This window comes from Scylla paramamosain, chromosome 20, assembly GCF_035594125.1.
Source record: "Scylla paramamosain isolate STU-SP2022 chromosome 20, ASM3559412v1, whole genome shotgun sequence".
Lineage (NCBI taxonomy): Eukaryota > Metazoa > Arthropoda > Malacostraca > Decapoda > Portunidae > Scylla > Scylla paramamosain.
Window position 1 is genome coordinate 749,227 of NC_087170.1, and position 59,632 is coordinate 808,858.

General features: G+C 40.6%; 1 protein-coding gene and 1 long non-coding RNA gene across 3 annotated transcripts; both read right to left on the reverse strand.

The window, feature by feature from the left end:
* Positions 1-15,640: 15,640 nt before the first annotated feature.
* LOC135110728 (uncharacterized) lies at positions 15,641-41,755 on the reverse strand. Of its 2 annotated transcripts, none has more exons than XR_010273387.1 (3): positions 41,452-41,755; positions 34,372-34,495; positions 15,641-15,889 (listed from the first exon to the last, which is right to left on the reverse strand). It is a non-coding gene; the product is annotated as an uncharacterized LOC135110728 (long non-coding RNA). The 2 variants fall into 2 exon arrangements; XR_010273388.1 differs by lacking the exon at positions 15,641-15,889 and adding an exon at positions 31,674-31,904.
* Positions 41,756-47,200: 5,445 nt separating this feature from the next.
* Positions 47,201-48,202, reverse strand: LOC135110715 (keratin, type I cytoskeletal 9-like). Its single transcript, XM_064023341.1, has one exon. It carries the CDS (start codon positions 48,200-48,202, stop codon positions 47,201-47,203), a length of 1,002 nt encoding a protein of 333 aa, XP_063879411.1.
* Positions 48,203-59,632: the final 11,430 nt, after the last annotated feature.

A 59,632-nucleotide genomic window follows, 5' to 3' on the forward strand; every position in this document is an offset into this window, starting at 1 on the left:
AAAGCATATAAAATCTGCTACAAAACAAGACAATGCAATGATAAAGTTATTTGAGGAAAAATAGCGACATTCACAGGAATACTTACAAAATATAGACAAATGAAGAATTCCCCAGATGAAATAACGCAAGCAGTGAAAATCTAGAAAAAAAAGTAAAAACAAAAGTGAATATAAAAAGTTAAAAAGAATTACAAAAGAAACAGCGAAATACTAAAGTTGAAAAGTGAAAACAACAAGAAAATCATGTTTGCAGCAAAAATAACACATTTGGTAGATTTAGGAAAAAAAATATCAACGCATTAGAGGAAAAGCCCAAATGTGTGTGTGTGTGTGTGTGTGTGTGTGTGTGTGTGTGTGTGTGTGTGTGTGTGTGTGTGTGTGTGTGTGTGTGTGTGTGTGTGTGCCCCCCGGAAAGCTCATGGAGGCCCTACTTTAGCGCGGGTAAATGCAAACTTGAGAGGAGGAAAAACAATTCTCTTTTAAGACCCGAAGAAAAACGGGAGTGTTGCGAGGAGAAACTAGAAGAAAAAAAGAAAAAAAACAAAAGAAAACAACTACTTAGACGCCTCGGCAGTCCTGCTCTGGCTCGAAGTTCCTTTGTGAAGTATCTGCAAATATACATGAAAACTATTAAAAAAAGGAAAGAAGTGTAAGACCGATGACAGGTAAAAAGAGAAAAAAAAATAGGTAAGACTCCACTAGTAATGCCCAAAAAGTTATGACAAGGAAGGAAACACGAGAAAATTGAATATAAACTAGGTAAGGTTTAATGCAATACAAATAAGAAACTTTGCCACTTTTGAATTTATACCAACTCCAGGAAATGAGAATGAAGGAAACGTGACGAAACAGTGAAAAACTGCGATAGACAACTTGAATCAGGTGTCTAATCATAATGGAGAGACACTTGTTTGGTAATGTGATAAAATACACTCATTTCGTAGACATTCAACTAGTGGCTTCTTTATCTTAAGCTTAGAGGAACGAGGAGGGAGAGAAAAAAAAATAAATCATCCAAGTAGTTTCATCAAAATGGAAACAAATTTGATAGATGATATAAGAAATACGCGTATATTGAAGACATAAACAATGATTTTCGATTCACGGGGAATGAAGACGAGGAAAGAGTCAGGTTCACCTATAATGAAAAGACTCCAATCGATAACTTAACAAAAAAAAAAAAAAAAAAAAACACGTAATTTGCTTGCCTTTAACCCGTGACCTTCGCCTTGCAAGGAAAACCAGGAAGTGGGGGAAGGAAATATCGAAGATTACCCAAACATAGATGCACTTAATTCGCAGACCTTCACATGGCAACCTTCACCTTACGCAAGAAAAGGAGGGACTGAGAAGGAAACACAAGTGAGATTGAACTGCGATGGCACGACAGTTAACGAGAAATCGGGGACTAGTTTGTCACGCGGAGACCATAACAATCTATCAGGACTGAGCATCGCGGCTGAAACACACTGCCCCAATCCCCTTCCCCCTCCTCTTTCTCCTCCTCCCATTCCTTCACCGAGAAGCGATAGTCAGGAGGCGAAATATACCACCTTACACACTGAACCCCTTAGACACAGCTGCCCAAAGAAGCTACCCGGCAAAATCACGTGAATTACACGTCTAACGAATTGAATGAAAATTGATATAAGAAGAATTTTCAGAACATTTTGCTCTCTCATCACGACAATTCTGAAAGGCCACAAGGATGACTAACCGGTTTCTCAAGAGTGTTGCTTCCGTTAATAATGTAGGAATCTTGTTAATCTATCACTAGAACCGTAGAAACACCCTCAAATAAAACAGTAAACCAGTGTAACTTCATCTACGTACAGTCTTTGGAAAGAGGTCGCGATTTGGAGAAGAAACATTTCACAATATGATCCAAAAACTCATGAATTACATTAAAAGCTCCGCAAAAAAAAAAAAAAAAAATAAAAAAATAGGAGCCCCCAGATTTTCTGCAATACGGCATCACTTCCTAGGGCAACTGTACTTTCCGCTGGTCACTATCGCTCCTCCCCTCACCATGAAAGAAGGTTCAATAACGCCTTTAGGTCTAATTTTCTGGTATTATCGGCAGCCAGTGTGAGGTGGAGGGCAAAATGTGGTCTATACATATGGACATTTGGGAAGTCAGTGATGATGGAAGTCATGTATCTATTTTACCAAAGGTGCTACGCCTAGAGAGAGAGAGAGAGAGAGAGAGAGAGAGAGAGAGAGAGAGAGAGAGAGAGAGAGAGTGGAAAATCGCCACTAATACCCTTAAAATAACTCCCACCACTCTCTCTCTCTCCTCTCTCTCTCTCTCTCTCTCTCTCTCTCTCTCTCTCTCTCTCTCTCTCTCTCTCTCTAAGATAAACATGACGAATCAGCTCTGCCTGCATCATTAAAGGGAGCGCCACAATACGGCGGCTTTAAAGTGTCACGGTGGTTGCAGGCGCTCAGTTCTCACGTCATAAATGTGCTGTTTTTTTTACCTTCGTTACCAAATGATAGACAGAAAAAGAGACAGAAAAATATAATACTGATGATTAAGTATGATGGTACGTAACTCTCTCTCTCTCTCTCTCTCTCTCTCTCTCTCTCTCTCTCTCTCTCTCTCTCTCTCTCTCTCTCTCTCTCTCTCTCTCTCTCTCTAATCCAGTGCTTTCTACATTTTTTCTCATTTTTCTTTTTCCTATAGATTTATTCGACATTTTTAGCATTTATCTCTCTCTCTCTCTCTCTCTCTCTCTCTCTCTCTCTCTCTCTCTCTCTCTCTCTCTCTCTCTCTCTCTCTCTCTCTCTCTCTCTCTCTCTCTCTCTCTCTCTCTTACGAGTGAACACAATACACCGTGGCGTAATGAAGAAGCGATTCAGGAAAACATAAAGTACAGAAAGGGTTCCCAAAACATCTCCTAAGCGACGCCAAACTTGAGAACGGTTCCGAAGTAGTTCCGTTTCCGCCCGTTTCAGTCTCCCCAACACGTTCACTTGAAAGAGGAGGCGTCCACTCAAGTTTCGTCGCCCTTGAGCCACAGAACAGACACAGCGGAGGGAAGGGGGACGGTTGGAAGGCGTTCTCCTTGTCTCTTGAAAGAATGCGACACGTGGTTAGGTTAAAGAAGAACTGCGTCGTGTTTTCACAATAAGGACTTCACGAGGCGTCTGTGTTCTTTGGCGGGAAAGTTAAAGTGAAGCTCTGGTGAGTTACTGAATGGACCATTGCTAGGAATACAGGGAATGAAACGTGTTTTTTTTAGTTTTAGTGTGAAGAGAATGTATACGCTAGCTTATGTTTGGAGTTATTTTCATGGGTTTAGTTGAACAGAAGCTGTGGTGAGTTACTGAAAAGAATATTGGTGAAAATAAAGATATTGACGGTTTTTTCTGTAAAGGGAAAAACATATACTAGCTAGGGTCTTATTTCCATATCTTAAAGAGTTGAAATGAAGTGGTGGTGAGTTTCTGAAATGATCACTGGTAGGTATGGACAGACTGGGATGCTCCATAATGAATACTAGCTTCTGTTAGATGTTACTCTCTTTTAGGACTCAAAATAAGACACAAGTGAATCACTTAAGGAACCATTGGTGGAAATAAACAGATTGGGTTTGTGAAAAGATAATATAATAATTATCATAGATCTTTTTTCATACTGTAGAGTTAGAAAGGAGGGAAAAGTGTGAAAATTAAGACATTATCTCTTTCACTCCTATGATCGTCCTCTGTTAAAAAAAAAAAAAAAAAAGACACGCATGGGCACAGAAGACTGAAAAGAAAGACAGATGGTGGAGGAATACATAAAACAAAGGGGGAGACGAGTGAAGTGTGTTATAGAGAAAAGCCGGTAGAACAGTCGATGTAGTTTACCTTTAGTACATGAAAAGTTGAACGTGTGAACCATAAAGTACTGAAATGTCGACCAAGTTCCTCCGTCAGATATAGTTCATTAAATATTCTCCCAATTATGAACAGACTTGAAACTTTGCGGAACATTTTACAACCACAATGAAAACGAACGCCCCCATTGAGTGTTTCGATCATTACGCGATATGTTCGTTCAGATCGGGGAGGACACTTATTGCGCTGACACTGCAGAGCGAAGTGGTCCGTAAATGGTTTTCCTTTCATCTACTGCAATTTGCATTCATTATTTCACCTCGTGTGTTTGTCTGCCTGCTTGTCTGTCTGCCTATCCTTTTATTTATCTTTTGTTTATCTATCTGTCTGTCTGTCTATCTATCTCATCATCTAGTTTCTCATCTATATCTATCTATCTATCTATCTATCTATCTATCCGTCTGACTATCATTATTCTGCTGTGGTACCTCACCTGTCTCCGTGTCCAATTACTGTCACGCTACTTACCTGGCCTCACCTGTCCCTTGCTTTTTTAGTACCTTCGTTACCTACCAACTTTTTTTTCTTGACCAAAGTTATAAGTAATAAATTTAATGTCCAATAGTCTCTCTCTCTCTCTCTCTCTCTCTCTCTCTCTCTCTCTCTCTCTCTCTCTCTCTCTCTCTCTCTCATCTCTCTCTCTCTCTCTCGCTTGTCTGAATTCTTTTTAATGGCCACAGAAGTCCAATTAGCCTTAAATGGGAGAGAGGCACGGTGTCAGCGTCGTCAGGGAAAAGTTTTAATGAATTCAACCTGAACATTGGGAACCGTAAATGGCAAAATGTTAATCTGGAGCCGAAGAGTGAAAAGGTGAGGAGTGGAGCTCAGATTGCCAGTGGGAGAGAGGAGAGAGGAAAACACACTTACTCGTACACCTCACACTCATCCCAACAAACACAGACGCACACACACACACACACCTGCTGGAAAAATAAATATTGAGGTTAGGTCAGGTGTCGGGCGGAAGTGAGCCACCTGACACCCCATCCTGTTCCCACACACACCTGGGTTCCTGCCTTCTCTAAAGTAATAGAATACAAGTGTAATGAGCCGTCAACAGGAGGCTATACGAGTATGGGAAGGCAAGGCAAAGGACAGGCAGGGAAAAAGCGAGGTTAATGTTAAGAGAAGGTAAGAGAGAGAAGATGTGGAAGAAAACAAACAGACAGAAAGGTAAAGGAAGGGTTAGAAAAGGATAAAAAAAGAAAAGAAATGCTACGTTAAGGTTAAGAGATCATACTAAAGGCAAGGTATGGAAGAGCAAAGAGACGAAAGTAAAAGGAAAGATTAAAACAGGCAAACTTGAGGCAACAGAACGATAGGTAAAGGTAAAAGTAAGAAAGATTAGAGTAGGAAAAACAAGAGACGAAGAAAAGCTTAAGTTAAAAGACGATACGAAAGAGAAGGTGTGTAAGAGAACAAAGAGACAGTGAAAGATGAATGGAGGATTAGAGCAGACAAACCTGAGGCAAAATAAATGCAGAGGGGAAGGTGAAGAAGGGAACAAAAAGACAGTGAATAGGAAAGGAAGGATTGGATAAGAAAAAAAAGTAGAAAACTAAAATGTAAAAATATGCACGAAAGACACACACAGTTAAGGGAAATACAATAGAATAAATGGAAAGGAGAAAAGAAGCAAAAAAAAAAAAAAGATGAAAATAGTAAAAAGACGAAGGATCACTACAAAGCTTGAATAATGTAAGGAAGAAATTTACAGCTATAAGAGAAAACAAATAAGAGGAAGGAGAAAACCAGGTAAGGATTAAAAAAAAAGGTTGAGAAAGGAACACAGAATTAAAGTTAAGTATATATGGAAGGGATGAAGGAGATAAAGAAAGTTACAATAATGGAGGATGCACAGTAGCGGCAATATAAAGCCAGGGAAATTAAAAATAAAGTTAAGGAAGGAAAACACAAAGGGAAGGGCAAGGAAAAATGAGGCAGATAAGATAAGGGCCAGTTTAGAGCAGGCAGAGAAGAGGCAGAGGAAAACTAAATAAAGATAAGAGAGAAAGAGAATAATAACAGAGGGTGTGGAGACGGAAATCAATAGGCAATGGATAATAAGGGAAAGATAAGAGCAAGGAACTAATGAAGGAGAGAAGCAGAAAATAGAAACTGGTAGACATGGAAGGGATAAGAAAAAATGTAACTAATGGAAAAAAATAGAGAAAAAAGGCGGAGAATAATAACGAAGAGGAAAAGGGACGAACGGTTGAATAGCTGGGATAGATAAGGAGAACAGAACAGAGGCTTGGAATGAACAGGAAGGACAAGGAGAACAGAGACAAAAATGGGAGAGACACAAAAAGGAAAAAAAAGGGAAAGAAAGGCAGGAAAAAGTAAAAAAAAGGAAAGAAAGGCAGGAAACTATAAGAAAAACAAGAAAAGAGAGATAACGAATGAAAAATGAGGAGAAAAAAGGAAAAAGATGGAAGCAAAAAGATGTAGATAATGAGGGGAACATGAGATGGTAAAAAAAGGGGAAAGAAAATTAGGAAAATATAAGGAAAACCTAGAAAAGGAGAGAGATAATAAATCAAGAATAAGAAGATAAAAAAAAAGAGGAAAAGTTGGAGGCGAAAAAGATGTCAATAATGAGAGTAACCAGACACATAGAAAATAAAAAGAAACGATAAGAGAGAAAACTGCAAGAAAAGAATATTAAAACAAAAGAGAAAACGTACAAAATAACAAAAACAAACAAGCAAAAAATAATAACAGAAAAGAAAACGTAAGATCCTCACGATATCAGTGACAAAAAAGAAGGTAAGAAAGAACTGGCGGGATATGCAATCAAGGCTGAAAGGGTCAGGTAAGACGAGGGGCGGGGAGCGAGGCAGGGGTGATGGAGGCAGGGATAAGAAGGACAGGGATAAGAAAGACAGGGGTGAGAGAGGCAGTGAGAGAGGCAGGGTGAGGGAGACAGGGATGAGAAAGGCATCGGTTAAAGAGATAGTGAAAAAGACAGGGGTGAGGGAGATAGGTGAAAAAGGCAGTGAAAGAGGCAGGGGTGAAAAAGACAAGGGAGAGGGAGGCCAGGGTGAGAAAGACAGACGTGAGAGAAGCAGTGAAAGAGGGAGGATGAAAGATTCCGGGGAAAGAGAGGCAGCGAAGGAGGCGAGGTGAGGGAGGCAGGCTACTTTGCCACTCTGAGGGACTCGTGCTTCGGAGTAATTCGTCTGATGGGGGGGGGAGGGGAGAGGAAGGTAATGCTGTCGGGGACGTAATGACTTCGTGAGAGATAATTTGTTGTGGTTCCCGAGATCAAGACGAGCTACCTGTTCTCCGCCTGATTCTCTTGTCCTCGCGTGCTCTAACCTACAGTAATGCCTTGTTTTTGTCCTCGTCTTGTTCTTTATCTTGCTCTTGTTTTCTGTTGTTAGCTTATCTTATTCCCGTCCTCGTTTTATTGTGATTATCTTGTCCTCGCGTGCCCTAATCTATATCAATTAGTTGTTTTCGCTCTTCTTTTATTCTGTGTCTTATTCTCTTAGTTTCTCTTCGCGTGGGAGATAATTGTTGGGCTTATCCTATCCTCGTTCTCGTTTTCTTCTGTTTCTCTTATCCTGGCGTGCCCTAATCCACTGTAATTGCTTGTTTTCACTCTCGTTTTCTCCTTTGTCTTGTTTTCCTTTCCTTTTCTTAGCCTCTTTTTCTGTGGGAAATCACTGCTACGTTTATCCTATTCTCGTTCTCGCTTTCATCTGCTTCTCTTGTCCTCGCCTGCCCTAAGCCACTATCTCTTGTTTTCTTCCTCGTTTCATTCTCTGTCTTTATCTAGCGTTTTATTCCGAGTGTGTGTTTCCCACATGATAATTGCTAACTTCCTATCCTCGTCTCGCTTCAAAATTCTCACAATCTCATGCTCTGTCATTAATGTCTCTTCCTTTACGAAAGATCTATTTCATTCCCGAGATCTGGACAAGTTATCTATTATCTCTTCATTTTGTGTCCCTCTTCTGGCCTCGCATTGTGTGTTTAGCTAATAGTTCTGTCGTATTAACCGCCATATTAGGAAATAATATAGGGGACACTTGAAGTTACCAGTTGAAGTTACATGAGTTTTTAAGGAAGTTTTTACGGTTCTAGTGACAGATTAACAAGATTTCTACATTATTAACAAGAGACATACTCCTGAAAACCCGGCTAATCATCTCTGTGGCCTTTGAAAGTAGTCGTGGTGAGAGAGCCAAGCGTTTCTGAATGTGAGTCTAACTGTTCTCATCATTCCACGCATAGATTTCCAATTAAAATAGTAATCTGATACACCAACATCTTAGAAAACGGAGAACAGGCGAGCACAGGTAACGGGACAAAGAAACAAACATAAATAGGGGATTTTTTTGCTATTTTCTTATGTCAAGTGTCCCGTGAAAGGAGGATCAAAGAGCCATCAGTCTCGCGGGGGAAGGGATCCACCTTCTCGCCGGGGTAGAATAACAAGTGAATGTCTGGCGGCGGCGGCGGCGGCGTGCGTAGGGAGTCTTGGAACAACAGTCTCCCGAATTCAGAAACTCTTTGCGCTCTCACGATGACTATTTTCAAAGGCCACAGAGATGATAAGCCGAGTTCTCAAGAGCGTTTTTCCTTTTAATAATACATAGACCGTGCTAATTTGTTACTAAAACCGTAGAAAAAAAAATACTCAAAAACCCGTGTATCTTCAAGTAAAGCCTCTTGCAAGTAGTCTGAGGGCAACGTACGCCTTCATAACCCTAAGTCTTGAGTACAGGAAGAGCCGCGTCCTCCTGGCAGGGGACGAGGTAACCGGCCAAAAATACGAAGGAAAAACGAGGTGGGACGACGCGCGCGGTCCAAGAGGCAGCGGGAACACAGTGCAGCATCATACTTCTTTCCCTGGACGTAGATGAGGAGAGGAGGTGAAAAGGAGTGGAAGGAGAAAGAAAAGAGGGAAGAATGTAAGAGAGGAAATAGAGGAGAGGGGGAGAACGAAGAGAATGTAGAAGAGGAAGTAGAGAAAGGAGAAACGAGAGAAAAATAGAAAGTAGGTAGAAGGTAGAGAAAGAAGAAAATGTAGAAGAACAGGTAGAGTAAAGAGGAAGGAGATAGAAGAGAGGGGAGAATGTAGGAGAGAAATTGGGAAGGAGAGGAAGGAGAACGAAGGAAATGTAGAAGAGGATGTAGAATAAGAAAAAAGAAGAAAAAGAAAGAAAGAAGAAAGTAGAGAAATAAGAGAATGTAGGAGAGGTGATGTAGAGGGAGGAGAAAGAAGAGAGAGAGAGGGGAATATATCATAATTAACTTTTCTGGACGTGGAATAAAAGTAGAAAGTAGAGACGAGAGGGAGGAAAACAGGGAAGGAGAGAAGGTATAACACTTTCTCCTTCAAGACGTAAGATAAGGGAAGATAGCAGAGAGTAGAGGGAGAGACAGAGAGGAGCAAATGTATCATAATTTCTTTTCCTGAAATTAAGAGGAGAGGGAGAAGTAGAGAGGTGAGGGAAGTGAAAGAGGAGAGAAGAGGATCCATCATACTTTCTTTCCATGGAGGTGAGAGAGAGAGAGAGAGAGAGAGAGAGAGAGAGAGAGAGAGAGAGAGAGAGAGAGAGAGAGAGAGAGAGAGAGAGAAGAGAATGCTTTGAGTTGCACCGACACACCCTTGGCACAATACCAGACCTGACCTTCGCCTTGTTTTGGACTCTACAAGTTTCAGAAAGCAAGCAAAACAAGTAAAGCAAGTAAAACAAGAAGACGAGGACCCGAGCCCCGTGTGATTAGTGAGGCAGTAACTTTCAAACAACTGCGTCCCAACATGGAGTAGTCAGAAGGCTCTCTCCTCTCAACCCCCCCCCTCCCCCGCTGAATCACTTAATTGTGGCGTCCCGGTGGTTATGTCCCGCGTGATGTGTACTTGTGAATATTTGTAAATAAAGAATACGAGGATTTTTCTTTACTGGTTCATTGCAAGGCTGAACTTCAAGGTAGCGTAGAAATCAAAGAGTTTACCTTAACTTTCTCCCCACGTACAGAGAGAGAGAGAGAGAGAGAGAGAGAGAGAGAGAGAGAGAGAGAGAGAGAGAGAGAGAGAGAGAAAGAGAGAGAGACCGGCTGACCCACTCACCAACCGACCGACAAACAGACAGACCGAGAAACGCAGAAACAGTAAAGCGATAGATATAACTCGATACAAGGCTGTTTGGTGGCTGTTCGGCTCCTCCACGGGAATATGAGCCGGGAAGTCGTTTAATCTAAGAGAAGCAGGATGAGAGAACTATTTTAGCCGAGTAATGGGCATGTTGGGCTTGGTGGATCAGCGGGGTGGTATAGACAGTTGGATCTGCTGGAGATAAAAACTACAATACCAGGCTTTGGGTTTATATAGAAGGGTAGTGCTTTATATAATCGTGAAAGGGGACCACACGGGTATTACTGCGCTGTGGCATTGAGGGCTTTGTATGATGGGATGGTGTTGTGGCTTCAGTCTTGGAACGGGACATGATGATGATAGGAACATACGAACATAAATAAGGGAAACAAGGGAAGGTGCATGAACATAAGTACAGGAAAATAAGGAAAGCTCCTAAAACATAAGGAAAAATTTGGGATGCTGCATGAAGATGAGGGAAAATATGGGAAGCTGCAAGAACTTTAAGGGAAAATAAGGGAAGCTGCAACATAAATAAGAGAAAGTAAGTTAAGCTACAAGAACATAAGGGAAAATTTGGGATGCATGAGCATGAGGGAAAATAAGGGAAGCTGCAAGAATAAACTCAGGGAAAATAAGGAAAACTGAAATAACAAACTCAGGGAAAATAAGGGAAGCTTCTACATAAATAAGAGAAAATAAGAGAACCTGGATGAACATAAGGGAAAATAAGAAGCACGTCAAGCCTACACGTGACAGTTTCTCGTATGATAGACTGGAAAACGAAAGAAAAGTTTTGGTGAAGGTAAAGATAATGCAAGAATGTAACGAGCGAAAATATGTAGATAACTAAGCAAAATATGTTTGGAATTCTCAGATATTGGGCAATTGAGAGAATGTGATGTTAGACTAAAGAGAGAAAGAAAAATAGATGTACGCACGTAAGAAAGAAATTATAAAAGAAAAGGTAAGAGAAACACACACACACACACTTAGAGCACCACAGCAAATAGCGCTCGAGAGTTTAGGATAATGGGAAGGTCAAATGAAAGTTACGAGCAGATTCCCAAACGACGCCACAGTCACCAGCTGCGTCCTGAGGCGGCCACACGCGTCCCCTCACGCCCGCCTCTTTGTGGGTCACGGGGGGAGGGATACAAAGGAATACAAAGAAAGCTTCACTCACCAACAGATCTCCTTTCCCTGACTTGGCTGTTTTAATGTGGTACAGTAACCATTCTAAGAGTAGGAAGGCCAGGAAAGCAAAGCAGAAGGCTCCCCACCCGCTACTCACAACACCCAAAACCGGCCTGAAAACAAACGACACAGTGTTGCAGTGAAAAACTAACAGGAGAAAAGAAGAAAATTAAAATCTCAACAAGAAATCTACGAGTAATGAAAATAAGGCATAGGTTTCAATTATGTATAATGCATATGTGCGGATGTGTGGGTGTGTGGGTGCGTTTGTGGGTGTGGGCACGGGGTGGGTGTGACGGCGTGGTGAGGCCGCCTTGATTGCTGTTGGGAGGCAGCACTTAATCACGCTGTCTTCTTTTTAACTTTCAACTCGCTAAAGATTCAGTATTTATTTTATATTATATACTTAGTTTGCTGGAAAAGTGTCGACGCTCTTTGAACTCCCGAGACTCCTCAGGCGTATGACTCTATATTAATGGGAAAGGCTCGGTAAATAAAACCACAATATTTATAAAGTGCAATTACTCTGTTCTTTATCTGAATATTTCAAGCTTATCTTAATCTACATAAAAGGAGACTGTTCAGTATTTATATAGTACAATTGTGTATTATTTTCTACATATTTCTGAAGTTCTGAAGTATACCTTAATTTGCATGCAACGAGACTCGTATTTATATAGTCCAATTAGTAATATTCTCTCTCTCTCTCTCTCTCTCTCTCTCTCTCTCTCTCTCTCTCTCTCTCTCTCTCTCTCTCTCTCTCTCTCTCTCTCTCTCTCTCTCTCTCAAGGATACTTCAGGCATATCTGAGTCCACATAAAAAGAGGCTGTTTTAGCATTCATGAGCCACGAGTAAGGTGAATAATTTGATCAAGTTTCAAGTCTAATAGATACGAGTTTTCACTAGCATCAATCCCTCCACCTGCGATAGGAAGAAAAGTTATATTTTCCTGCAAAAACACGTATTTCCTAACAAAGAAGAAAATGTTAATGGTTTCCCGCTAAACTGGAATACGAAAGTGCCTCTCTGCAGCGCGATTCTTAAGCTTAGAGGTTGTATTCTATCTCGACTTGAGCAATTGGTTTTAAGATTGTAGATCCTGATAATGACGTTTATTTATTTATTTTCCCTACTTTCCTACGCTCCGAAAACATCGTATATTTCCCTTATATAATTTAAACTGTTCGTCTATATCATGTGAAAGACATTAAAAGAAAAGCGAAGCTACAATATCCATCACGAGGTCCATCGCAATCATCAGCCTTGAAATGTAACAATAGTGAATTTCATGTACGCCTCTTTCATTTGCAGCCTTTACCAGTCCGCCACCCACCACAACCTACATTACTTTCCTTGCAGCTTCTCGTCTTCAACAAACCCCAAGGATACCCCACAACTGTGCCCCTGGAGATCGGCCCCGTTCCGCCCCACCCCGCCCGGCCCCGCTCCGATACACAGCCCTCGTCGCCCCGTCTTGCGGCCCTCGGCTGCTGGCGGCCCTTGGATCATTCCCGTCCCACGCCACAGTCCAGGAATCCTGTCCTCCCGTCAGCCATCCCGTCCCGCACCTCTACAGGCCAGCCAGCCCCTCAGTCCCGCACCTCTACAGGCCAGCCAGCCCCTCAGTCCCGCACCTCTACAGGCCAGCCAGCCCCTCAGTCCCGCACCTCTACAGGCCAGCCAGCCCCTCAGTCCCGCACCTCTACAGGCCAGCCAGCCCCTCAGTCCGGCGTGACTCTGAGGTGGTCGCTGACGGACTCGTGTGGTGAACTTAGCAATCCGCCAAACAGACAGACTTATAAAGAAAAGAAAGATATATTTGGGCCTTCTCATCTACGTCGGCAAGATATTATTTTTTGAGGCGCCTGCTGTGCTGCACATGCTTGTTATTCCGTGACTCTGGATCTGCAAGGTGACGTGTTTGCCTGAGGAGGAGTTACTCTGCCAAGTCGTAACGTTTCTCTGCGACTGTGACGGAGGGGAAGCTCCTGTCTCGACGCTCAAGATTATCTCTGCTCACAAAAAGATTCTCTCGAAAAGATATATATTTACTAAAGTGATACAAAAGAGACTGGACGTTAAGCTAACCTTCTGAGTCTTCCTAACCATTTGGTGTTTCTTGTTCCGGACTGTTCGGTGTCCAGCGGCCGCGCGAGGCAGCTTCTCAAGGTACCGCCCCTTGACCGTGCGGTGGATCCTTGCCAGGCGCTCAGGAAAGGCCCAGCACCAGAGGAGAAAGCTGTGAACAGTATGCAAACCTGTACTTGTGTTGTCTCCGTGTGTTGTGATCGGTCAGTGCGGGAGTGAGTGAGGGAGGAAGTGTCTCTAGAGTCCCGTGTTTCTCTCTCCATGAAGACACCCTCGCCCAGGGCTCCGGGAGAACACGCCGCGCACCGAGTACAAACAAACTCAACTCCGACTTTATAACCTTCTCTCCCGCATCACAATCGTTACCTTGGTTTGAGCTCAAGTAAGGAGGAAAGAATATGAACCTCAACGGAGCACCATCGTCTGTCTGTCTTCTTTCAAGCAATAAGTAGAACCTTAAGTGTTTCCACATCTCGTCGAATTTCCAGTACCAAGACCTGAGCGTCCAAGATGGCGGGAAGATTCGCAGGCGCCCGCATGGGCATGAGTGCCCAGAAGAAGAATGAGACTGCTATGAACAAACGCAACCGGAGCAAGGTAAGGCGGCCCTCACATGTGGTAGCAGGCGGCATGTCCATCCCTCCTACAGGTTTTGCTGACCCGGAGGAGGAGACGACAGCCGAGCCTAACACACGTCCCACGCCAGGTAGCAGTAAGTTCCCTTGTACTAGATGTGGCCAGCAGTGGGTGTGGTGTCCGTGTTCTGTGTGTGATGTTGTGGCGTCCGTGTTAAGTGTCCACCGCCTCAGGTACGTTCGGGGCAAGGTGATGCGCCCTTCAAGTGTCCAGGGGCGAGGGCGTCTTGGGTCTTACTTCCTCTGGTTATGGTGTTCTGGTGACGTTGGCGTGGTGTGCATGACTTGCCGTCCAAGTATTTCATCTGTGATCATCTCCGTCTCTGGACCATGAATGCACACCTCCTTCCTCTCATTGCTTATCATATTACAAGTTATTACATTCTTAGCGGGTCTGAGATGCAAGTCTATGCTGCAGACACTAAATCAGTCTTATATCTTGCAAATGCATTCTTATCTGCCTTTGCTTCTTGGCCGATACATGACCTTGTGTTAGGGAAGAATTCTACTTGTATATTTTCGCAGTCATGCTGGAAATCATTACATTCTTACCGAGTCTGAGATGCAAGTCTGTGCTGCGAACATTAAATCAATCTCCTTTCTTGTCACTCTCACTTTTACATCAATTCTTATCTACATTCGCCTCTTGACTAACACATCACCTCCTGCTGGTCAAGATTCGTACTTACATTTTAACTTTAAACCAGTCTTCAACTTTGTCACTCACAGTCGTAAAGTCATTCCTGTCCACATTTCCTTTTTGACGAATACCTAGCCTCGTGTTGGGGAAGAATTTTACTTGTAAATTTTCAGTCATGTGAAAACTCCTTACAATTTTATCGAGTGTAAGCTACAAGTCTGTGGTGGTGGCTGGAGAATGTCGCTTCATTCAGCTAGCCCTTCATTCTCGTCCACTTCAATCCGGCAAGGCAGACCAGGGCTAGTTGGCACACTTTGTACATTCTCAGTGATGGAACAAAACTACAGGGATTTTTTTGTTTGTTTATGCTTTTATTGAAAGATAGAAACATTCATCTTACTTTCCATGAAAAAAAAAACTTTTTAAACCAAAGCTCTGCATTACCTAGAAAAAAATAATAATAATAATAAGTGCGCCAGCATGCCCCATATAAGGGGTAAGTTGACACACACTATGGGGTAAATTGGCACATTACATATAAATAGCAAATTACATGTATGCAACTGTAAGTTTAGATGCATGATATCTGTAAAGCTAATTTTTATGAAGATTAAGTTCAATCAACGGGGAAAAAAAAATATATATATATATATATTTTCCTTACTGAGGAAGTAAGTTAATTTCTATGTTGGAACCATCTCTAAAAATACAAGACAAAAATTTGTTCAGGAAGCCAATTCATGTATGTACCAACATACATGTAACACAAAAATATAAATCAAATATAATAAATAATAAAAAGACAAATGTTAATCATATATAGTTGGTAGTGTGGCAATTTTCCCCATTGTCTTCGTGCCACCTTGCTCCATCCATACCACTAATTGAAACAAACGATTTTCGTACAGATTTAAGGAATCTGTTATGATCTGTTTCAAGAGTAAACAGTCCTTAAACCCTGAGACAGATTGTGGCTAAAATGAATATCACTCATCTGTAACTACATGCATGTGACAACAAACTATAGCACTGAAAATTTACTCACCAGCACCAAAATTAAACTTTTCTCACTGCAATCAAATAATGCGACCTTCTAACGTGGCTGCATGTTGGTGAGTGAAGCCCCTCCAGGTGATTAGCTGGTGTGAATACCACCGCTGAAATTACTTCAAATGTGCCAACTTACCACTGTTGCCAACTTAGCCCGGCCTCCCCTACTTGGTGCGCGGCTGCGGCGTCAGTGGCGCGGGCGTGTCGTCAGGGTATGGGTCGTCTTTCAAGGGATATACGAGAACGTGTGGGCGAGGCTGTATCCTCCGCTGGCGTTATCTGCACTGCATTTTGACAAGGATTAGAATGGCACTGTGAAATGAGAGTCTTGTTTTATTTTTGTTTGGCGTTTCCTGTTGTTTTGTCTTATCTCTTAACCCTCTGACTGCTGATGACACACGTGATATTACTCAAGCAACTTTGCACAGTTTTGCTTACAACGAACAGTAAAAGGTTCTATGAGATATTCGGTGGCAACCTTTGATGTGACAGTAATCTTTTAAAATCCTCATTTAAACTTATGCAAGGCTGTTATACGAAGCTAAGAAGCTGCAGCAGTCAAAGGGTTAGCAAAGTCTGTCTTTTTGTGTGAGGTGGTGGTTTATAATCCTGTCGTCACACATTCCGTCGGTCAATCTATTAATCAGTCATCCAGTCAGTCAGTCAGTCACTCAATATGAACAAGTTTTTCTTTTCTATGTAATGCCTTATTGTGTGTACTTGTCTGACTTCGGCTTCCTTACTATTCAAGGAGAGGATTTCCTTGACCAACAGCGTGGGAGGCAGCACCATCATCACCCAGGTTTGGGATAATGGTGAAATTATGTGTTGTGATAGCACCGAGACAATTACTGACTTCACCCATCCTGGTAGAATTTAGTCAGCGCTGTTATCCTCTCCTAATACTGCCTTCCTCAAGTGAACGGTCATTAATTATTGTTGTGTTCTCAGCTCCATGTTATATCACCGCCTGTTTGGCTCTGTTTGTTCAGTCACTTGGACGTGATGTGATATTTTCATTTCCGTAACTAGTGAATGCAGTATTGTCGTGAACATAAATGTAGTGTTTTTATTTTTTTAATTTAATTTAGTTAATTACGTAAGGAGTGTGAAACATTCAGTTTTTCATATAATTCTCTTTTTAAGAAAATAAATGCATAAACAGTTGAATCATAAACAAATAATACTATGAGCTGTTATCTGCTTGTTTTCAACACGTAGGGACATTTGCAAGTGTAAGCTGGAATATCAGTATTTCCCCTTTTCATTTTTTTTTTTCCGTTCTTTTTGCGTGGATAACAAATTGATCAGAATTCATGGTGGTCAGTAAGAAATCAAGGAATGAAAGCAAGCAAGACGATGAGTGGACATGAGATGATTACAATTGACGCTGTAATATTTAACGTATGAATTGATCAAACACAAAGCAATTTGAGGGAAAGTTGCTTGTAAACATGCTTGAGACTGGAAGTGCAAAAGTGGCACAGAAAAGCACGCACACACACACACACACACACACATACACACACACACACACACACACATACACAAACACACACACACACACACACACACACACCTCAGTATTCGTGTAGGTTGAGTAAATTCGCGTTCGCGAGACTACAGCCGCGAGGTGTTGACCCAGCGTGCCTCCCTCCCTTTCTCCTTCCCTTCCGTCTCACCTTTCGCACCTTTCTGTCTGCCTCCCTTTTTGTTACAATATTTCTTATTTTTATTTTTATTTATTTTATTTTTTTTTTTTATGGAGGGGCACCAGCCAAGGGCAACAAGATTATAATTAAAAGAGGCCACTGAGGTACCGGTCCCCGAACAGTTAAAAAGTGGTCTTCAAAAATTAAAGGATAGGTGTCTTGAAACCTCCCGCTTAAAAATAGGAAGGAGGAAATACAGAGGTGGAAAGGGAGTTCCAGAGTTTACCGGAGAAAAGAGTAAATGATTGAGAATACTGGTTAACTCTTGCATGCATTAGAGAGGTGGACAGAATATGGGTAAGAGAAAGAAAAGTCTTGTGCAGCGAAGCCATGGGGGGAGGGGAGGCATGCAGTTAGCAAGATCAGAAGAGCAGTTAGCATAAAAATAGCGGTAAAAGATAGCAAGAGATGCAACACTGCGAGAGAGAGAGAGAGAGAGAGAGAGAGAGAGAGAGGGGCTGAAGACAGTGAGTTAGAGGAGAGGAGTTGCCAAGACAAAAAACACCTGATTCCACCTTGTCTAAAAGAATCGTATAAGTGGAACATCCCCCTATACATGTGAAGCATACTCCATACATAGGTGGATAAGGCCCCTGTACAGAGTGAGCTGCTGGTAAGGGGGTGGGGGAGAAAAAAACTGGCGGAGACGACTCAGAACGCCTAAGTTCATAGAACCTGTTTTAGCTAGAGATGAGATGTGAAGTTTGCAGTTAAGACAGTAAAGGATAGTAAATTAAAAATAAAGTAAAGTTTACTTTAGAAGTAAAGGATAGACCGAGAACGCTCAGTGTAGAAAAGGGAGACAGTTGGATGTCACTGAAGAGGAGGGGATAGTTATCTGGAAGGTTGTGTCGAGTTGATAGATGGAGGGATTGAGTTTTTGAAACACTGAACAATACCAAGTTTGTCCTGCCTCAATCGGAAATTTTAAATATCAGAAGTCAGGCGTTCTGTGGCTTCCCTGCATGAAATGTTTACTTCCTGAAGGGTTGGACGTCTATGAAAAGACGTGGAAAAGTGCAGGGTGGTTTCATTAGCGTAGGAGTGGAAAGGACAGGAAGTTTGGTTTAGAAGTTCATTGATGAATAATAAGAAGAGAGTGGGTGACAGGACAGAACCCTGAGGAACACCACTGTTAATAGATTTAGGAGAAGAACAGTGACCGTCTACCACAGCACCAATAGAACGGTCAGAAAGGAAACTTGAGATGAAGTTAAAGAGAGAAGGACAGTAGCCGTAGGAGGGTAGTTTGCAAATCAAATCTTTGTGCCAGACTGTATCACAGGCTTTTGATATGTCTTAAGCTAGCAGCAAAAGTTTCACCAAAATCCTTGAATGAGGATGACCAAGACTCAGTAAGGAAAGAGCGGCCTTGACGGAACCCATAATGGTGATCAGACAGAAGGTTCTGAAGTGATAGATTTTTAAGTATCGTCCTGTTGCAGGGAGACTAGAAAACTTAGGGGAGGTATGAAATTAAAGGAACAGGACGGTAGTTTGCGGGATTAGAACGGTCATCCCTATTTAGGAACAGGCTGAATGTAGGCAACTTTCCAGCAAGAAGGAAAGGTAGATGCTGACAGACAGAGCTGGAAGAGTTTGACTAGGCAAGGTGCAAGCTCGGAGGTACAGCTTCGGAGAACAGCTAGGAGGGACCCCATCAAGTCTATAAGCCTTCCGAGGGTTTAGGCCAGCGAGGGCATGGAAAACATCACTGCGAAGGATTTTAATGGATAGCATGAAGTAGTCAGAGGGAGAAAGAGAGGGAGAAACAAGCTCTGAATCATCCAAGGTAGATTTTTTGCAAAGGTTTGAGCGAAGAGTTCAGCTTTAGAAATTGATGAGATGGCAGTGGTGCCACCAGCTTGAAATAGAGGAGGGAAAGGAGAAGCAAAGTTTTAGATATGTTTTTTTTGGCTAGGTGCCAGAAGTCACAAGGGGAGTTAGATCTTTAAAGATTTTAACACTTTCTATTAATGAAGGAGTTTTTGGCTAGTTGGAGAACAGACTAGGCATGATTCCCGACCGAAATATAAAGTGCATGAGATTCTGGTGATGGAAGGCTCAAATACCTTTTTGTGGTCCACCTCTCTTTTATGTGCAGAACGAGAACAGCCTGTGTTAAACCAAGGTTTGGAAGGTTTAGGAGAGAGAAAGAGCGAGGAATGTACGCCTCCATGCCAGACACTATTAACTCTGTTATTCGCTCAGTACACGGAGACAGATCCCTGACACGGAACCAGTAGTCATACTGGCGATCAGATATAATGTTGTGAAGTGATAGATGTTTAAGAATATTCCTGTTCAGGATAGATTAAAAAAAATATTTTAGAGAGGAAGGAAATTAAAGCAATGGAAAGGTAGTTTGAGAGATAAGAACAGCCACCCTTTTTAGGAAGAGGTTAAATGCAGGCAAACTTCCAGCATGGAGGAGAGGTAAATGTTGAACAACGGAGGCACAGTTTCGGAGAACAGTAGGAGGAATCCCATCAGGTCTATAAGCCTTCCGAGGGTTAAGGCCAGCGAGGGCATGGAAAACATCATTGCGAAGGATCCTGACAGGTAGCATGAAGTAGACGGAGGGTGGAGAACAGGAAGGAACAAGCCATCAATCATCCAAGGTAGAGTTTTTAGCAAGTGAATTATTTCATTTTCTAAACGTACTGGAGGAAACGCACAAGAGATGAGAGCGCCAGGCGACCGTCGTGTTTGGGAAGTGCCATCACTAGAGTTGGACGCGGCCGAGTGGTGACGGTCGTGGCGGCAGACTGAGGGAGGCGGCGCCACGTCTCTGCCTGAGCCACACCAAAGGCTGAGGAGGCAACACCCAGGCCGTGGTGGGTGGAGGGAGTCTTTCTCTTGCACAACACCAGAGTAACACGCTGTGCTTTCTTCAGTTACCGTTCACAGCAATTCCTCAGTGCAGCGCAACATGTTCTCACGTGTCACTCCGCACTTTCTTTCCATTCTTTTTTAAATATTGATTGTTATTTTTTTTACTCTATCATTTATTTATTGTTATTCATTGATTACATATTTATTTGTTTATCTATCTATTTTCATAAATTTATTTATTTATTAATTGATTTGTTGAACTAATTTCATTTGCTTATATTCTATTTCAATTAAAATTATATTTTACTTATTATATTTATCTATATTTATTTATTAATTTCCAATTATTCATTTGCATTTTCATTTTATGTAATAATATTTTATTCTTATTTTTATTACATTTTCCTCTTATTTATTAAGTGTATTTTTTTTTTATCTATTCTATTACATTTGATTTTTTTATTTTATATTATCTATTATAATTAATTTATTTTCTATTTCACTGAATGTGAGGACGGGTCGCATTTTTCTTATGGCAGTATATGCGCTCCCCTGTGATGACGGCCGACTGTCGCTCCAAAACTAGTCACTAGATATTCTAGGAAACACTTTCATTGTTATTCCCACACAAAGATACCTCGACATGTATGACTAAACCTGACCCAACCTAAACCTAGCCTAACCTAACCTAACCTAACCTAACCTAGCTAAGCCTTAACTAGTCTAGCGTGTTGTAATTGTCATGTCCTTGTAATGACGGGGTGCAGTAGTTAGTGCGCTGCCTCCTCACTGCTTTCCCTTGTTGGGCTGCCGCTGCCGCTGCCGCTGGGCTGCAGCCTGCACACAGGCCATGATACAGTCTGCGACAACGGCTGCCTCATTGCGTGGCCCCTTAATGCTCACACTGGTGGTCCGAGTGTCGCTGGGGGGCGGCACCGTCACCCTGACGGTGGGGTGTTCCTGTGCCAGCCTCTTCAGCGTCTCGCCTCGAGGACCCACCACGTGGCGCCGCATGTCTGGTGCCACCTCCACCTTTAGCACCGTTCTCTTTCTCTCCTGGCGAAGCTGCTCTGCCTCGCGCAGCTTCTCCTCTATTGCCTGCAGGCGGAGGGTAATTTGCAGCGCCACGGCGTCAGCCTGTGTCTTGGGTCCTTCGATAATTACTTCCCGGGACTCGAGGTCCTGCGGGAGGGGCACTGACACACGCACGGCGGGGTACTGCTGCTGCAGCTGACGGATCGTGTCTCCCCGCGTGCCGATGACGTGACGCCGTCTGTTTGGCGGCACCGGCACCGCCACCTCCTCTGTGCTCTCCTGCCACGACAGACGCACTCGGTCACGGTCGTCCTGAGGGCATCTGCTGTTCCGTCGTGGCTTTTTGGACTTGCGGGACACGCGCTGTGGCTCAGAGGGCTTGATGGCTTCCTGGATGACTGTCTCCTTCTTCTTCCGTCTTGGTTTCTTACACACCAACTGCCACTCGCCACCAATGTCTTCCTCTTCGTGTCGCACTTTCTTCTTCCTGCGTCGCCGACGTTTTGCAGCACAGCGCTCTGTCTGCCCCTCAGCTTTGTCTTGCTCCTCGGACGGTGAAGGCATCGCCTCAACACACTTTAGGGCCTCTGTCGCTGATGGCTTCAGAGGCTCTTCAATCAGAGCATAAATGCTCTCAATCAAGGATTCATCAACCACCGCTTCACAGTCTAGGGACTCTTCCAGCGCCACGCATTCTTCAGGCAAGCTCTGGGCCGACTCGCACTCAGGAGACTGTCCGCAAGTCACTTGCAGTGACTGGGCCGTCTCCGAGCCGCTGTCAGCCAGGCTGCCACTCTCCTCACACACATCGACTTTCTCTCCCTCATCCTGACGTGGGCTTTCAACTACAACGTATTCCTCGGCCTCCTCGTCCTGCTGCTGCGCCTTGCAACAGCAGCACCACAGGAGCTTCTTCAGCGCACGGAGGAATCGGGAGCCCTTCTTCATTTTCTTCTTAGTAGAGGTTTTCTCAATTTGTTCAGACATTTTGTGTGATTATGAAAAAGTTGTGCTTCATGCAAAAACCAGCAACAAGAACATTCAGTTTGATTTTGGCTGGGTGTGTCACCTTTTTATCCCACGATCGCCACCAGTCACAAGAGTGGACCAGTGTCTTCTCTCTTTCCCTCCTTTCACTCGTACACTCCTTGCCTGTTTATGTTTTCACCTGTTAAGTCACTGTTCTGTCCACCTTCAGTTAGTGCAACTAGCCAGTGTGTTCACTCCTTCATGACTCACTCATATATAATGCATCCCTGCTCCAGGGATGCATTATATATGTTTGTTACCCGTGTAACAAAACCACTCAAAAGTTACAGGCAAAGTTGAACTCATACACATATTCCTGCATGAAAAAGGAAACAAAATTAAAGAGACTCACAAGTATTACAAAGTCATCACATCCACTAACCTGATCAATAAGACAATGCACAACATAACTGGTTAAGAGCAGAACAAGATTGGTTAAGCTGCGCAGGATGTGAGGAAAGCGGGCGGCAGGCTTGTGTTGATGGTGAGGTCGAGGACGACGGGCTGAGGTGATGGACACAGTCTTATTGTGTCTAAAGCTAGGTAAAATGTTGTCTAGATCATGTTTTTAGCTTAGCCTCATTCGTCACCATTGTTTTGGTTAACTCGTGGACAAACTAACATTCTCCAACCTTTTTTTTTTTTTTTTTACATAACCACGATGATTTCTTTTCATTTCCATGCATGAATGTCAAAAGGAAATATTCTGAGAGAGAGAGAGAGAGAGAGAGAGAGAGAGAGAGAGAGAGAGAGAGAGAGAGAGAGAGAGAGAGAGAGAGAGAGAGAGCAGTTACCAAGTCAAGTGATTAAAACTAACAAGTTGAGAATTACATCACAGACTTGCCAAGTGTGTGTGTGTGTGTGTGTGTGTGTGTGTGTGTGTGTGTTAGGCTGCGGCATCCGTGGCGGAGCAAGTCATGCATAAGTGATTCACATAAGCATATACATCATTTAGCAAGCGCCGCCACACACCACATGGCGATGTGACAGAGGCGGGGTTGCATAATTCAAACGCTTGTAAATAAGCACACTGACAATACTTGCTTATAAAACAATACTTCACCCGCGAGCTGGGTTGGCTTTATGAAATACATTTTCTATCAATTTCCACTTAATGCTACAGAATAATGCTAAATAATGCAACCTGAGAGATATTAGGAACAAGGTTACAAAAATCCTACAAAACTATGAAGCTGGAGAGAAACACAAATAGAGTTGCAAGCAAAAGCGAGGTACTGAAAGAAACTGCCATATTTTACAGTCAAAGGGAACGCAACACAAGCACCACAGATGCTAACAAAATAACGACAAACCACAGAAAATCATACTGATATTTACATGAAAAAAAAAAAGTCCACAAAAAAAAAAGAGACAACGAACATTTTCAAATTATCAAAAACGCACAAATAAAATAAACACAGACAATACAATGGAAAAAAAAATGAAGTGAACGAGAAAACGAATAATACATGCAGGAATAAACCAACCAACATTTATATAAAAAAAAAATAAATAAATAAAAATAAAAAAAAAACGAGGCAACAAAACATTTTCAAAATAATAAAAATAATAAACACTGAAAAAAAAACATAAGAAAATAAAGAAACAAACGAAAACGAGTAATACATCTAGTAATAAGGCACAAACAACTTTTAAAAAGAAATATTAACTCAAAAGGCTACACAAAAAAAAACACGTAGAGAGAGAGAGAGAGAGAGAGAGAGAGAGAGAGAGAGAGAGAGAGAGAGAGAGAGAGAATCTATGAAGCCTTACTAGACTGTTAGGTAGTAATGTGGGATCACAGAGAAAGAGGATTGGTACGCTTGCTTCCTCTCCTAAGCCTACCTGAGCTGGTAACTGTGGTCGTGAATAAAAAGTTGAGCTCTCCTCCTCCTCTCTTTCCGCCCCATCCCTCCCTGTCCCTCACTCACTCCACGCTAAAACTGTGAATCGCCCGGAAAGGTTTTGATCGCCCAGTCACGTTTCGGATACCAGTACACGGAAGGCTCCTGAAGATAATAGAGAACGTTCTCGAGTCTTTGTTTGATTTGCAGGAGTAAGAATAGTTTCTCCTGAAAGGTTTTGTGAGGAAACGAGGGTTAAAAGATGTTGGAGGTGGGGAACAGGACAGTTTGTGAAGGGATGTAGGCTGAAAAGGAACACGGTGTAGGGAAAAGTTTAGAGATGTGTTACTAAAAGCAAAAGCTTGTTGACTAAAACTATTAATGGAAGGGAAGGTTATGGAACTAGACAAATGGGCAATGTAGGGAAGAAAATATACCAAGCCAAGGCTCCGGTATGAATGGGAAAGTTTAAGATGTAAATTTGTGGAATAAAAAGCTATTTACGATAAAAAGGATGAATGGAAGAGACGATTAAGGATTCAATGGAGATGGAGAAAATGACATTGTAAGGAAGAAAACGTACGGAGAATAAGGACAGGAAAGTAAGAAGAAAAGATATTTTGGGTATGAGTTAGCAGAAAAAGTTATTTGCTGAAAGGAAACACAGGAAAAGTGAGAAAAAAAACAATGGGAGGGAAGATTAGGGAGAAAAGAAAGAAATGGATTATGTAAGAAAAAGTAGAGAAGGAAAAAGGAAATAGAAAAACAAAATAAAGGTTTAAAGTTTGAATTAGGAGAGAAAAACGTTACTTACGAAAAGAAAACGTAATTAAAAAGGAGAAAACAAAGAAAAGAATTATGTAAAAAAAAAAGAAGAGTGAAAAACAAATAGAAAAAAGAAGGTTTAGAGATTGAATTAAAACAAAAATGTTACTTACGAAAAAAAAATAAAGTAATTAAAAAAGGAAGAAAGACGAATAGGAGGGAAATATAATGAAAGGATAGATAAAGTACTTAATCACTCACTATAACTCACTGTAATAGAGGTTGTGGGACACTGCAGGTGTGAGGGCCAAGTGGAGGAGGTGTGAAAGGGCTAAGTGGAGGTGGAGGTGGGGTGCAGGTGGTAAATTGTGAGGAGGTTGTGGAAAGGGTGTAGAGGGAGGTAAGTGGAATCAAACAGTACTTAGGGTTAAAAGGGTGAAAGGGGAGACAGTAAACTGTGGGAGAGGAGGGAAGCTGGCTGATTGGAGGGTAAATGAGGAGTGGGGAGGAAGGGGGAGAGGGGAGGGAAGGGTGCTGGAAGCGATGGGATGAGGGCATAGAAGGGGCGGGGGTGGTTCTGGTGGTGGTTGCAGTGAGGGAGAAGTAAGAGGTGGAGAGAAATACTGTGAGGTGGAGGAGAAAGGAAATGAAGTTTTAAAGTTGATGAATTTTATTTATTTGTTTATTTTATTCATTTTAGTTTTGGACAATTGATAGCTTATTGTTTCTTAAGCTTATAATATATTGTACTTTTTTCTGTGTTGTTATGCGCGGAATATCGACTTATGTGCCTTTGTTCAGAATTAGATACAGTGAAATGCAGAGCTTCTATAATTGCTAGGCAGAAAGAAAGGCCTTATTATTTCTTAGGCTTATAATATACTGCACTTTTTATATTGCTACGTGTGAAATATCAATTAATGTGTCTCTGGTCAGAATTAGGATACCGAGAACACAAAAGCATTCTATCATTCCTAGCCTGAAAAAAGGACGTATTATTTTTTTATTTGTTTATTTATTTATTTATTTTTTTAGTATTCTTAGACGTGTAATATTGATTAATGTGTCTGGCAAAACTCCATCAGAATACAGTGAAATACAGGGAGATTTCATAATTCCTAGGCAGAAAACAAAGGGCTTATCTGACGCTCATTATCTGTGCCAGCTGTCTGTCGTGCCACGCCACCCCAGCGAGACAGAACACTTGAGTACAACTCCCATCCTGCTGCACCATACGAGCACTATCCACCTCACTGTTACCGTGCCACCCATTTAGTCCACCTCACTGTACCAAAGCCAGCAATTCAATCCACTTTTCAGTATCTACGCCACGTCAGCCACCATCCCATCCTGCTGCACCATACTAGCAGCATCCACCTCACTGTTATCGTGCCAGCCATTTAGTCCACCTCACTGTACCAAAGCCACCAATTCAATCCACTTTTCATTATCTACGCCACGTCAGCCACAGCATTACTGTCACTGTGTCATGGCAGCCACTTTATCTACCTCACTGTGCACACTGCATCCACATTACCCACCTCACTGCATCCACCCCAACCAAAACACCCACTTCAGGTACCCACACCAGGCACACCAATTCTTCACACCCACTTTACAATGCTCACACCACTCACACCAGCCTCAAACCACCCATCTAAGTGTACCCACACCACCAATGCTACCCGACTCACGTACCCACATCTCCACCTGATCTGATCCACTCGGCAGCGTCTCTTCAAACTCCAAGCAGAACATTGTTGTTGTTTTCCACTTCAGAACTTTGCCAGAATGCAGACCGCCGCGTGTGGACGCCTCTCCCGGGCTCACGCCGCCTGGGGAATTTTGGGGTCGCGGTCCTGACTTGACTTGAAAGGAGCGCCGGGTCTTCAATATGTGAATGTTTATATGAGGGTCACATGTCCTTATTTGCTCGTTCAGGTTAAGTATTTATAGCTTATTTATTAATTTTTTTTTTTATTATTTAATTAGGAGAGGAATGGATATGAATGAATAAGTGTGTGAATGTATGATGGGTAAATAATCCTTCTTTAAACTCCTTTCTTTTTTATTTGCTAATTCAGGAAAATTATTTTTCTCTTACATCTATTTTATTGAACAAGGAGCGTCGGGTTATGAATGTGTGAATGTATGATGGCTGTGTCTCTCCCTAACACTCCTATTCGTCTTGTTTATTTTTATCCCACCATAACTATTTGTATCTTATGATTGTTTTTAGTTCATTCAACAAGAGACGAAAGAGGAATAAATGATGGAATATATATATATATATATATATATATATATATATATATATATATATATATATATATATATATATATATATATATATATATATATATATATATATATATATATATATATATATATATATATATATATATATATATATATATATATATATATATATATATATATATATATATATATATATATATATATATATATATAATCAATTCGTTGAGTAGGGGTATTTCTTGAGCAAGGAGTATTAAGATATGAATGAATGTATGAACGTATGATCTTGTAAATTCTTGATATAATTTTGATGGTCCATTGGAGAAAGTGATTTGCACCTCATGTTTTTATTGAAGGCGGCAAGCCAATGGGCGTGAAAGACAAAGGGAGGCAAGACAAACGTAATACTTAACAGAGCGAAGCAACGCAGCACGCTAGGGAAATATTCAAGAGTGACCTTTCAGATACTGTTCACTTTCCTCAATATGTACAGAGTGAGGGGTGGAGGGAGAAAGGGAGAGGGAGAGGGATGGAGGGAGGGTGGGAGTGAAGAAGAAAGAGATGGAGGGAATGAGGGAGTGAGTGGGGGAGGGAGAGATGGAGGGAGTGTGGGAAGGAGAAAAGGAAGGAATGAGAAAGTGATGAATGGAGAGAGGGAGTGATGAGCGTAGGAATGAAGAGAAAAACTGTCGATTTAGTCTCTCTCTCTCTCTCTGCAGCACACACACTGTAGCCCCAATTAATGACAACATTAACAGTTAGGGCACAATATTACCCTCTGGTGCACGCAAAGTAAGACAAATAATGCCCACAATTTACGCACAGCTGAGTAAAAAGAATGCTTGTGATAAATGCCTTTGTCTGATGCACCTACTTACATGTGTGTTTTAGGGTGCAACGCTTTTTTTTTTTTTTTACCTTTCTTGAAGTTCTTTTATGGCTAGTGCGGAAAAGGTGCCAACTGGTGAGAAAAAAAAAAATTGTGTTCAGAGCATTTTTGTGTGTAGCAATATCTTCTGTCCCCGCCAGCCCGTCAAAGTTTGAAAAAAAAGCGTCTTGAATTAGTAAACTTCACATAATACCCCATCTCAACAATTCATTATGAAATGTGTGTGGCTGGTGTGCAATATTTCCTTCTAGTTGTATATTGATACCATGCTAAAGCTGCAAGTTGTATAGGTATATCTTGTCCCCGCATTATGCTTGAAATATTGAAAAAAATAATCGATTTTTTTCGAGACAAATTTTTAAAAATTCCCCAAAATAAACTACAAACTTCCACATGGGCAGTCCCTAAGTTGTTTTATGTCACTTGTACTTTTGTATGTGTAAACTTTGAGAGAGATTACTTAATAACTTCTGTTCCCGCCACGTCGCTTTTACATTGAAGTGATTATATTCATTAATTATATACAGATATTGCAAGTGATGTCCATTGCAAGAATACTACAATGAATATTTCACTAAATCACTAAAATCTACTGAGTTCAGTACAGAAGATCACATAACTAGTTGAGTCACACACACACACACACACACACACACACACACACACACACAGTCACTAGCTTAGTCTCCTTCATAGCCTCGCCCCATGGTTAAGGGGAGGGGTGTTACACCGCTGCGGATCACGTGATCTCAGGGAGTCTGCACTCTGCAGCCAATATGTTAGATGTTAGATTCCCAGTAGAGCTCAGAGGGGAGAGACGCATGACCGTCTATGAAGTGATGAGCTCTTTTACAGAATACGAGACAAGCATTTACTTGCCCTGTTTTCTGGAATCGTTGCCAGTTCAGTAAGAGATGCCTCCCAACGTACGAAGATGTCATGAAAGCGTGTTTATGGGAGAGAGTACATTTGAAAACAACAAAAAACATCCACTTTAGAATAAAATTGCCAAGTCTGTCAACGAACAGTTACAAGAAATAAGTAAGTCAGCTTCCATACCACTCTTTGTTCAAGGCGCCCTCGTGCAATGTTAGATACCTACCCCAACAAGTGCAACAATTTGATGAAGGGTTACTCCTCTAAGAGGATGGACAAACCAAGTTTCATAAATAAAGCAACATTATTCAAAGAAGAGAGCTTAAAACTTTTTGACATTGCAGCTTGTAAATGTGCCATAAACAACTGGTGATGTGAGGCAGCTAGAAAGGTCCCGCAGCGGGAAACTAAATTTCCTAAATTATCAAAGGAGCAACAGAAAAATGGCCATAGGAGCTATTGACAAAACAACAACTATAGAACTGACGAAGACATTACAGAGGAAAGAAAAAAGAAGTCAACACAAAGCAGAACCATCGACGAGTGGTACTGCAACTCTAGCTTCGTTTTCAGAATCAGATTCTACATCAACAACAGATGATAACTCTGATTTTGAAGACAAAACAGACAAAAATCCACGTGGAACTAATCTTTTGAGATTACCATCAGTTGCATTGGCTTGTGACAGGTCACGAGTTTCAGACAGGACTGCAGCAAGTATAGTTAGTGCTACTTTACAAGATACTGGAATAATATCTTCCAAAGATGCCTCAGAAATTGTTGACCCAAGTAAATTTCGTCGAGGTCGACAAAAAAAAAAAAAGAGACTTGAGACAAGAAAACATCATGAGACTGATCAAAAAATGGCCCTCAGCATATTCTTCGATGGAAGAAAAGATAGAACTCTGTCCCAGGTTAAAAAGAGAATAAGATTGCCAAACGAGTAATGACCAAACATTTAACTTGTGTCAAGGTGCCTGGCTCTGAATACCTCGGCTACATAGTTGTGTCGTCTGGAAATTCGCAGACAACTGCTTCAGGAATTATTGTCTTTTTGAATGACAAAATGATTATTCCTGAAGTTCTGGCAGTAGGTTGTGATGGCACTGTTGTAAGTACTGGCAGAAGGAATGGCATAATTTCTCTTTTAGAACAACAACTTAAAAGACCATTACAATGGTTTGTGTGTCAACTGCATGCTAATGAATTGCCATTGAGGCATCTGATACTAAAGTTGGATGGGCCTACAACAAGACCAAGAGGCTTTGCTGCTATAATTGGAACACAATTGTCTAACTGAAAATTTATCAATTATTGACTTTGAACCCGTTCAAGCAGAAGTGATCAACAGCGAAGTCAACCGTTCAGATTTAAGCTGTGATCAGAAGTATTTGCTTGAAGCATATAGAGGTGTTTCCCCTGGGGTTTGTGGAGTATCCTTAATGCATCGCAATCCTGGTAAAATGGCGCATTCTCGTTGCATCTCTACAGCGAATAGAATTCTTCGCTTGTACATGGCAACAGAAAATCCCACAGAAAATTTGGTATCAATATTAAGATACATAATGGAGGTTTATGTACCAATGTGGTTCAAAATTAAATGCGAATCATGTTATTTTTGAAGCCAAACACCTTCATGACACTATTAGAAGAGCTGCAAAGATGGATGCAAATATTCAAGCGATAGTAAATCCAGTAATTCAGAGAAATGCGTACTTTGGCCATCCAGAGAGCATGTTACTTCCAATGATGAACGACGACCAGAAGGTTGTCAGAGAGCTGGGGTGGCGCAGAATTTTGAAGGCTCGAACATCAGTCAAATCAGGAATTAGAAGTTTTCAAATTCCTGAGTTAGATTTTAAGTCCAGTACATTCACAGAAATAATAGAAACGCCATTGACAAAGAGCATGAGCGAGGAAGAAATAACAGAACTTACTGAAACAGAAAGCATGGCATCACCACACCATAGAGATATTCCCTGTCACACACAAACTGTTCAAAGATTCATTAAATTAGTAACAGAAGCTTCAGAACATGTTTGCGGAGAATCAGAAAGAGATGGATTCATTATGAACACATTGAAGTCAAGGAAGAATATTCATAAATTTGACACAAAAAAAAAAAAAAACAATACGAAACATAAATAAATCCAGTAATGCTAGGGTGGCTGGGCTAGACAACGTGGAAATCGATGCACATCCACCTCCTTGTGGTGAGTTCTGGCCTATTTTTTTAGTTACAATATGTAAATAAAAAAATAGGCGAAGAGGTGTGCTTTTATATGTATTCTAGATATGCTTCAACCACCAAAAAAGAAAAAAAAAGAAGAGAAAAAAACAACGAGAGGAATGGTTGTAATTTTACATTGCTTGCATTTATATATATATATATATATATATATATATATATATATATATATATATATATATATATATATATATATATATATATATATATATATATATATATATATATATATATATATATATATATATAATGAATAAATACAAATGATTCATATATAAAAGTGACGTGGCGGGAACAAAGGATATTAACCAATCTCGCCGAAATTTTACACAAATGAGGTTAAAGTGATATGAAACAACTTAGGAACCAGCCATGTGAAACATTCGATGAATTTTATTTTCGGAAACTTTAAAAAATTTGTCTTGAAAAACACATTTTATTATTATTATTATTATTCCAAGCACATTGCGGGGACAGAAGATATATATATATATATATATATATATATATATATATATATATATATATATATATATATATATATATATATATATATATATATATATATATATATATATATACAGCTTCCAGATTTAGTATGTTATTATTACTTATATAGAAGACAATATTGCACACTAGCCACAAACAGTACACAATAAATTGTAGAAATGGGGTATTATGTGAAGTTTACTAATTTAAGACGCTTTTTTTCAGACTTTGCTGAGCTGGCGGTGACGGAAAATGTTGTCCCACTGAAAAATTATTTGAACACTTTTTCCTCACCAATTGGCACCTTTTCCGTACTAGCTAGAAAAGAATTTCAAAAAAAGTTAAAAAGCGCTCCACCCTAATGTGTGTGTGTGTATGTGTGAGTGTGTATGTGTGTATGTGTGTATAGTGGAGTGTATGAATGCGTGTATTGGGCTCGTGTCAGCTTTGTGTATGTGTGTGTGTGTGCGTGTGTGTGTGTGTGTGTGTGTGTGTGTGTGTGTGTGTGTGTGTGTCTGTGTTCACCGCTTACTGTATGGATACCTGGGAGGAGTTTGTGTTAGTCTATGTATGTATGTATGTATGTATGTATGTATGTATGTATGAATTAATAGTTATTTGATGAAAGCTTGAATTGAAAGTATATGTTTAAGTATGCCTGTCTGTATGTACGTATGTGTGATTCAACAGTTATCTAATACAAGCTCAGAATTAAAGTATAAATATATGTATGTATGCTTTAATAATTACTTCATACAAGTGACCATTGAAAAAAAATCATCTTTGTTTATATATATATAAATGTACTAATTGGACACTCAGGAACATCCAGCACTAATTCCCAGCAAGGTATCTGTACTTTGACTGATTACTCTATACTCCATGAGCAGCGGAAGGTAACTCAGCCTTGCAGCAACGCGTCACCTGAACACTCCTCTTTATTTCCTGACTCACCAGCAACTTACAGGTAAAACTGGCTGGCTGAATTATCGCTGAGTTGGCGTGAGTGGCCAGAAGAGAGGGAAGGCAGAGGGAGATTAAGAGACGAGGAGGAGGAGGAATACAAAGGAATACAAAGGAAAGCCAAACAGCAACAGACCTTTTGGTCCTTGCAAGGCTGTTTGGTAACTACTTCTAATTAGCTACAGGGAAGAGAGACAGGACAGTATAGCAGAAGGCTCGGAGGAGGAGGAGGAGGAGGAGGAGGAGGAGGAGGACTAAAACTTGCAACGGATAATCCTCCTATGTTCCCTGCATCGTGTTTGAATGACTGAATAAGTTGGTTTGAGTGTGTGTGTGTGTGTGTGTGTGTGTGTGTGTGTGTGTGTGTGTGTGTGTGTGTGTGTGTGTGTGTGTGTGTACTCGTTTCTGCATTCGACAGCTACTCAGCATCATAAAAAGAGAAGCAAACTGCCGTCAGGCGCCTTCACATGCTGGGCAGAGCCATTCCTCTGTCAGATGCATCGCGCGCGGCAACGCGTTCATGTGAAGGAAAAACCGCAGCGGCTATTCATGTATATTATTTGACGGAGTACCGCGAGCCACCCCTCACGTGTTTTGAATAACTGCAGGACGCTCAACGCAATGGGAGATAAAAATACCTGACAACTGTACTACAACCGATGCTTTCATGTGGCTCAACACGGGTATTGCAATATATTATCATTATTATTATTATTATTATTATTATTATTATTATTATTATTATTATTATTATTATTATTATTACTATTATTTATTTATTTATTTATTTATTTTTTGCTTATTTTGTATAACCAAAGGACTTTCAACTTCGTGGCACCAGAAATAACAGGCAGCCACTGATACATTCCTATGGCTGCACACTGCCGTTGCAATATATGTCAGTGTTTTGTTTGAATATCTAGAAGACTTTAAACTCAATGGAACGAAAGAAAATAAATAAAACTGGTGATTCTACAAAAAACTGGTACACTCATATGGCTAGGCACTGGTACAGCAATAAATAATAGTTTGTTTTCCTCGATTATCACGAAAAATAACCAGCGACTTTCAACTCAAGTGTTCTAAAAATAAAAGGTAACTGTCAAAAAATCGATACACGTATAGCTAAGCACTGCTACCGTATTTTCTTCTTTTTTAGCCTGGGTTGCCACGACACAAGTTACGTCATGTTCTTAAATGTCCACACGACTCTTCAGCAGAACCAGAAACAGGAACGTATCCAATAAAAGGCAAGTACACTGAACTGAGCTGAGGTATTTTCCCAGTAGCACAAATCCAGTCTTTTGAAGGTCTTATTGAGCCACGCGACTTGCAACTGAAAAGCTTTACAAATACCACTGGTCTTTATCACAAGAGTTACAAGTGCACGCCAACAACAATCACAGTTCCAGCTTTTTTGCGCATTTCTCTTTCTGAGCAAGAAAATCTACCGTGGCCATTACGTGTTTCTCATAACCACGCGAGTTAAATCCCAAAACAACTCACACAAAAAAATGAATAAATAAATAAATGAATAAATAATTATATATATATAAATAAATAAAAAATATAAATAAATAAAAAATAAAATAATAATAATAATAATAATAATAATAATAATAATAATAATAATAATAATAATAATAATAATAATAATAATAATAAAATAAATAAATAACTCACCAAAAATGAACAGGTGAATAGGAATTGCAATTTACATCTATTCCTCCCCCACCACCACCACCACCACCATCCCCTCTGGCTATTACATGTTGAATAACCACAAGAATTCCATCTGAAAAGAACGAGAAGTAACACTTACTTTGATCCAAAAGGCAGCACACTCCCAGACAGCGGCGGCGGGGCGGCAGTACTTCACCCAGCTGCCGCTCTGGTCAGGGCGTTCAGCGGCCTTCAGGTGGTGGACTTCAAGTTGCATTTTTCCGCTGAGAAAGAGAAATGGCCTCTGTGAGAAAAGGGGGACGCCGGAAGTGAAAACCGTAACAACGTCAAAAACAGAAGCGAGGTCTGTCCAAATTTGTCGTTTCCAGACTAGAAAGAGAATACTGAGGAGAGTTTAACGATGACAATAAAAAAAAAAAAAATACCAGTCTTACAACATCAGTAGAATATAAAGAGAAGTTTAATGATTAACAATAAAAAAATACTGGCCATACTTCATCAACAGAGTATCACAAGAGTCTAACGATTAAGAATAACAGAATAACAAAGAAAAAATAACAATAACAATAATAAAGAAATACTGGTTATATTACATCAATATAATATAAGGGAGAGTTTAATGATTAACAATAATAAAAAAAAAAAACACTGGCCATACCACATTAATAGAACATCAACAAGAACCTAACGATTTAAGAATAATAGAAAAAATATTGATTATCCTGCATCACTAGACTGCTAACGAGATTTCAATGGTTGACAATAATATAAAATAAATAAATGGTGGTTATTCTGCATTAAAACAAGACTCTACCAATTCACAATACAAGGGAACACTAGTCATACTACATCAGTGGACTATCATTACGCCATACCTACTCACAAGCTACTCGTAATACTACAGTGATGATTTAAGAATGTACAATTGCAATTCAACAGAAGCTTCTCGACTTACACTGGCAAGACAAGTTACGTCAGACGCATTTGTGATTGAACACCAATTATGAATGTGCACTGCCTTCACATTCCTGCCACAGGAAAGACTCATGACTGACAGGCAGATTTTGCCAAACCTGTTCATATTTCAGCAGTAATGAGTTGTGAGTGGGCACTGTCCTCGCATCACTGCCACACAAGAGCTTGGTGACTAATTGGTGGAGCACATTTAGTCACACTTATACATATTTCAACACAAGTGAGTTGTAATTATCTACCGTCTCCACATTCCAGCCACACCAAAGCTCTGTGACTGATAGGCGGGGCAGATTTAGCCAAACTTATTCATATTTCAACACCAATGACTAGTTAATATCAACTGCCTTCATATTCCCGTCACACAAGCTTGCTGACGTAACCCTCTCACTGTCATCTGGTACACCTTCCCTTCATCACAAAGCACTCAGATGATCCCTTTTGTTCTACAGCCATCTCTAAACATTATATAGGCTAAACTCTGGATAGCTCGTGTATTCCCTCTTTTCTTTCCTGTACGTGTTTGTGATGATCTGCAGTGGCTGAAGTTCTGTGAATTGTTGGTTAAAGGAATGAAAGGGAGGAAATTGTGGTTAATCCCATAATGATATTCTTGAGCAGATAATCGTGTGGAAATAACGTGGATGAGTTGATGTAAGTGTTTGTAAAGATCTCATACAGTGCTTTTAGTGCTGAAAATTGTCGGTTATCGCAATGAAAGGGAGGGCATTGAGGTTAATCACACATTAGTATTCCTGTGGAGATAAAGTTAATGAGACACGAGTGGAAATAACGTTAATGAGATGACTGGTGGAGCTCCGACCGTCGACATCCCGCCATCCCTCAGCTGCTGCTAAGCGTCGCCATGAATAATGTGCATCACTTTGGCTATGCGAAGGTAATTGCCGCTCACTGATCACGTGATCTTCGCAAATGTTTGCCACCGATTATGAGTCAAGCACTTCACGATGGTGGTAATAGTGTTTTGTTAGTCTTTGGTTAACAAGTTTGTAACGTATCTATATATATCGTATAGGAGTATTCCTTACGAAGCGAGGTTGAAGCGGTTAAATTTACATTCTCTAGAGAGACGTAGGTTAAGAGGGGACCTGATAGAAGTCTTTAAGTGGTATAAGGGTTATAACAAGGGAGATGTAAGCAAAATTCTTAGGATCAGCAACCAGGGTAGAACAAGAAATAACGGGTTCAAGCTTGAAAAATTTAGGTTTAGGAAGGAGATAGGAAAAAATTGGTTCTCAAATAGAGTGGTAGATGAGTGGAACGGACTCAGTAATCATGTAGTTAGTGCTAGGACACTAGAGAGCTTTAAGAGAAGATTAGACAAGTTTATGGATGGGGATAACAGATGGAAATAGGTAGGAGTGTTTCATACAGGGACTGCCACGTGTAAGCCTGGTCGCTTCTTGCAGCTTCCCTTATTTCTTATGTTCTTATGTTCTCTCTCTCTCTCTCTCTCTCTCTCTCTCTCTCTCTCTCTCTCTCTCTCTCTCTCTCTCTCTCTCTCTCTCTCTCTCCCCCTACGACACACACACACACACACACACACACACACACACACACACACACACAAACAGGAATGTTAAAGAAACAAAGCAATTACGCGAAATTTCCACCACATGAGCTGCGGGTCGGAAGAAGAAACTTGCGGCAGGAAACGAGTCACTTAAGGAGCTTTTTTTTTTTTTTTTGATTTCTTACATTTGGACAGAAAATGTTCTCGACCTCACACACAAACAAACACACACACACACACACACACACACACACACACACACACACACACACACACACACACGGAAAGGACTACATAAAAACCGTTACTCGTTTTCAGTACTAAATTCCAGTCTTGAAGGTAAAATGAGAGGGATAGTAAAGATTTAAATCGAAAAAGGAAAACTAAAAAAAACAAACATTTACTGTAACTATATTTCTGTACGGCTGCACACACACACACACACACACACACACACACTTTAAAAATAACACAACTCCAAACTTCCCCCATAAAAACAAATAAATAAATAAAACAATATTCTTGGGGATGGAGGGGGAAGATAGGGAGGGTAAAACAAGCAATAGAGAGGGAGGGGGAAGTAGTTGGGATGTGTGTGGTGGGGAAACCATGCCGGGGAGGGTAGCAGGGCAGAGGGAGGGAGGGGAGGAAGGAAGCAGGGTGGAGGGAGGCAGGGGGAGGCAGGGCAGAGGGAGGGATGGGCGAGCATGGCGCAGGAAGACAGGGGACGGTGTTTGAGTGTGTGGTGGTTGTTTATCGTGTTGTTTCAAAGTATTGCAACACTAGTGCATGAGTGCCTTGTGTCTGTATTATGGGAAATAAACAATTAAATAAATGGGTAAACCAAACAAATATCTAAGGAAAACAGACACGAGGGAAATTTTACTGGAAAATATTATAACTTAACTGAGTGAACACTAATGAGAACAAACGTAATCTATCCTACCGCCCGCAGGAAGGCCGTACCTTGCATGTCTTACTGCGGCCTTCCTAACCAGAACCTTACGGAATTACTAACCACATCCCTTGCTGAGGAACACGTGTGTTGATTTTTTTTTTTTTTTTTTTTTTTATGTAGGAAGGATACTGGCCAAGGGCAACAAAAATCTAATAAAAAAAAATGCCCACTGAAATGCCAGTCCCTAAAAGGGTCAAAGCAGTGGTCAAAAATTGGTGGATAAGTGTCTTGAAACCTCCCTCTTGAAGGAATTCAAGTCATAGGAAGGTGGAAATACAGAAGCAGGCAAGGAGTTCCAGAGTTTACCAGAGAAAGGGATGAATGATTGAGAATACTGGTTAACTCTTGCGTTAGAGAGGTGGACAGAATAGGAGTGAGAGAAAGAAGAAAGTCTTGTGCAGCGAGGCCGCGGAAGGAGGGGAGGCATGCAGTTAGCAAGATCAGAAGAGCAGTTAGCATGAAAATAGCGGTAGAAGACAGCTAGAGATGCAACATTGCGGCGGTGAGAGAGAGGCTGAAGACAGTCAGTTAGAGGAGAGGAGTTGATGAGACGAAAAGCTTTTGATTCCACCCTGTCTAGAACAGCAGTATGAGTGGAACCCCCCCCAGACATGTGAAGCATACTCCATACATGGACGGATAAGGCCCTTGTACAGAGTTAGCAGCTGCGGGGGTGAGAAAAACTGGCGGAGACGTCTCAGAACACCTAACTTCATGGAAGCTGTTTTAGCTAGAGATGAGATGTGAAGTTTCCAGTTCAGATTATAAGTAAAGGACAGACCGAGGATGTTCAGTGTAGAAGAGGGGGATAGTTGAGTGTCATTGAAGAAGAGGGGATAGTTGTCTGGAAGATTGTGTCGAGTTGATAGATGGAGGAATTGAGTTTTTGAGGCATTGAACAATACCAAGTTTGCTCTGCCCCAATCAGAAATTTTAGAAAGATCAGAAGTCAGGCGTTCTGTGGCTTCCCTGCGTGATATGTTTACCTCCTGAAGGGTTGGACGTCTATGAAAAGACGTGGAAAAGTGCAGGGTGGTATCATCAGCATAGGAGTGGATAGGACAAGAAGTTTGTTTTAGAAGATCATTAATGAATAATAAGAAGAGAGTGGGTGACAGGACAGAACCCTGAGGAACACCACTGTTAATAGATTTAGGAGAAGAACAGTGACCGTCTACCACAGCAGCAATAGAACGGTCAGAAAGGAAACTTGAGATGAAGTTACAGAGAGAAGGATAGAAACCGTAGGAGGGTAGTTTGGAAATCAAAGCTTTGTGCCAGACTCTATCAAAGGCTTTTGATATGTCCAAGGCAACAGCAAAAGTTTCACCAAAGTCTCTAAAAGAGGATGACCAAGACTCAGTAAGGAAAGCCAGAAGATCACCAGTCGAGCGGCCTTGACGGAACCCATACTGGCGATCAGATAGAAGGTTGTGAAGTGATAGATGTTTAAGAATCTTCCTGTTGAGGATAGATTCAAAAACTTTAGATAAGCAGGAAATTAAAGCAATAGGACGGTAGTTTGAGGGATTAGAGCGGTCACCCTTTTTAGGAACAGGTTGAATGTAGGCAAACTTCCAGCAAGAAGGAAAGGTAGATGTTGACAGACAGAGCTGAAAGAGTTTGACTAGGCAAGGTGCAAGCACGGAGGCACAGTTTCGGAGAACAATAGGAGGGACCCCATCAGGTCCATAAGCCTTCTGAGGGTTTAGGCCAGCGAGGGCATGGAAAACATCATTACGAAGAATTTTAATACGAGGCATGAAGTAGTCAGAGGGTGGAGGAGAGGGAGGAACAAGCCCAGAATCGTCCAAGGTAGAGTTTTTAGCAAAGGTTTGAGCAAAGAGTTCAGCTTTAGAAATAGATGTGATAGCAGTGGTGCCATCTGGTTGAAGTAGAGGAGGGAAAGAAGAAGAAGCAAAGTTATTGGAGATATTTTTGGCTAGATGCCAGAAATCACGAGGGGAGTTAGATCTTGAAAGGTTTTGACATTTTCTGTTAATGAAGGAGTTTTTGGCTAGTTGGAGAACAGACTTGGCATGGTTCCGGGCAGAAATATAAAGTGCATGAGATTCTGGTGAAGGAAGGCTTAAGTACCTTTTGTGGGCCACCTCTCTATCATGTATAGCACGAGAACAAGCTGTGTTAAACCAAGGTTTAGAAGGTTTAGGACGAGAAAAAGAGTGAGGAATGTACGCCTCCATGCCAGACACTATCACCTCTGTTATGCGCTCAGCACACAAAGACGGGTCTCTGACACGGAAGCAGTAGTCATTCCAAGGAAAATCAGCAAAATACCGCCTCAGGTCCCCCCAACTAGCAGAGGCAAAACGCCAGAGGCACCTTCGCTTAGGGGGATCCTGAGGAGGGATTGGAGTGATAGGACAAGATAAAGATATGAGATTGTGATCGGAGGAGCCCAACGGAGAAGAAAGGGTGACAGCATAAGCAGAAGGATTAGAGGTCAGGAAAAGGTCAAGAATGTTGGGCGTATCTCCAAGACGGTCAGGAATACGAGTAGGGTGTTGCACCAATTGCTCTAGGTCATGGAGGATAGCAAAGTTGTAGGCTAGTTCACCAGGATGGTCAGTGAAGGGAGAGGAAAGCCAAAGCTGGTGGTGAACATTGAAGTCTCCAAGAATGGAGATCTCTGCAAAAGGAAAGAGGGTCAGAATGTGCTCCACTTTGGAAGTTAAGTAGTCAAAGAATTTCTTATAGTCAGAGGAGTTAGGAGAGAGGTATACAGCACAGATAAATTTAGTATGAGAATGACTCTGTAGTCGTAGCCAGATGGTGGAAAACTCGGAAGATTCAAGAGCGTGGGCACGAGAGCAGGTTAAGTCATTGCGCACATAAACGCAGCATCCAGCTTTGGATCGAAAATGAGGATAGAGAAAGTAGGAGGGAACAGAAAAGGGGCTACTGTCAGTTGCCTCAGACACCTGAGTTTCAGTGAGGAAAAGAAGATGAGGTTTAGAAGAGGAGAGGTGGTGTTCTACAGATTGAAAATTAGATCTTAGACCGCGAATGTTGCAGAAGTTAATGAAGAAAAAGTTGAGGGGGGTGTCAAGACACTTAGGGTCGTCGACGGAAAGGCAGTCCGACCTGGGGACATTTATGGTCCCCTCCCCAGATGGGGACTCCGAGGCTGGTGTAGGAGTCGCCATGATTTTAAAATTTTTGGAGTGAAGGGTGTGTGTGTTATTAGGTGCTTGTAGTTTTGTGTGGAGGAAGAGAGTTGTCTTTAGAGGGCAGGCTGTGACTACCCCCTTGTGTTGTGAGACACAAAGGGAAACGTTCAGTGAGGTCACAGCTGGGTTTAATGATAAGTTCACAGCACCCCCTGAACAGTGCTTTAGACCTCACTGGGAGTAATTATCGTTTCGGCAGGTGTCTACTGCCTCCTCCTATTGATGGCAACTTCGTAATGCTCCCCTTTTCTTTGTCTTCGCTAAAACACACGTGCCACGACAATAACACGTTTTTTTTTTTCTCTCTCAAACAAGTTACTTTTTTCCTTGCATGACTTGCACATCACGGATATAAACGAATGAAAAAAAAAAAAAATTTTTGTTCCTAACTAAATTCGCAAATTATGAGTATTGTGACTGGCTGCGCCACCTTAAGTCTCATTAGATCACGTTTCTGTGCAAGATTAACGAGTAAACAAGGGGCAAGATGGCGTAGGTACAGTACTAGCTAGACGCGGCAGAGTATTTTCCACATCATGAAAAACACACACGTGCGGTACTCACCAGCGTGAACTGAAGGAATACTGTGAACATCCAGGAAGTTCGGGGATTTTAACTCTTGGTCGATGCACGGAAGTAAACACTCCCACAGGCTGTTTCTTGACTCCTACTGTGTTCCCGCCTTAGCTAACACAACACAACACTACCCACGTCTTCTGTACTCCAGCGCATGGCCAGTGTTTCCAGAGTCACACACACACACACACACACACACACACACACTACACCCACATAGAACAACACACAGCAGTACACGCGAGGCAGCACAGCACACACGTCTTCACACTTACACAACACACAGCACACCCACTCCTGCCTGAGAGCTGACTAGTGTGACGTCAGCACTGTTGCCAAGTTACCTTTAATTCCCTTGATAGTTTGAGCCACACAGGGCCCCATGCAGGTATGGGTGTTAGCACAGCAGGAATAGTTTTGCAATGGGTTGTTAGGTCAGTTGGTTTGAGGAGAGAGAATGGACGGTGATGTTATTTATATCACTTTATTTCTACCATCACTTTCTTCCTTCCCGTTCTCACTCTTCCTCCCTACCCCAACCAACTGTCTCCCTACACCCTCCCTCCCATGCCCTCTTCACTCCTTCCTTCTTTTCCTCCCCCACAATGCACTGCCTCTCTCTCTCTTCTCCTACCCACACTTCCTAACCTTTTTCACTCCCTCACAGTTCCTCCCTCTTCTCTAACCTTAACCATACAACTTAAAACATAATGCAAACAGTCTCATTACAACCACTCATACATCACTAAATGCACCAGGCAAACATGTACAGTAGAGGACGTATCAAACATTAACACCTGGACCACCACCGAGGTGGTGGTGTGGTCTCTGCGCATGGAAACACTGACGGGTTCAGAGCTTCACCAGTGTCGATGTGTCGCTGGGGTGAGCTGCACGCTTTGCCTCTACCATGTAAGCCCTGTCCTGCCTGAAGACTTAACAGTCTATCAGCAGCATGTTGGGCTAACAGTAATCCTTCAGTGGTTTAACAGTAAATCAGCTGGTAAGACATTTATTTCTCTAACCAACAATTAGGGATTAGGCCAACCCTGCTCCACCAGCTAACACGAAACGTCATCAAACAAAAAAACTCGTATATGGTGTTGAGTTTTACTGTCACATCTACAAAAGGATCATCTAAAAACTACATTTCCAGGCTTGCATAGAAGCGGCAAAGCGTTCGGCTCGCCCCAGCCACCTAGCGACACCTGTCACCGTATGCAGAGACCACACCACCGCCCCGCTGCTGGCCCAGGTGTTTGTCTCAGCTCCCCCACTGTACCTTCAGTACCACTTAACTCTTTCATTGTTATTTACCACATCTTTCCTTAACCACCATTCACTCTGAGAACATTTTTCTCGTTGTACAGCCACCACCTCCAGACATTGCACTTGATACAAAATGTATAATATTTAGTTTTGTATCCCCTTCTCTCTTACCGATGCCTATAAAAATTTGTGTTTTTTTTTTTTAATATTGTGAGTCGTTGCTTATCACAGTGAAAGGGTTAAATAATCACAGCAGGACATATTGAGTCACTGCATAAAGACTGCCTGTGTACCCACGTGATGTATGAAGGCTTGAGACACAGGAGGCACAGGAGACAGTAGGCGCCTGCCGAAACGATAATTACTCCCAGTGAGGTGTGCAGCACTGGATGAGGGGGTGCTGTGAACTTATCATTAAAGCCAGCTGTGACCTCACTGAAAGTTTCCCTTTGTGTCTCACAACACAAGGGGACAGTCACAGCCTGCCCTCTAAAGACAACTCTCTTCCTAAACACAAAACTACAAGCACCTAATTACACACACACCCTTCACTCAAAATAAAAAATTATCATGGCGACTCCTATACCGGCCTCGGAGTCTCCACCTGGGAAGGGGACCACAGATGTCCCCAGGTCGGACTCCTCTTCTGGCACCGACCCTCCTCAACTTTTTCTTCATTGACTTCTGCAACATTCGTGGTCTTAGATCTAATTTTCAATCTGTAGAACACCAACTCTCCTCTACTAAACCTCATCTTGTTTTCCTGAATATGGGGGCCCGTCCGGGATGTTGAACATTTGTGGAGTGTAACGAGTGTTACGTGGTCATTGTCATTAGGAGGAATTGACCTGTGTGAGATATTTCTTAAAACCTCATCTTGTTTTCCTGAATATGGGGGCCCGTCCGGGATGTTGAACATTTGTGGAGTGTAACGAGTGTTACGTGGTCATTGTCATTGGGAGGAATTGACCTGTGTGAGATATTTATTAAAACTGTGCCTGTATTTTTGTGTATGTTATCTTATGGTAAAGTAAAGTAAGTAAAGTAAAGTCAATATATTGCCATTATTTACGTTTACAAATATGTGAACACATAACAAACACATTGCTTGGCACAGTCTGTGGGGTCGTAACTCCTAAGACAGACAGATTTTAGGATAGATTAAATAACAAATTGTGGCAAGGTGAACAAGCATAAGAAGACCTTGCTAATGCAATGTAATGCAGTATAATAGTAATGAGTACAATATCAAAATCAAAGTAAATGGGTAAACTTGACAAAACACACAATGTAAGTCAGAATACAACAGGAGCTCAACCATCATGACAATTACAATGAAAACATTGTCCTACCAAATTCATGAAATAATTATGGTGTATCTAGGTTTGTACATGTAACAGATAAGTTTTTATTTCCTTTTTAAATTTAATTAAATTACTTCCTCTAAGCAGGATTTTTATATCCTGAGGGAGACTATTGAAAAATTCTGGACCAAAATTTATAACACTATTTTTAAATAGTTTAGTCCTGAATACAGGTAAGGATAAATTTACATTGTTACTCCTAGTATTATAGGAATGCTCTCTAAATTTGAACATTGAATTAGGACCAATTGTTTTAAAAATCAATAACAAAGTGAAGTATTTATGTATTGAAGACACTTTAAGAATTTTCTAGATTGGTATATTTCATCAGTTGAATCAAATTTCTTTGTATGGAAAATACATCGGAGGAACTTATTTTGTGAAATAGATAATTAATTTAAGAATGAAGGCCAAGTACTCGCCCATAACGAAACACAATATGTAATATGTGGATAAAAAAGAGTATAGTATATACTCATCTTAGCTTCCTCACTTAAATTATGACGAATTCTATATAAGATACCAGCTATTTGTGAAAGCTTTAAGCAAACGTCATTAATATGCATTTTCCAGCTTAAATTTTCATCAACTTTAACACCTAGAAACTTGGTAGCATGGACTTGGGCTAATTCTTCACCATTTAACAATACAGTAGGAAAAACATGCTTTATAGACCTGTTTTGAAATAATATGTAATTTGTTTTGTTAACATTAAGTTTCAAGTTATTTGATTTAATACAAAGATCGATATTACTTAACTCACTAGCTGCAGTTTCATGCAATGTATCAACATTCACATCTTCCATTAATAAGGTAGTGTCATCAGCATAAATAGTAAATTCAATTTTAGAACTAGCATTAATTATATCATTTATGTATATTAGAAAAAGTATAGATCCTAAAATAGACCCTTGTGGTACACCTTTACTTATTTGTTTAATTGCTGAATATTTTTTATTACAGTACACACTTTGTCTTCTATTATTCAAGTAGTTCTGAAATAGCCTGTGTGTGACTCCTCTGATTCCTATGTAATTTAATTTGTAAAGCAATATATTGTGATCAATGGTATCAAATGCTTTAGGTAAGTCAATAAAGACGCCAATAACAAAATGTTTCTCCTCCACGCATTTATAAACATTGCTTACGAATTGTAAAATAGCCGTTTCAGTTGAATGGTGACTCCTAAAACCGTGTTGTTGTTTAACTAAAAGGTTATTATCTTCAAGATATGACATTAACCGATAACATATTATCTTTTCATATATTTTGCTAAATGCTGGGAGGATAGAAATTGGTCGGTAATTGTTTATATCCGTTTTGTTACCTGATTTAAATACTGGCACTACCTTTGCTTGTTTTAAATGATCAGGAAAATACCCTGTGGTTAGAGAAAGGTTAATTGTGTGAGCCAAGGGAATACTTATTAAATCACAAGAGGCGTTTAGTAATGTTGGGGATACATCATCATATCCTGGAGCATTACTTTTAAAAAGATTTAAAGTACGTTTGACTTCATCCTTATCAGTGGGCAGCATGTACAATGAAAATTCTGGAGCATTTGTAAGATAATTCCTGTAATTAAGATTTGTATTATCAATATCTGTTATTTTCAAAAAATGTTAATTGAATGTACTCGGAATGTCCATACAAGGAGGATTTAATTCAATAGTACTCGTATCGACAGAACTTGGTTTTCCTAGTAATGAGTTAAGTACTTTCCATTGTTTTTTTGGGTCACCCTGATTATTACTTAATTGCTGTTTGTAATATAGTTTGTTTTTGCTGCTCGTAATATTGGTGTTAAATTATTTCGGTATTTTTTATATTTCTCTCGATAGGTAAGGGGCCATTTCCTAGCAAGTCGTTCTAATCTATCTTTTTCTTTTATGCTAACCTTTAGAGCTGGCGTGATATGGGGACTGATATTTTTCTTTAAATTCGGTTTTACTTCTTTAATGGGAAAATGTTTCTCAAATAACTTAAGATAAGTGATATAAAAAAAATATTAAATGACTCTTTGGGACATGTTGAATTAATTACATCATTCCAATTTTCTAAAGCAAGTTCGTTAGTAAATTCACGAAGCGTTAAGGAAGTTATAAATCATTTCTTAATGATTTTGAGCTTCTGTCTAATATCATCCATTCTAAATTGAGAAAGTATAGGAAAATGGTCAGTTATATCCGTGTCAATTATATAATTACCGATATTTTTATCTGAGTGGTCCAGATATGATCAATTAAAGATGCCGATGTATTGGTAACTCTAGTTGGCCTTGTAATGATAGGGAACAATGAAAAAGAGAACATTAAGTTTATAAATTCATTAGCATTGTCATTTCGGTTCAATAGATTAGTATTGAAATCTCCGAAAATATTTATAGCTGAATATTTATCTGCAAATACTGCAGAAAGAATATTGCTCATTACATCATAAAAAAAAAATTTTAAATTACCATTCGGCGGTCTATTAACACACATATATAAGCATTTTCTGGGCAAATTTATCACTTCAATACACAAGGTTTCCATGTAGTCATGAGAAACAGTACATTTTTGTATCAATGTTGCCTCTCACTCAGAATCAGCATAAGTAGCCACCCCACCCCCATGCACATTTCGCGTATTGACGAACATATGATAGCCAGGCATATTATACAGTGAAGAAAGACTAGGATTTAATCGAATTTCAGTAAGCCAATAATGCTAAGTTTAACAGCGATATTGTGTATAACATTATAAAATACTGAAGATTTTCAGGGATAGACCTAATATTTAGATTAAGAATTGATAAGGTGTTAGCACTTGGTGAGGAAATATTACTTAAATATACATACTCAGTTTTAGGGATATCTAAATTGCTAAGAAAACTATATTAATTTATATCATTATTGTATTTGTCATCTTCAGTAAGTAATGGATCAAATACTAAATTTAAAAAATCATAATGTGAATCTACGTTATTAGAGAGTACAATATTATTCCTCAACATCTCATCATTTAGTGTAGCGAAAGGCAATTCACTCCACAGACTTTGGTTAGAGATCATTATAACCAGTAATTATACAGAGACAATCAACTTATAAGAAGGAACCAGGTTATTTACTTCCTGCGATTTCTGGTACGTGAAGTCTGCTGCTGTCGCTGTGTCGGGGCTGCATCTGGAGACCCATCACCACCACCAGTACCCGAGGGTGTGGGGCGGCCATGGCAGGACCCACTACCACCACCGACACCAGAGGATCCAGTGTGAGCAGAGTAGGGACCACCAGTACTCCCACCTTCACCACCAACCGATGATTCACCACCATTTGCTTCATTTGTCTGGACCACTGCTTCCGAGACGTGTCCCACAGCGCCACGAGTCGAGGCATAATTATTTCCTCCTTCAGCACCAACGGATGATTCACCACCACTTGCTTCACTCGCCTGGTGCATTGCTCCCGTGACGTCACCCACTGCTTCACGGGTCGAGACACCTTCACTGCCAGAGCTTCTTCCCTGGAGTTGATATTTAGTACTCTTATCTTTTATAATTAGCCTGGTGTGTTTGAAGAAAGGAATCTTGCCTTCTTTTCTGGCCTTCTTCATGAGAGGTATCTGACTCTTTCTAATTTCTTGGGATGCAGGGCAAAGGTCTTCATCTATATATATTTCAGAACCTTTCAATTTTCTAGCATTTCGCATCAGTGCTTCTCGATCGCTGAACTTCTCGAATCTCGCGACAACAACACGAGAACGAGAAGGCAACACACGTCCGGTTCTGTGAGCGCGTTCTAATTTTACAGCAGGCAACTGAAGCTTTTCTTCAATGAGCTTCGACACTGCTATGGCTGTTTCTTCCCATGTTTCACCAAGTTTTTCTTCAATCCCACTTATGCGTAAATTATTTCGTCTGTTATAATCTTCTTGGTAATTCTGTCTTTGTTCAAGGTCCTTAATTTGTGACTTCAAAATTTCACTTGCGAATTTCCTGAGCTCTTTTACTCCACTTTGTAGATCCTTGACTTCGGCCTGAGAAAACTCCAGGCTTCGAGTTAGGTCCTGGATGGTTACCTCTGCTTCCCGTATTCTTGACTTGAACTGGTCAACTACAAAATCCATGGCGGTATGGAAAGTCTTTTCTTGAGAATCAAGCAAGACTTTAATAACTTCGGTATCCATTGTGAAGACCAGCTAAGTTTCAGCACGAACAACAGAGTTCCAACACGGAAACCGAGCACAGCCAGGCACATCCGCTTGCCACCACAGCCTGTGTGTGTGTGTGTGTGTCTGTGTTAGAAGGTCCGCGCACAAGGCTGGTGAAGGTCTGAGGATGTCACTCCCGCTGTTCATCCTAATGGCTAATATATTCGTAAAGTGATAGTAGAGAACAGGGTGATGACCAACAAACCACACTCCTCCTCGAAGGCCGCGTCCAATTAGCCACCTCATCAACATAGATACAAGTTCCAAGTAACGTTAAAGACAGTGTTCCCCTTCTCGTTTCCTTTAATCACTGAGTTGAGGGGTGTGTGTGTGTGTGTGTGTGTGTGTGAGAGAGAGAGAGAGAGAGAGAGAGAGAGAGAGAGAGAGAGATGCACACGTTTCAAGAGTCACAGAAGCACCTGATTGAACCATTAAACGCCAGACATCGTGTTACTATTACAAATAACAAAACAACATGTGCAAATAAAACAACATTACCCTTAACAACACCTACGGTCAGCGTCAATTAACGCATCAATACACACATGAAACCATCTTCATTTGAACAACCATCAATAACCAATGGGTGGCAACTCTCACCATAAGAATGACCGTAACTAGAGGGTCAAGAATACGCGACAGAGACATACATACATGCTCTCTCTGCGTCAGATTACCCGAGCTGGTAGTGACTTTTGATATACCATGGGGACAGGAACAGCCAATGAAGAGTGTGAGAGGAAAGTGGGACAGTCTCGTCAGCGTGAGCGTAGCGAGGCGGCAATCCGCAGTAAAAGTGAAAGCAAGCTGTGGGGGAGTGGTGCTAAAATGCTGCCACTTCTCGGCGTTTTTTTTAATCTGAAGCTTAGCGAGCGTAAGAATGTCACAGGCAACTTAAGTTAATTTGTTTTGCTACATATATTCTTTTATACTTGGCTCATATCCATGGTAAAACAGAGAGGAGGAGGAGGAGGAGGAGGAAGATAGCTATCAGTTAAAGATTTACTGCTTCTTTTTAATGGATATTGTAATTCAGTACCATGTAGCAGAAGGTTCTTCAATACCCATTAACCCAGCTCGAGTTGGCTTGGAGACAATTAGGAAAGCAGCACACGCTATACAAAACTGTCACAAAGGAAAAGCAGAAACACAAAATAAAATAAAATATATAAAATAGATAGATAAATAAATAAAGGAGAATGTATATATTATTTTTTTAAATCTATTCTTTTCTGACCACCTGAAAGAAAACAAATTTTCATATACAATGCAATATAGTACAATGAAACAAGGTAAGACAGAGTAGAGGATGTAGGGGAATTATGCAGCGGTGGTAATGTAATAGCCTTCTCTGGAGCACTCGTATTTTGATAAGGCAGCAATCAAACAAGACTCAGCTCAGTCCATCGTGGTAATGCAATGATGAAGCGCTGCACTTTATGCAGTTATCCCTGGGAACAGTGAGGCCCATAATGCCACTAAGTATGGACAATGCTCACTAACTGCTACAGGCCTCAGTGATCCACAGCCCATCATAGGATGAAAGTACCAGCAACGACTGCTAACTTCCAGCAATCAGTGCTAGGTAGCTCACTCTATGATAGTTATGCTCTGTACATGTACACTTTCGTTATGAACTTTAAAGAAAAGAAGGAAGAGGAGAAAAATGGATATTAGAGAACAGACAGGTCTGGAGGGAGATGTTCTATGGGAAGCTAAGGAGTTCTAAAGAAAAAAGGCTTGGAAGGAGAGACGAAAGGTGGGAGGGGCATCGAGATAGGAGGTGAGGGAGGGAGAGAGTTAAAGGGTTACGTTACAAAAAACACAAGTAAGCCGTGCAGCGTGTGACGGAGGAGGTTCGTCTACACCCTCACGTAGTTTGCGGTGTTGCGACTTTATTATGCCTCACAGAATACACTTAATTTCAAGGAAAGATAAATCCCTCCTTATCTCGTCCCCTCTAAGGCAGCCTACCTCTCTAATATATAAATCTGTCTTTTTTTTTTTTTTTTCCTCCTCGACCGCTTTTTTCGTGGCATGGTGGGTGGAGTGAGCGACGATGCCCTCTCACCTGCAGCAGCAGCAGTACTTTAGCATTCTATAGTATCCGGGATTCATAAATAGCGATTGAGATGAAAGCTACATCCTCTACGAGAGTCGGTGAGTCAAGGTGTTAGTGAGTTGTTCAAGTTGGACCTAACCAGAGCTCCAGATAAAAGTTGAGAAATTAATAGAGAATTGAAACTTCTGAAAATATTATAAAGTAAACGTTGAGATAACGGATAAACATGTAAATGTTTGTCCGTTGTAAATGTTTGTAAATGTACATGTAAATAAATGTCTGTAAATATGAATAAATAAATAAAAAAGTAAATAAATATGTTATAAGAATAAATAATTCTTACAATTAAAAATAAAACAAAGTAAAAACTGAGATACGAATGAAGAATTGACATTTATGAAAATAAACACCTACGTGAATAAACAAATATATAAACAACGATATGTAATAGCGTGAAACTCAAACCGAAATTTAAATCTGGACTTGTAGAAACTAGGAATTGGAGTACGAGTCAAGTGATGATGAGGTGCACAAAGCCGACACACTCGCCTTACCTACCTTGTGTGCTGGATTGTTTTTTTTTTTTTTTTTTTTTTTGTGCTGTCTGGAGGTGACCCGAGGCTGAGATGCGCCACGAAGCTAACACATGCTCGCTCCTGCACACACACACACACACACACACACACACACACACACACACACCGATAACAATACGTACTGGAGGCCACAATGTCTCATGGACAAAACCGCAAACGTGCATCTCAGCTGTTTCTTAATTTGGAGAGATGAACTCAGATTTCACAAATATCAGTAAATAATTAGATGAAAATAGTTTACTACCAATGAACTTGTGCACACTATGACTCGTATAATATTTCTTCAATAAACAAATAAGCTGTCCTACAACAGCTTTTATTTTGTTTTTCTTGTTCAAACTCGACTTCTTTACCATCAGCACGTCTCAGTTCATAATTTTATTTTAATTTTCTTTTTTCTTATCTTTGCGCGTATAGGCCACCACTCAACTCCCAAAGGCCCAAAAATCGGTGAAAAACCAATGAAGGAGTCCAACTAAAAATGACTTGGTTTTACAGGCGTGGGTGGGTGGGGAGGCTCTTTCCAAATTTACTGACCATTTTTCATAATTCAGGTTTGGAAGGTTGAGCTCTTTCCAATAGTTGAGGCATTTTTCATATTGCGGGTCAGAGTAGAGTGGAAGTGCCTTTCGTCTGTTACATGAACGTTTTTCACTTAACAGCTTGTGGGAGAGGAAGGTGGCAATACTTTTCAGCTACTCGTACATATTAAACACTTTTCATTTCATAGACTGACACTGATGGTGGGAGTGCTTTCACTCTTTTCACTACTTTTCACTGCTTTTCACTCTTTCACTACAGTGTGGGATGGGTTGGATAAGGAAAATGCTTCCATCGTTACGTTACTGTCCCGCCCTTTGGCAATGCCCAGTCTTCGCGGCGCGGGCTTGCTAAGTGCGGGAACAAATGGGGGGATGATCATTAATGGAAAAGAGCAGCTAGTCTCATCCTAAATACTAGTTAGTAAAGGGAGTAGTAATATTAGTTAAGGTTCTATATTGTTAGCGACTCTTAAACTCTATCGTCCCTCTCCATTTATACAACAAATTGACTTTTTTATTCATTCTAATCTTTCTCTCTCTTTCCTCACCTTCGCGACCCACAACAGGTGAGATGAGACACTCATAATGGCTATAATTTTAAGTCCATCAATACTGTCCATCTAATGACAAAAATAACCTTTTTTTATTCATCCTTATTATTTCCTTATTTTCTGTGACGAACACCAAGAAAATAATAGGTATGTAACATTTGTACTACTGAGATCGATCATCTAAGACCATTAATAGATTTTTTTTATCTATTTCGCTTCTTTATTTTATTTTTTTTTTTCTTTTTTCCCACCTGCATGGCCACGATGAGATGCAAGACACGTACAAGTGACACGTTTACCATCAACACCTGTGATCTCTATCCATTAATTGGTAAAAAATGACCTCTTTTCTCTTCTTCCCTAATTTGTCCTCTCGTACACTTCTAAGACCTCCATCAGGCCGAGGCAGAGTGCATGTAATAGTTGCACTAATAATGTCTGTCCCCCAAGTCCATTCACTTACTTGAATTGCCTTTTTTTTTTCTATCCGCCTCCATGTTTTCTTCCTTTACCTCCGTAGCACACACGCCATCAAGTCCGAGGTATATAATATATAAACGTTTAAGGTCATTACTGTCTATTCGCTAACATTGCTTTTCTTTATTTATTTTTCTTTATTTTTTTTTTATTAACTTTTGACTTCAATTTGTTGTTGTTGTTGCTCTCTCTCTCTCTCTCTCTCTCTCTCTCTCTCTCTCTCTCTCTCTCTCTCTCTCTCTCTCTCTCTCTCTCTCTCTCTCTCTCTCTCTCTCTCTCTCTCTCTCTCTCTCTCTCTCTCTCTCTCCCTGACCTGCAACAAGAAGCAAGAGTCAAGAGCCACGTAGCAGTGTTGCTCTGGCCAGGGACGAAGATAGGAGCATGCCCTGAAGTCACTAGCAAAAGTTGGCACTACTCTTTTCCACGGGTCAAAACGTAAAATACAACCCACAGCCTCATAATGCATGTTCCTCTCGTGGCGTACTAATCTACTGGGCCATAAACTCCGCTGGTTTACTGCCGCAACGCCTCAGCGATATAAATGATAATTATGTCTGGAACGACGCCCAGTGAGCGGCACTGACCGTTGCTAAGGATAGCTGGGATCAGTTAGCAGAACAGCTTACCTTAATCCGGCTCCTTTATTTCCGCGGAACAGCCTGGCATGAGTAATGTAATGGCGTGATGATGACACCGATGTAAGTGAAGATCATGAGTGGTGCTGTTAACTAGGTACTGTAATCGTGAAGGTGAATCAATTCCTGTTGAAGTGAACCGGGCGGGAAGGGAGAAGGAAGGGTGAGATATGCAGGAAGGGAGGGCACACTGCCATTCATACACGTCTGTATGCGGTAAGATTTATATCCAAGAGAGAACCTTAAAAATCCACGTGAAGAGGTACTATTTCATCTCAAAGCCGCGAGAGATATACCACATGAATATATAGCGCGCTCTCCACCTACCAGCGTTCACAGATTCATTGGAAAACTATGCAGATCACAGCTGTTAGTCTCAATAAATCAAGGCTTTCGGTGATGGAATCCCACTCTGGTGAGATGGTGTGCTCGGAGGGACCCTGATGGCAGGGGAGTATCGGGACAGTACGATGAGTTACCCTCAACACGCTTTCCTGGCCGTCACTGGTGGAAGGGAGAGAGAAAACTGTTCTACTTCACCCATTTGTTACAAAAGTTCACGCCCACGAAGACAATAATGCGTCTGCTCTCTGTCACTGTACAGTGTTGGGTTGCGTTTATGTCTCTCTCTCTCTCTCTCTCTCTCTCTCTCTCTCTCTCTCTCTCTCTCTCTCTCTCTCTCTCTCTCTCTCTCTCTCTCCTCTCTCTCTCTCTCTCTCTCTCTCTCTCTCTCTCTCTCTCTCAAACACACACACACACACACACACACACACACACACACACACACAGAGAGAAAGAGAGAGAGAGAGAGAGAGAGAGAGAGAGAGAGAGAGAGAGAGAGAGAGAGAGAGAGAGAGAGAGAGAGAGTGGGGGGGAGTGATGAATGAATGGTCACTTTTTTCCAGTAAGGGCACCCAAACAAATGAAGTGGTGAATGCAAATCATAGATGAAATACTCACCACTTTCTCTGCATACACACACACACACACACACACACATACATATACTCATCTGTACAGCTTTATACAAAACAAACATACATTAACAGGTATTATTCCCTTTTGTTTCTCAGCTTAATTGTTCTGTCTCGACGTCTTAAAACACTGGAAAATTCATGTAAAGGGTAAAGCCAGAGGATAAAGCAGCCAGCAATCCAATCCCTCACAGAATACTCAAGGTGTTATCATACAGAAGAGTATCACTACTCTCGTTAACATTTATTTCACAAAGTTAAGAGCAATTCGAAAAGATAACCAACGCACCCTACTCGCTCAAACAATATTTTCCATATTTCTTCGTCCACTGAGTCAAAATGATTCGCGTCATTTTATTAAGGAAACTTTTATGTATGACTGCAGGAGAGGCCTAACCAATCAGAGGACAGTGATTGCCGCGGTACAAGTGGAGTTCAGTCTCCCCGGACCGTCCCTCTATTTCGTAAGATTCTTGACTCCCTGATCTACCCAACATTTTTTTCTTCTGTGTTCTAGATTTAAAATGATACAGTAGACCTTGTGACTTCTGTAAATATGAGTAATTTCAAAGATCGTCCAATTGTGCACCTGTCTGTTACCTCTAAGCTGAGTACAAGGAACCAGTCCCTTCTCGCCTGGCGAAGTCACTCATTTGAGACAGGAGCCACTGACAATCCTGTGGAGGTTATTTACAAGTGAAGGGAGAGTCTGGTGTGACGGTGAGGAAGGTGTGGCGGTACATACGTCTGGTGTGACGATATGGAAGGTGTGCTGGTATATACGTTTGGTCCCGCGTATGTGCAGCACTCAGTATTCGCAAACAAATGTACGACGCGGTATATTTGAGTGACTGCTGTAAGATCTGGAGCTTACAAGGCAGCGCTGCACTTTGTGTAGAAGTTCCCTTCACCACTGTGTCTACAACAAGTTAAAATGTTATTACTATGTTCACAAAAGGTAATTTCAAACTAAATCTGAATTTACAAGCAGCTGCAGTTGGTAAGGCTATTCTTAACTTATATCTAACGTCAATACGATTTTTTTTTTCCTGTTCCTACGCAAAGGAAACAATGAGCATCATAACAGATGAACTTACTAACATTTTTGGAATGTATGTAAAAACACGCCGAGAATGTGGATTTTAGAACACAAAAGAGTAAACGAGAAGGGCAATGAACTGAGAAGAATGGAAAAAAATTTAAGATAGGGGATCGTGTTTATGACGGGCCAGTTTACTGCCAAAGAGACGACTGTTGCATGGTACCTTAGTAAAGTTAAAAAAGTCGATAAAATTTAAAGTGTGTGTGTGTGTGTGTGTGTGTGTGTGTGTGTGTGTGTAGAGAGAGAGAGAGAGAGAGAGAGAGAGAGAGAGAGAGAGAGAGAGAGAGAGAGAGAGAGAGAGAGAGAGAGAGAGAGAGAGAGAGTTTGTGGTAGTATTTTTATCCGTTAAAATTAGTTGGACCACGATGATGAGCACCTGAAGGTAACAAGCACCCCTCTCTATCATTCACCTCAGTTAGAATGGCGTGATGAAGCAGCGTGGTGTTTTGTGGAAGGCATCACTAGGTTGACAGTCAGCCATAATTAGGACACTTCCTGCAGGCGACAATCACGAGTGAAATGTTGTCCAAGTTTTTTTTGCTGACGAGACAATTACCTAGAAGGTAATGCCTCTCCTCTTCTCTCTCTCTCTCTCTCTCTCTCTCTCTCTCTCTCTCTCTCTCTCTCTCTCTCTCTCTCTCTCTCTCTCTCTCTCTCTCTCCATAGGTGTCTTTCAGCAGCCATAACTTAATAAATTTGTGGGTTCAGTATGAAAGAGATGCAGTACAGTATTGCATTTTCTCATGCATCTTAGAGTGACACCATTTGGTCTAGAACACCGATGTGGATTTTTTCCAATCCAAGCATTACATCCATAGTTAGAAAAAAAAACCGCTATGTAACTAATGCCAAAAAAAAAAAAAATAATAATAATAATGTGTTTGTATGTATAATCTTACAGTAAGCACTATAAGACACGAGAGAAAAAAAAATTTCTCATAATATAGAAGGTGATATGATGAAACAAGAGTAAAATTTTCATATTGTACACCTGTAGAACATCAAGCCTTCCTACCATACGCAAAAAATTAATAATATATATATATATATATATATATATATATATATATATATATATATATATATATATATATATATATATATATATATATATATATATATATATATCACTTCTGAAGTGCCTTTTAAGATTATGGAACACTGGACCCGCTTTCTTCCATCAAGTAAGAAACTAAATTAAAATATTTAAGAATTTCAGTTTGGCGCCGCAGTACCATCAAGCAAGAAAACAGACATAGCGGCACGTGGGTCCACTTACATAAAAAGAAATATAATTAGTGTATGAACGTATCTTTTTTTTTTTCCCCATTGACGAAGTAACACGAAGAATCTCACTCAAATTCACTCGTCTCCTCAGTTAGTAGGCAAAGGCTCGATTGATCTTCATGGACTTCAGGCAGCACAAAAACTTCACAATTCCCTAAGCCTGGATTCCACCGAGGTCTTGCGCACATTTTGGAAACCTCACTAGTGTTAGCCTCCAGTGGTCTTTAATTAACCGCTCATAAGAACTGTCATTTCGTTTTCTTTGGGCATTCAATTTCGAGGAAGGCAGTGGACTTCATGTCTCTGTGAACCTGTCTGCACTCTGTTACCTTGTTCAGATGCACATCAAATGAACCCATTATACGCCCAATGACCATGAAGTGGTTAACAAGTCATCGAACATGATAATGAAGCCTTTTGGACAATTCATGTGAGTAAGTGTGTGTGTGTGTGTGTGTGTGTGTGTGTGTGTGTGTGTGTGTGTGTGTGTGTGTGTGTGTGTGTGTGTGTGTCCACTTCTGAGAGTAGGAGACGGTAGACAGAGAGAGATACTGATATTGATATTGATATATTTATTTGATTTTTAGAAAGATACAAGTTTGGTATACATACAGATGTAGTGAGCCATTCGTCCATTGAGCTTTTGCTCTCTATGGACTTATTTTGGATGTTATTATATGTAAAGGCGAAGCAGTGAAGCCGAACAACTATTTACATGTTTCAATTATTTACATAAGTCTGTTGCAGTACGTAAGTTTAAAGAAAATTAAAGCAATAGTACCCAAAAAACAATAACAATAACTGTAATAATAATAATGATAGCAACAATAATAATAATAATAATAATAACAATAATAATAATAATAATAATAATAATAATAATAATAATAATAATAATAATAATAATAATAATAATGATAATAGTAATATCAATACTAATACAAATTCTAATACTAATACTAACACTACTACTAATAATAATAATAACAATAATAATAATAATAATAATAATAATAATAATAATAATAATAATAATAATAATAATAATAAAAATAAAAATAAAAATAATAATAATAATAATAATAATAATAATAATAATAATAATAATAATAATAGCAATAGTATAATGATAATAACAATATTAGTAATAATAATAATGATAATAGTAATAATAATAATAATAATAATAATAATAATAATAATAATAATAATGATAATAATAATAATAATAATAATAATAATAATAATAATGATTAATAATAATGCAGCATATCTAAGTAATAAGTCATGTTAATTACATATAAATACACCTTAACATATAAATATGTTAATATAATATTAATATTAATAATAATATTAATATTAATAGTATCACAAGAGGAGGCAGTAGACACCTGCCGAAACAATAATTACTCCCAGTGAGGTCTAATGCACTGTTCAGGGGGTGCTGTGAACTTATCATTAAACCCAGCTGTGACCTCACTGAACGTTTCCCTTTGTGTCTCACAACACAAGGGGGCAGTCACAGCCTGCCCTCTAAAGACAACTCTCTTCCTCCACACAAAACTACAACCACCTAATAACACACACACCCTTCACTCAAAAATTTTAAAATCATCATGGCGACTCCTACACCAGCCTCGGAGTCCCCATCTGGGGAGGGGACCATAAATGTCCCCAGGTCAGACTGCCTTTCTGTCGACGACCCTAAGTGTCTTGACACCCTCCTCAACTTTTTCTTCATTAACTTCTGTAACATTCGCGGTCTAAGATCTAATTTTCAATCTGTACAACACCACCTCTCCTCTTCTAAACCTCATCTTCTTTTCCTCACTGAAACTCAGGTGTCTGAGGCAACTGACAGTAGCCCCTTTTCTGTTCCCTCTTACTTTGTCTATCCTCATTTTCGATCCAAAGCTGGATGCTGCGTTTCGAGTTTTCCACCATCTGGTCACAGAGTCACTCTCATACTAAATTTATCTGTGCTGTATACCTCTCACCTAACTCCTCTGATTATAAGAAATTCTTTGACTACTTAACTTCCAAAGTGGAGCACATTCTGACCCTCTTCCCTTTTGCAGAGATCTCCATTCTTGGAGACTTCAATGTTCACCACCAGCTTTGGCTTTCCTCTCCCTACACTGACCATCCTGGTGAACTAGCCTACAACTTTGCTATCCTTTATGACTTAGAACAACTGGTGCAACACCCTACTCGTATTCTTGACAGTCTTGGAGATACGCCCAACATTCTTGACCTTTTCCTGACCTCTAATCCTTCTGCCTATTCCGTCACCCTTTCTTCTCCGTTGGGCTCCTCCGATCACAATCTCATATCTATATCTTATCCTATCGCTCCAATCTCTCCTCAGGATCCCCCTAAGCGAAGGTGCCTCTGGCGTTTTGCCTCTGCTAGTTGGGGGTACCTGAGGAGGTATTTTGCTGATTTTCCTTGGAATGACTACTGCTTCCGTGTCAGAGACCCGTCTTTGTGTGCTGAGCGCATAACAGAGGTGATAGTGTCTGGCATGGAGGCGTACATTCCTCACTCTTTTTCTCGTCCTAAACCTTCTAAACCTTGGTTTAACACAGCTTGTTCTCGTGCTATACATGATAGAGAGGTGGCCCACAAAACATATTTAAGCCTTCCATTACCAGAATCTCATGCACTTTATATTTCTGCCCGGAACCATGCCAAGTCTGTTCTCCAACTAGCCAAAAACTCCTTCATTAACAGAAAATATCAAAACCTTTCAAGATCTAACTCCCCTCGTGATTTCTGGCATCTAGCCAAAATATCTCCAATAACTTTGCTTCTTCTTCTTTCCCTCCTCTGTTTCAACCAGATGGCACCACTGCTATCACATCTATTTCTAAAGCTGAACTCTTTGCTCAAACCTTTGTTAAAAACTCTACATTGGACGATTCTGGGCTTGTTCCTCCCTCTCCTCCACCCTCTGACTACTTCATGCCACTTATTAAAATTCTTCGCAATGATGTTTTCCATGCCCTCGCTGGCCTAAACCCTCGGAAGGCTTATAGACCTGATGGGGTCCCTCCTATTGTTCTCCGAAACTGTGCGTCCGTGCTTGCACCTTGCCTAGTCAAACTCTTTCAGCTC

Coding starts and splice junctions, on each gene's coding strand:
- LOC135110715 (XM_064023341.1), bottom strand. CDS start 48,202: ATGGATTTTGTAGTTGACCAGTTCAAGTCAAGAATACGGGAAGCAGAG.